At 36.0% G+C, this 61826-nt stretch overlaps 3 protein-coding genes across 3 annotated transcripts; all 3 read right to left on the reverse strand.

Annotated features, from left to right (window-relative positions):
* Window positions 1–33120: 33120 nt before the first annotated feature.
* On the reverse strand, window positions 33121–33774 carry LOC142520746 (uncharacterized protein At4g08330, chloroplastic). Its single transcript, XM_075623853.1, has one exon. It carries the CDS (start codon window positions 33697–33699, stop codon window positions 33319–33321), a length of 381 nt encoding a protein of 126 aa, XP_075479968.1. The 5' UTR covers window positions 33700–33774; the 3' UTR covers window positions 33121–33318.
* Window positions 33775–34074: 300 nt separating this feature from the next.
* On the reverse strand, window positions 34075–37755 carry LOC142520745 (metal transporter Nramp3.1-like). Its single transcript, XM_075623852.1, has 4 exons — window positions 37058–37755; window positions 36088–36224; window positions 35306–35958; window positions 34075–34742 (listed from the first exon to the last, which is right to left on the reverse strand). Exons 1-4 carry the CDS (start codon window positions 37672–37674, stop codon window positions 34518–34520), a joined length of 1632 nt encoding a protein of 543 aa, XP_075479967.1. The 5' UTR covers window positions 37675–37755; the 3' UTR covers window positions 34075–34517.
* Window positions 37756–58965: 21210 nt separating this feature from the next.
* On the reverse strand, window positions 58966–60729 carry LOC142520648 (sterol carrier protein 2). The gene is made up of 4 exons (XM_075623722.1): window positions 60509–60729; window positions 60358–60418; window positions 59314–59416; window positions 58966–59233 (listed from the first exon to the last, which is right to left on the reverse strand). Exons 1-4 carry the CDS (start codon window positions 60635–60637, stop codon window positions 59152–59154), a joined length of 375 nt encoding a protein of 124 aa, XP_075479837.1. The 5' UTR covers window positions 60638–60729; the 3' UTR covers window positions 58966–59151.
* Between the last annotated feature and the right edge of the window lie 1097 nt (window positions 60730–61826).

The following is a 61826-nucleotide window of genomic DNA, read 5'->3' on the forward strand; positions in this document are numbered from 1 at the left end:
TAAATGTCGTAAACAAAAATGAATTTAAATCTGGAAACCAAAATCAAAGTTATAGACAAGATTTTGGTCGAGGACGAAATCGAGGTCGTGGACGTGGACATGGACGTGGAAGTGGTCATGGTCGTGGTCGTGGACGCGGCCGTGGTTTTGAAAATAATCGAGATAGTTACTTCCATAACTCATCTCAAAAGAGTGTCCCAAACCATCCACAGAAAAGACATCATGAAAATATGAGTGTTAATGAGAATCACTCAAAAAGATTTGAAAGTTCTTATTTCAGATGTGGTACTCCAGGACATTGGTCCCGTATTTGTCGAGCCCCTGAGCACCTTTGTAAACTTTATAAAAAATCAATAAAGGGGAAAGAAAAGGAGACCAACTTTACTGAACAGAGTGAACCTTTGAGTGATTCAACTCATTTTGATGCCGGAGATTTTCTGATTGATTTCTCAGACAATGATCAATTTGCTGGTGAAATAAATATGTAAAATATTTTATTTTTCCATGTACCCGTATGATAATGTTTTATCGTGTGCTATATTTTTTACATATATATTGTATTGTATTTTATTTTTATAAATGTATTGTCAGTAATTTTATTTCATTGTATATTTTTTTTAAGTTCAAACATGGAAAATGCTATGAACAAAGCTGAAGTTTGCATACTCGATAGTGGTACAACGCACACTATCCTCCGAGATAAAAGATATTCTTGGAACTAAAAACAACAAAAACAATGGTGAATACAATATCAGGTCCTGTATATTTGACTAAGGATGTAGTAAAGCACAATTTTTGTTACCTAATGGTACAAATTTTTTTATCAATGATGCTTTATATTCACCAGAATCGAAAAGAAATTTGTTGAGTTTTAATGATATATATTCCCATGGGTATGATACTCAAACAATGAATGAAGGGAATGAGAAATATATGTGTCTTATCACATATAAATCAGGAAAGAAATATGTGATTGAAAAACTACCAATGCTCCCTACTGAATTGCATTATACACATATAAGTCCCATTGAATCAAACATGGTAGTTGATAATTCTTCAATATTAACAAATTGGCATGATCGATTGGGACATACTGGTTCAACAATGATGCGAAGAATTATAGAAAATACACATGGTCATCCACTGAAAGACCTGAAGATCTTTCAGAATAATAAGTTTTAATGTAAAGCATGTTCTCTTGGAAAACTTATTATAAGACCATCACCAGCCAAAGTCCAAACTGAATCACCAATGTTTCTTGAACGTATTCAGGGTGATATTTGTGGACCAATTCATCCACCATGTGGACCATTTAGATACTTTATGGTATTGATTGATGCATCTAGCATATGGTCACATGTATGTTTATTGTCAACTCGAAATGTTGCATTTGCAAGATTACTTGCTCAAATAATAAAATTGAGGAATCAATTTCCTGATTATACAATCAAGAAAATTAGAGTTGATAATGCTGGTGAATTTACTTCCCAGACTTTCAATGATTATTGTATGTCTATGGGAATCATTGTTGAGCATCATGTTACTCATGTACATACACAGAATGGATTGGCTGAATCATTGATTAAACGTCTGCAAATGATTGCTAGACCAATGATTATGAAAACAAAGCTCCCTATTTCTATATGGGGACATGCAATTCTACACGCTGCTGCATTAATTCGCATCAGACCAAGTGCATATCATAAATACTCCCCATTGCAGCTTGCATTTGGTAAAGAACCAGACATTTCTCATCTGAGAATTTTTGGATGTATGGTGTATGTGCCTATTGCACCACCACAACGAAAGAAAATGGAACCTCAAAGAAAGATTGGAATTTATATCGGTTATGATAGTACATCAATCATTCGATATCTTGAACCTCAGACAGGTGACGTGTTCACAGCACGTTTTGCTGATTGTCATTTTAATGAGGAAATATTCTCAATGTTAGGTGGAGTTAAGAAATATACCGAAAAGGAAATTACATGGTATGTATCATCATTGTTACATCTGGATCCAAGAACAAAATAATGTGAAAAAGATGTACAACAAATTGTGCACTTGCAAAGAATAGCAAATCAAATACCAGATGCATTTACAGATGCAAAAAGGGTAACTAAAACATATATACATGCTGTAAATGCTCCTGCTCGAATTGAAATTCCGAAGAAACAAATTGAAGATTCTCATGATGTCATTAAACGCCTGAAGCGTGGAAGGCCAGTCGGTTCCAAGGATAAAAATCTTCGAAAAAAAAAATTCATAGAGAAACACGATGATCACAAAATAAAGAATGATGTTCCTGAAGAAACACATGATGATCACAAAATAGAGAATGGTGTTCCTGAAGAAACACATGATGATGAAAATGTTCTGTCAGAACCACAAACTGACGAGAATCATGAAATCTCTATCAATTATATTAATACTGGAAAAATATGGAACCGAAAAGATATAGAAGAAATTGATGATATATTTTCTTATAATGTGGCAATTGACATCATAAATGATAATGAAGATCATGAACCAAAATCTTTTGGTGAATGTAAAAATCGGCAGGATTGGATAAAATGGAAAGATGACATCCAGGTTGAATTAGATTCGCTAAATAAACGTAATGTTTTTGGACCTATAGTCCTTACAGCTGAAGGTGTAAAACCTGTTGGATACAAATGGGTTTTTATTCGAAAGCGAAATGAGAAAAATGAAATTGTAAGATATAAAGCTCGACTTGTTGCACAAGGTTTTTCTCAAAGGCCTGAAATTGATTATGAAGAAACGTATTCTCCCGTGATGGATGCAATTACGTTTCGGTATTTGATTAGCTTGGCGGTATCTGAAAATTTAGAAATGCGTCTTATGGATGTTGTTACAGCTTACTTATATCTTGATAGTAATATATATATGAAAATCCCTGAAGAATTTAAGATGCCTGAAGCACAAAGTTCAAAACCCAGAGAATGTTATTCTGTGAAATTACAAAGATCATTATATGGGTTAGAGCAATCCGGTCGAATGTGGTATAATCGGCTAAGTGATCACTCGATGAAAAAGGGATATGTAAATAATTCAATATGCCCTTGTGTTTTAATTAAGAAAACAACATCCAGATGCGTAATTATTGTTGTATATATTGATGATTTAAACATCATTGGAACGAATAAGGAAATTCAAGAAGTTGTGTCATACTTGAAGGAAGAATTTGAAATGAAGGATCTTGGAAAAACCAAGTATTGTCTGGGTTTACAAATTGAACAAAAAGAATGTGGAATGTTTGTTCACCAGACAAATTATACAGAAAATATCCTTAAACGTTTTAATGTGGATAAATCAAATCCTTTAAGTACTTCAATGGTTGTTAGATCATTAAACATTGAAAAGGATCCATTCCGTCCATGTGAAGATGATGAAGATATTCTTGGTCTAGAAGTACCATATCTAAGTGCTATCGGTGCCCTTATATATCTTACAAATTGTACAAGGCCCGATACATCTTTTGCAGTAAATTTATTGGCAAGATTTAGCACATATCCAACAAAGAGACACTGGAATGGAATTAAACATATATTCCGTTATCTACGAGGAACGACAGACTTGGGACTTTTGTATTCAAAAGATGCTAATCCAAGTATAATTGGTTATGCTGATGCTGGATACTTATCTGATCCACACAAGGCACGTTCTCAAACTGGATATGTATTTACTCGTGGAGGCACTGCAATTTCTTGGCGTTCACAGAAACAAACACTCGTAACAACTTCATCAAATCATGCCGAGATTATTGCACTACATGAAGCAAGCCGTGAATGTGTGTGGTTAAAATCAATGAGCCAACATATCCAAATCTCATGCGGATTTTCATTCGACGAGAAGCCTGTGATACTATATGAAGATAATGCTGCATGTGTAGCTCAAATGAAAGAAGGATACATAAAAAGCGACAGAACTAAACATATTCCTCCTAAGTTCTTCGCATTCACCAAGGAGCTTGAGAAAAATAAATATATTGATGTTCGTCGCATTCAATCAAGTGAAAACTCATCAGATCTCTTCACAAAGGCACTTCCTACGACAATATTCAGAAAACACATATATAATATTGGGATGCGCAATCTACGAAATTTGTGAAGAATTGTTCGTGTCAACATGAGGGGGAGTTTATGTGACTGCACTATTTTTCCCTTACTATGGTTTTTATCCCAATGGATTTTTCCTAGTAAGGTTTTTAACGAAGCAGTATAAAAACACGTAATGAAGACAATCATTATGATCATCATCACAAGGGGGAGTGTTGAAAATTAATATTTAAAACATGTGTGTTGAATAATTGAATGTTGAATATTTGAATGTTGAAAATAAGAGTTGTAAATATTGAAAATTAGTATGTGATGATGTAGGTAATAATGAATTTATTTTTGGATTATTTGTAAAGAAATTCTATAAATAGCCTCACCATTTGTGAAGAAATACACAAGTGAGTAGAGAGAAAAATTTTATAAAGTGTGTAGTTTGGTAAATTTTGAGAGTTTGAGATTTTTACTTTTTACCATAAATTTTTACTTTTTCACAACATTTTTAACTTTTTAATTAATGGGCTTAATCAACACTAGTTTTTTTAATTAATAAATTAGACCCATTAAAATTAATAAAATCATTAGGCTTAAATTAATTAAAAGATTTAAAATATATTTCCAAAAATCCCCTTATAAAATACATAAAATCCCTTGTTCCAACTAATTAATTTAAATTTGACCTTAAAAATGCAATAATTCTTAAAATATTTAAAATAATTATTTTTTAACTAAAATAAAAATTTATCTTTTAAATCTTTAACACTTTAATCGTCTCCAGTTCTCCGTCCCCGGCCAACCACCGATATTCGTCTGAAAATCTTTAAATCATGAAATCAAACAAATTACACAATTAATCATTTAATCACTCAAAATAAATCATTCAAGCATCAACCTTATTTTAAATAATTTAAAAAAATTATTTAATAAAAATATTTTCTCTTATTCAGCCATCGGTCTTCGTTCCTCGATCGCAACTCGAATAACCTTTAAAAATACATTTTAATGCAACCATGTAGAAAATTATATTTTAAACATGTCAATAAGCACAACATAATTAATTAATGCAATTAAAATAATTAATTGAAATACACAAGGAATTTAATAACTTGTATGCATGTGGTTCGCGGGGACTAGGGATGTAATCGAGTCGAGCCGAACTCTTGAATGTTTGAGTTTGGTTCGTTTATAATCGAGTCGAGCTCGAGCTTTATTTAACGAATATATGCATGGCTCACGAGCTTATTCAAGCTTTTATCGAGCCTAAACAAGCTTAATAAATATGAATTATACATTTAAATTTTCATTAAATTAATTAAAAAGTAAATTATATATTTAAAAAAATATATATTATTCTTATTAAAATTTGTAAATTTGTTATAATAAATAAATTTAATAGAGTTTTCTATATATTTCATAAATAATATGCAAAATCAATAAATCAAATATCAAAACTATTATTTTTTATCTAAAAGATTACTCATGAACTTACCAACGAACATGTTCACGAGCTAACGAGCCAAATACTGTAAAGCTTGAGTTTGATTTGTTTATCTTAATGAGCCTCATTAAACGAGCTCAAACGAGCTTTTATCGAATCGAGATTCGAATAGCTCACAAACGGTTTGGTTCGTTTACATCCTTAGCGTGGACCTTTAAATTTTCTGGGCGTTACAATTTGAGTATTAAATATTTCAGATCATACATTAATATATGATTTTTGAGTACATGAACATGCATAAAAAATATTGGTAGTAATGATGTGTCTTTTCTTGGATAAAAATCAGTACAAAATTTTGAAAATATGACACTGATAAATATATGTTTTTTAGTACCCAAACATATTTAACAAATATTGATATTAATGACACGTCTTTATAAAATAAAAGTCAGTACAAAATATTAAAAATATGATGCTTATTTATGATATTTGAGTACTCAAACAAGTGTAACAAATATTATATTAATATAGTTGTTCCAATTTAATATATGATTTTTGAGTACATGAACATGCATAAAAAATATTGGTAGTAATGATGTGTCTTTTCTTGGATAAAAATCAGTACAAAATTTTGAAAATATGACACTGATAAATATATGTTTTTTAGTACCCAAACATATTTAACAAATATTGATATTAATGACACGTCTTTTTAAAATAAAAGTCAGTACAAAATATTAAAAATATGATGCTTATTTATGATATTTGAGTACTCAAACAAGTGTAACAAATATTATATTAATATAGTTGTTCCAATTAATACTCATATTTTATCTTTTGTATCAGATCTAAAACAATTATTTATCAAATATCATGTATCAGTATCCGATTTTCAATGTTATGGGTCGAATTTCATCCGAAAAAATATGTGGGGTTAGAGAGTGAGAATCATTTTTTTGACTGGATCAGATATTGTATGAAAAAATTTGTTTGACAGGGACATAACACAAATACAACTATGTTGTTGAAGATTTAAAAGCAAGTCTCTCTTTAGATAATCTAAGTGTTGTTCAAGCTGAATACTCATGTATTGAGCAATAAAAAGTGCTTAGAAACCACTATGAATTTAGAAGTCAAATGAAATATTGAATCGAGATATATTTTAATCTAATATTCAAATTATTATTAATTAATTTATCATTCATCCTATTTAGTAATCGATAAATAATTTTACTTCGAAACTATATTTGCAGCTCGTCTGGATTATATATCTGAATTTGACAAATATTATGATGACCTCAACATTAAAATGAAGAGAAAAACAAAAATGAATGGGCCGCAGTCTCATTACCAATGTGTATTCTCTCAATTTTAGACTTTTGAGATACGTTAATATTTTTTTCTTTTCTGATTTTTCATGCTTCAAATATGCTCATTGATGATATGAGAGTACGTATAAATACAATCATTTGAGATCTCTAAACACACGCTCTATTAAGATAAAAAAAAAAAAATACACGATTTATAGAAGGATTGAAGTGCTGAGATTAATGTTTCAAACTGGTATGGTTGGAATTTGGAAATTTTTCATAATTAATATTTTAACGTGTTCATATATATTACATTTAGTTGAATGTACAATTCATTATACATTAGAGTGTTTTTCACATCTTGAGATCCGAGCGTACGATACCAAGACAAAGAATGGGAAAATTCCGGAACTTGGCTAAAAAACATATCAGATCATATCATAACATAAACACAAATATAGCATTGAAATCATCTAATTATCCACGTTCAACTGATCAGTTTCTTACATGTCACTCGTCTAAGGAGTGAAGCTAGAACCACAGTTTTATGCCCATTGTGTGAGAGCCAGAACAAAACTTATCAGAGTTTAGGAATTCCTTCCACTTCTAACTCAAATCCTAGCAGTGCTTTTCAAATTTGGGGCATGATGAAATGAACTTAACAAATCGAAACATAACCAGTAGAAGCAAAGGAAATGAAGTATAACAAAACATATAGTGACTCAATCGAATTTTAACACATAGCTATCGAATTAACATGCAACCCTCGATGAACCAATGGTTGCAAATTCGATCAGGATATATAAGAAGAAGGGACCGTACTGTACGTTAATAATAACCGATTAGTTCTACATAGGGAATCATGGGGCGATGCTTTTAGACGCTCTTACCATGATTCGATGGGTTTAATCAGAAAAATGATTTATGACATTCTCGTGATCAAATGTTGATGCATGGAATGGGCAAATTAGGATAAGCCCAAATAAAGAAAAATTTCCTGAATCACAAAGAGTTGTGAACCCACGGTTAGCTGTATCCATGAACCATTGAGGGTTACACAAGCACTGATTTACTTGTTCTCGTTGAGATAATAAATTCAATTAGTTGAATTTATAATAAATAAGTTTGATATGATCAATCGATAAGCTTATAAATAAAGTTTTAAAAGCTTATAGAAATTTTGAGAGCATGACTGCTAAAACAGTCAAAGGGAGTGAGCCTGCCTTATTTAAACATTGATGATCTCGAAATTAAAGTGTGCATCATAATAACGAACAAGTTGAAATTTTCACATCAATGATATTTGATCACCGATCGAGATTATGATGAGATTAATGTAATGAGAGCATGGATCATGGGCTTGTAAGAGTATAAATCTATCATGATAATTTATTAAAGTTCAAATGGGCTTTAATAATTAAATTATATTTTGATTGAGTTAAAATATAGCCTATTTAGTTTTTATAAAATATAGTATTTATTTATATTATATGGAAATATTTGTGATACATTACTTTTTGTAACTTGCACACAATGAAAAATAAATTAATGCATGATATTTTTGAAAAGATATATGTATTAAAAGTCGAGATTGGCTATGATTTGGGCATGTATTTTAGAATCTTTAGTTAACTTAATTAATCAGATTAATTAAGTAAATCATGGATTGAAGAAATAATAACAATTCTTTATTCTTATTGCATAGTATTAATTCGAGACATTCAAGGGATTGCAAGAAAAATTTTAGCTCTCGAAAATCCTTATTCTTTGGTAAGAAAACTTTGACTTATAGTATTGAGTCGATTTCTTCTTCATGTTCCATCTCTACGAAAAATATCTTCTAATTTTTTAGTACAAGTTAGAAAAAGAAAAAGTAATCCGATCGTGGACCTGATTCGAAGATCGAAAAAGGAGGTTCGAAGAAAGTTCGTAGGGATTTACAACAAGAGCTACGTCCGCTAATACTGGAGTAGTTGGAGCCAAATGAATTATTCACTAAGGTATATCTTCTGACATCATATGTATATTTGTTTAATTTAAACCATAAGAGTGTCCAAAAATTTTTTTTAATGTTTCAAAATAAAATTTTTAAATTTCTGCTGCGATTTAGACACGAGAAAAACGAGATCCCAACAGCGGTATCAGAGCCAGGTTCTCTTTTTCGTATAGTTTAAATCATATTGAACAATATTTCTAACCACACAAGAAAATTTTTCAGAAAATTCATGCACATAAAAAATTTATTTTTATCAGAAAAAAATTTCGAATCTGCCCGGAACTGTTCCAAGCAGACCGTGCGCGGCTCTAAAATTCATGCACATAAAAAATTTATTTTTATCAGAAAAAAATTTCGAATCTGCCCGGAACTGTTCCGAGCAGACCGTGCGCGCAGAGCCGCGCTCGGATGCGCACAGCATGCCCGCCAGTGCACGATCTGATCGGACAGCGGGCGGGCAGCGCATGAGGCTGTCCGCGAATGTCTCAGGCACCATGCTAGGTCGTGGTCTAGAATTGTTCGGGCCTAGGGTGCACTTTTCTGATTTTACTTGCATAAAATTGATATTTTGTGAAAATTGTTCAATTTTTTCTTAAAAATCAAATTTTGCTAAGTTTATAATTTTCTTGCAAGGTAAATAATTAGAATATGATTTTAATTATTTATGATAAAAATATGTTTTACAGGAAATCAATTATTATTGAATTAATTGAAAATTAAATAAAGGTGTTTATTTAATTTATTAATTCTTTAATAATTGTGGTAGTTAGTAATAAAATTATTAGATGTATGATTTATTCCGTTGATTAAATTTGTTTAATTAATTGATGTTAATATGTGATATTAAATGCATTAAGGACGATCGAGAGCTTTGACAAATGTGTTAGGTCTATGTTAGGATATTTTACTGTTTTATTCATTTTGTTAATATTTGATATTATTAAAATGGGTATGGTTTATGGCCCCTTCCTACCCCATGAGATGTATCTCTTATGTGTCATGGATATTTGAATGTAATTATTAGAAATAGTGGGTGATCAAGACTGGAAGATGGTGGGCCCGATGCACAAGATGAAGACATGTAAAATATTAGAAGCTTTTGTAATAAGTTGCATTTGGATCCCTACATTCACATAGATTTTGGGTCTGGATCCATGTCTGGCTCACATGGATCTAATAGTGTCGTGATCGATCATCCTTATTTATTGTTGAATGTCATATCATGATATATATGTGTGATATATATAGTAGTATGCATGCATGTATATTATTAAATAATATAGTTGCATGAATCCGGCAAACATACACACATGGCACACAATTTTAAATTAAAATGATGAGATGATTTTAAAATTAAAATCCCTAATATTGAATAAGATTCAAAATTTATATCAAACCGCAAAAGTAAAAATTAAAAGAGTTAAATTTATTTTTGTCTTCCATCAACCATGGTTGCATGTTGAACGCTACTCGCGGACAGTGTCTGGCTCATATTATTGGGGAGGCCTAGACGCAGGAAAGCTGTGACTTCCATCGGTCATATGATGTGAATTGAGGAGAACTCCCATGAATTCGTCTCATATTATTGGGGGAACTAATGGCAACTGTCGACCACAATTCGATATTGATGGGTCGGTTTGACACGTGAAAATAAACGGCGTCATATTATTGGGTCCTCATTAAACGTGAGGCGAAATACGGAGAGGTTGCATAGGGATGCAATTTGATTCTACTGTTTAGAAATTATAATTGGCTGATATTATTCGGGATCATAATTTTCTAATTCGGTTCTACGTGCCCACTAAGGAAATACGATTTTTCTTTTTCATCAGAGGGTGGTAGAAATATCAAAATAGTGGGAGGAAAATTTAAAAAATTATTTTAAAATAATGAGTAACCATTATTCTGTTTCTGTTTTCAGTATATTTACGATGACGACTCGTAAGCTGCTTTCAATCATTCTCGATCAAAACAAGTTGATTGGCCCTGACTATAATGACTGGTTTCAAAATTTAAATATTGTTCTGAATTCGGAAAAGATTGTGTATGTGCTTGATAAGAAGCCATCGAGGAAAGCACCTTCAGATGACAGTGAGACTGAGTTGGCTAAGATTGAGAATTGGTGGGACCATGATCTTCAAGCTAAGAGCTACATGTTGGCTTCTATGTCGAATGAACTTCAAAGGAGGTTCGAGGAGGCGGTGAATGCTGCTGACATTCACCTTCATCTGAAAGAATTGTATGGTTTACATACTCGTTTAGAGATACATGCTACTGTTAAGGAACTCGTGACTACACGTTTGCGAGATAGGACTTCGGTCCATGAGCATGTTGTTAGGATGATTGGACTCATCGAGAAGTTGGTGGGACTTGACGTGGTTATTCCTAGTGATCTCTCGACTAATATTCTCCTGCGGTCACTGCCCCCCTCGTTCGATGGATTTGTGGTTAATTTAATATGAATAAGCTCGAGGCCACCTTTGAAGAGTTGGTCAACATGCTTACTACTTATAAAGCCACAATCAAGAAAGAAAAGCATGTTCTTCAAGTAGGCTCATCGTCCGGTACGAAAAAGGGAGCCCAAAATAAAGGAAAGAAGTGTTTTGCCCCACCAAAGAAGAACAATCCCAACAAGAAGCCATACAAGAAACCTTCTCCGGGACCCTCAAATCCGGACAAGTCAGAACATGTCTGTTTCCACTGCAATAAGCTTAGATGTTGGAGGCGTAACTGCACAGAGTATCTTGCCCAGAAGCATTCTGGCCATATTATGTTCTACATAGAAGTAAATGTCTCAATTAATTCCTCTTCTTGGGTATTGGATATCGGATGTGGTTCTCATATATGCAATGATTTGCAGGTGATGGCAAGAAGTAGGAGACTTAGAGTTGGCGAGACATTTATAAGATTGGGGAATGGAGCAAGGGTTGCTGCAACTGCTATTGGAGACATTACTTTGATTTTGAACAATAATTTTAAGTTACTTTTTGAGACGTTTTATATGTTCTTGAATTGATTAAAAACATTATTTTTATTTCTATGCTTGATAGAGATGATTATTCGTGTGTTTTTGCTAAAGGTGTTTACAATATTTACAAGAATGAATGTTTGATAGGAACCAGCGAATTAATGAACGATCTCTATAACTTAAAATTGAAAATATTCGTTTGAACAATATCCAAGCACAAAAGAAAACAACAACAAAAAAAAGAAAGTTAGATGATCCAAATTCCGCACAAATATGGCACGCTAGACTAGGTCACATTTCCCAAAGTAGGATGCACAAACTATTGGGAGAAGGCATGTTTGAATTGTCAAACATAAATTCTCTATCTACTTGTGAGTCCTGTCTGAAAGGAAAAATGACCAAGACTCACTTTAAGGGAAATGTGGAACGTGCACATGGTCTACCGGATTTGATCCACACATACGTTTGTAGACCGCTAAGTGTTAGTACAAAATATGAGCAAACCTAATTCATTACCTTTACTGATGACTATTCGAGGTATGGGTACATATATTTGATGAGACACAAATCTGAAACTTTTGAAAACTTCAAAGAATTCAGATGAGATGTAGAAAAACAATTAGTAAGAAGTATTAAGACACTTCGATCTGATCAAGGTGGAGAATATTTGATTACTAAATTCTTGGATTATTTAAAAGAGAATGAAATTCTCTCACTGTGGACTCCATCAGTGACACCACAATTGAATGGTGTTTCTGGACGTCGTAATCGAACTTTGATGGACATGGTTCGATCTATGACGGGATTCACTGAATTGCCTACATCGTTTTGGGGCTTTGCGCTTGAAATTACGACAATGTTGTTAAATAATGTCCATACAAAAACAGTGGATAAAACACCATATGATATATAGATACGAAAAACTCCCAAATATCCTTACTTAAAAATATGGGGATGTCCTGCTTACGTAAAGCAAATAGTGGGAGACAAATTGGATAATCGATCCATTTTGTGCTGCTATGTAGGATATCCAAAGAATTCTGTTGGATTTTATTTTTATCATCTCAATGAAGCAAATGTGTTTGTTTCAAGAAATGTCACCTTCCTAGAGAAGAAATTTCTATTAGATAGAAAAGGCTGTATGATAGAACTTGAAGAAATTCAAGATACTCCCTCAACAGTAGAAGTTGAACATGATCCTCAACAGCCAGTAGTTGAAGTACACGCACCTAGAAGGTCTGATAAGATTATTAGACCACCTGCTAGATATATGCTTCTTCATAAACAAGGCCATGCTGAGCCTTATGTTGGATGTAATCCAATGAACTTTAAAGAAGCAATATCTGATACTGATTCATCCAAACAGCTTGAAGCCAAGCAGTATGAGATGCACTCTATGTATTCAAACCAAGTTTGGACATTAGTGGATCCACATGAGGGAATTGTTCCCATGAGATGCAAATGGATCTACAAAAGAAAGCTTGGGGCGGATGGGAAGATGTTGACCTTCAAAGCAAGACTGGTTGGAAAAGGTTATACTCAAAGGCAAGAAAATGATTATGAGGAAACTTTTTCACCAGTAGCTATATTAAAATCCATTAGAATACTACTAGCCATAGCAGCATGATATGACTATGAGATATGACAAATGGATGTAAAGACTGCATTCCTCAATGGAAACATCAAATAAGAAATTTATATGTCTCAACTTGAGGGATACACATCAGTGGGAAATGAGTATAAGGTATGCAAACTTCAGAGATCAATACATGGTCTCAAACAGGCGTCCAGACGTTGGAACCTCGGATTTGACAACACTATCAAGGAATTTGATTTTTCCAAGAATCCTGAGGAACCATGTGTGTACAATAAAGTTAGTGGGAGTACAGTAACATTCATAATACTTTATGACATAGTTTGGTACATGGGATAAGGGAGGGATTGATAAATAATCCTCCTTATTCCATGTTTGGTACCTTTTTAAAAAGCCCATGATAATATCATGTGCCCTTAATAAATACTTTTTTAGAAGGATAAAATGTCTCTTCTATTATGTGTGATAATTTTAATTTTATTAAAAAAAATCACTACAAATGGCTTAATTGCCCTCAATTTATAAATGATTTTTATAAATCTATGCTAGTAGGTAGAAATTAAAATCAAATAAATATTTTTATTTATTTTTTATATTATATAATATGATAATTATATAAATGAATTCGAGATAATTATATAAATAATTTATATAAATATCAATAAAATTATTAGTATCACTCGATTAACCTTAAAAATTGATATTTGACTTGACTCACAAAATTAAGGGCTCAATTATCATATTATATAATATATAAAATTAGGTAAAAATAAATAGATCATGCAAGCACTATCGGCGCATGAACAGATAAAAAATATGAACTCAAGCAACAACTTTGAGATTATAAAATTTATTATGATAATGTTAATTTTTTCATTACAATCTAATATATAAATTTAATCACTATTATTAAAATCATACCAAACATTAAATATAATATCATACATCTTATTTATCCTTAACTTATCATTATATTATATATCACATTTTTATCCTATCATGTATACCAAACAATGTCTATGTTGATGATATCCTACTCATTGAGAATGATGTAGGATTACTGCAATCAACTATGGTTAACAAGTAAATTTTCCATGAAAGACATGGGTGAAACATCCTATGTATTGAGAATACAAATCTATAGAGATATATCAAAGAGGATGCTGGGGCTCTGTAAGGACCGTGTATCGTATTATCGTAAATCCTATGTTGATTATCGATAATTCATGAAATTATCATGTGATTTTGTATATGATGTATATCATGACAATGAAAGTGAGAAAATAGGTTGTGATAATGAAAGATTATATTAGAAATTGATTTGTGTTGGAAACGTGTGCTGAACCGCGACAGAAAAGTGACACATGTTACGGTTTTTAGCATAATTAACTGAGTATTAGTCCAAATGAAGTGAGGCCAATTTCATTGGAAAGGTAATACATTGTATTAAAACTTTAATGTTTTGAGTTTTGTCCAAATCCATTTGGAAATAGGAGAAAAAGCATCTCGAAGTGTATCGTGTGCGTTGCAGTTTCTGCACTGACACATGTTGGGAGAATGAGCATAACTCTCACATCAGATATCCAAATTGAGTGAGGTCGGTAGCAAATAAAAGCTACGACATAGAGCTACAACTTTCATATTGACCACTTTTGCAAATTCGAAGCCTAATATAGAGTTTCGGACAGAAGAAGTCGCACTAGAGCGCAGAAGTTTGCGCGCCCCAGCGCGAGACCAAGCCAAATGGTGTTCTGGCAGTAGTGGGCGCGCGCCGATACTGTTGTTGCACAGTATTTAAGTTGATAAGAATGAGTTTTATACGTTATATTCTTCCCCCTTCCTTGAAGTTTCGAAAGAATAAGTTAGAAATAGATTTCTTTTGCACGAAATCACCTCGAAACGTTGTCCAAACTTGAATCAAATTATATATCCGGAATCCTCGCGTCGAGAGCTTCCTCTTGAGGTTTCTTCTAGTTTCAGCACCTTTAATTATTGAAGTGCTGGAATAGCATGTATTTGAAGTCGAGATTCATATATGTGATAGAATAACCGACAAGAAACTATGTTATGAAGTCGGAATTGAGTTATGTTATAACTTCGATTTGATAAGAATTTTTCAAGTTTCAAAAGATATTTGAAACTTATATTATTGATTTTGAATGATTTTATTTATTGAAATGAATATGTTATTGATGTAGATAAATTATTATACCTATATATTCAAGTTACATCGACTGGAACGAAGAATTGAGGTATGTTGCGACCGGGTAACATACGACTGGTATCTGTATCATATGATATATGTTTGATTGATTTGATTGAGAATATGTGTCTATATGCCTTATGTGATGACTTGATGTGGCATACATGACATTGTGATTGGAATATCGATGTATAAAATAAATATTTTGTTAACACACATCGTTTGATGCATACATCGATACATGACATGCACGTTGAGCTATAATCCTTGGATACCCTGATATTATTTGATTTGATTCTGGGGTTTGTGAACACAATGCTATGTTTGGTATTATATGACCCTTAAGGCATAGTCATTTGTGGCCCCGATGATTGATTGAGATTTGGGATTTGATAGCGCTTTGTCGACGCTATCATACGAGTATCCCTGATTGAGGCCGGTGTGCCAGCTCGAGCATTGATTTGATAGCGATTCGTTTGATTCTGACATGTGCTCAGTGGATGGAAATTTGACCTGATACCTCCACGACATACATGCATTGCATATCATATATCATCGTGTAGATATCTGTTGTATATATGATGGTTGTTCCATACGGAGCTTTGCTCAACCTCAAGGGGGGCTGTTGTTGTCTTTGTGTGTGGACAATCGCAGGTACTCCAGGATATCAGGAGACCGGAGAGGGTGCTTCTAGAGGGAGTCACTGTTGAGTTGAGGTTTTACGCTTTGTTTCCCAGTATATATGTATATGTATCTATAGACCGGGGCATGTCCTGAGGATATGAGTTGTTTGTTTGTAGTTGGTCTTGATTTCGTGTGGGCGTATTTTATTATGTGAGATGAAATACTATTTTTAGTATTCAAATAAGATGTTTTGGGCTCATCGTAAAGAAAATTTAAACTCGTTTTCCGCTGTAATTAATTAACCCTACTCAGATTGTGTTGTAATAACGATTAGGAATTAAGGACCCCACACAGAGTGGTATCAGAGCATAGCTGGGAATGCTCGATTGAGTCTTGTGTACACGTGAATAGGCACAAATGAATTGTACGTTTGTGTTTGATTTATTTGAATTACTTGCTCCTACTTGATTTAGTTTGAGTAAGTTATTGATGAAATTGATTATATGAGATGATGATGATGTGAAATTGATATTGATTTGTGATATTCATTCTCTGATTTGTAGATGGATCCCACAAATGAAACTGCGAGTAGCAGTACTGAGACGATAGTTGGACAATTTGAAGGATTGTCCATGGATTTAGTGATGGCTCGATTCCAGGATTTGAAACCACCGAAGTTCTTTGGCACTGAGAGTGCTGAAAGAGCGGAGGCCTGGTTGAAGGATATTGAGCACTTGTTAAATATTGTTGAATATTCTAAGGCTCGACGAATCAAGCTTGCTTTGTATCAATTGAAATAGCGAGCAAAATCTTGGTGGGAAACCGCTGAGATTGGACTGAAAGAGGCCGGGATTGAAGTCACCCGAGATGTCTTCAAGGCCCAGTTTTTGGAGCAGTATTCCCCTCCTTCTTATTATACTGCTCAAGAGAATGAATTTAATAGTCTGCAGCAGGGAACAATGACTGTTGCAGAATATGCTTCGAAATTTTCTACGTTGTTGAAATATGCACCTCACGTAGCTGCGAATGCAAAAGCGAAATATAACAGGTTTGTGAATGGATTGCATCCTGCTATATATAATTTTGTCATTGCAGGTTTGCCTACGAGCTACGCAGAGGCAGTTGAACGAGCCAAGGCAGCCGAGGAGGTCCTCAGTATACTCCTCCACCTCCAGTGTCAGCTCAGCAGCCTACCTCGCGTCCGAGAGGTAGGAAGTTTAAGAAGACCGGTTCCACTGTTTCTTCATCTTCTTCGAGTTCCAGTGGATCCCAGAGAGGGAGTTCCGTGATTGCTCCTTATTGTAGTTATTGTGGAGGCAAACATACTATCGAGCAGTGTCGAGGTATGTTTGGTACTTGTTATCAGTGTGGGCAGGAAGGCCATTTCTCTCGAGTATGTCCGAACAGGGGTACGACTTCTTCTCAACCCCAGCCAGGATTTAGAGGCGGCCCAGTATGATGAGACCCGCTGTTCCTGTTCCCTCTTTTCAACAGTTGAATGTTCCACGATATCGAGGACCAGGTGGTCAGACTGCTCAAGTCCCTCCTCAAGTTCGAGTGTATGCTATGACCGAGGATCAGGCGAAAGAAGCTCCTGGTGGTGTGATTGCAGGTATTTGCATGCTTTTCGATTATCCTGCACGTGTTTTATTTGATATAGGAGCATCTCACTCATTCATATCTCATGCATTTGTGACATCGCATGATATTATGTGTACCCCATTGTATGATACACTATAGATAGCCACGCCAGCAGGAAAGATTATTTTGTCTGAGCAAGTTGTGCATAATTTTGTATTGATATATGAGGACAATGTGATATTTCTGAATTTGATTGTCCTTCCAATGCACGACTTTGATTGTATTGTTGGCATGGATATCTTGACGACCAATCGAGCTATTGTTGATTGTTTTCATGGAGTGGTTCGATTTCGACCTGTTGATGGACCCAAGTGGAATTTTTATGGCAAGGGTTCCCAAGCCAAAATTCCATTGATATCTTCTTTGGAAATGTCTCGACTTTTGTTTAGCGGGGATGAGGGTTATCTTATCTACGCTATTGATGTCTCTAAGAAGGATCCTTCTTTATCTGAGATTCCTGTTGCGAAAGAATTCCCGGATGTATTTCCCGATGTGATTCCTGATTTTCCTCCTCATCGAGAAGTTGAGTTTAGTATTGATCTTATGCCAGGGATTACACCTATTTCAAAAGCTCCTTATCGCATGGCACCTCTGGAATTGAAAGAATTGAAAGAACAATTACAGGATCTTCTCGATAAGGGATATGTTCGACCGAGTGTATCACCTTGGGGAACTCCAGTTTTATTTGTTCGAAATAAGAATGGTACTATATGAATGTGTATCTACTATAGACAACTGAATCGGGCTACTGTGAAAAACAAGTATCCACTTCCTCGTATTGATGATTTATTTGATCAGCTTCACGGTACTTCTGTTTACTCTAAGATTGATCTTCATTCTGGTTATCATCAAGTACGAGTTCGAGATAAAGATGTGCCTAAAACTGCTTTCCTTACCAGGTATGGCCACTATGAGTTCTTGGTTATGCCTTTCGGTCTCACAAATGCTCCTGCCGTATTTATGGATCTAATGAATCGTGTCTTTCGAGATTTTCTAGAACGATTCGTTATTGTTTTTATTGATGATATTCTTGTATATTCGAAATCGAAAAAGGAGCATGCTGAACATTTGAGACTGGTACTTCAAACTCTTCGTACTAGTCATTGATCTACTAAATTGTCCAAATGTGAATTTTGGATGGACAAAGTGGTATTTTTAGGCGACGTCATTTCGAGACATGGCATATCAGTTGATCCTGCGAATGTTGAAGCTGTATTGAATTGGCCGAGACCTACAAATGTTCCTGAGATCCGTAGCTTCATGGGTTTAGCTGGATATTATCGTCGTTTTATTGAAGGATTTTTGAAATAGCTAAACCTATTACTCAATTGACACAGAAGAATCAGCGATTCATTTGGTCAGATGACTGTGAAGCTAGTTTTCTAGAATTGAAGACGAGATTGACCACAGCACCTGTGCTTACTATTCCCTCAGGTACCGGAGGATTTTTTGTGTGCACAGATGCGTCTGGTAAAGGTTTGGGTTGTGTTCTGATGCAACATGGAAAAGTGGTTGCTTATGCATCTCGTTAATTGAAATCTCATGAAACAGTTATCCTGTTCATGATCTAGAATTGGCCGCCATTGTGTTTGCTTTGAAGATTTAGCGCCATTATTTGTATGGAGAAAAGTTTGTTATCTATTCAGATCATAAGAGTCTGAAATATCTCTTTTATCAATCTGATTTGAATATGAGGCAACGTAGGTAGATGGATCACCTGAAGGATTTTGATTGTCAGATCCAGTATCACCCTGGATCGGTGAATGTTACTGCGGATGCCCTTAGCCGTAAGGTGCATGATTCTGTGTTAGCATCTGTTTGTGTCGCCAAGGTACATGAGGATATATGTACTTCTGGCTGGACTTTTCACTCGAATTGGACTTTTGTCACTGTCTCAGCATTGCAAATTGAGCCGAATTTGATATCAAAAATACGAAAGGCCCAACGAAGCGATGCTCAGATACAAAAGTCGAAAGAACTTGTATCTACAGGACATCAGTCTGGATTTCAGATTTCTGCTGATGGTTCTTTATGACTTAATGGTCGGCTGGTAGTTCCTGATAATTCTGATTTGAAATATGCCCTTCTTCGAGAAGCACATTGTAGTAAATACAGTATTCACCCTGGAGGCCGAAAGATGTATTTGACATTGAGACCTCAATTTTGGTGGAGACGTATGAAGAAGGACATTGCTGAGTTTATTTCGAAATGTCTTGTATGCCAGCAAGTGAAAGCCGAGAGAATGAAACCTAGAGGATTACTCCATAGTCTTGAAATCCCGAAATGGAATTGGGAACATCTTGCTATGGATTTTGTGACTCATTTACCTCGTTCGCCCAATGGCTGCGATGCTATTTGGGTTATTATTGATCGGCTTTCGAAATCTGCACATTTTATTCCGTATGAGCGGACTTATCCTTATAAGAGAATGGCCTGTTTATACATCGAGAATATTGTGAGACTGCACGGTGTGCCAATCTCAATTGTATCTGATCGTGATCCCAGATTTGCTTCTAAATTCTGGTGTAGTTTTCAAGAAGCTATGGGTACGCGTTTGGCTATGAGTACTGCTTATCATCCTCAAATTGATGGCCAGACTGAGCGTACAATTAAAACTCTAGAAGATATGTTACGTGCTATTGTGATGGATTTTAAAATTGGATGGCAAGATGCCTTACCATTGATAGAATTCTCTTATAATAATAGCTTCCAAACGAGTATTGGTATGGCACCATTTTAAGCTTTATATGGGAAACGATGTAGATCACCGTTATTATGGGATGAAATTGGTGAAAGACAATTGACTGGACCTGAAATGATACAGGAAATGAATGATAGGGTTCAGTTGATTCGACAGCGGATGAAAGCTGCTCAGGATCGTCAAACGAGTTATGCGAATAAACGAAGACGACCCTTAGAATTCCAGAAAGGTGATAAAGTGTTTTTGAAAATATCTCCCTTTAGAGGCACTGTTCGATTTGGCATGCGAGGGAAGTTATCACCTCGATATGTTTGTCCATACGAGATCTTTGATTGAGTTGGGGATCTTGCTTATCGATTGGCATTACCACCATCTTTATCTGCCATTCACGATGTATTTCATGTTTCTATGTTGAGAAAGTATGAACCAGATCCATCACATGTGATTCAACCTGATGAGGTTGAACTCGATCCATCTCTTTCTTATGTTGAGCAACCTATTTGTATTATAGATCGAAAAGAGAAGATATTACGTAAAAAATCGATTCCTTTAGTTCGAGTACAATGGACACGACATGGTGTTGAAGAATAAAAGTGGGAATTGGAGAGCAAGATGCGAGAATCATATCCACACTTGTTTGATTCTCTTCCATCTGTTCCATTGTATTCAATGTATAATGATCCATTTACTGATTTCAGTTTTGATATGTACTATAACTGGTGACGTACTATATGTTTGCCAATGTTATGTATATATGGACACATGAGATTTCGAGGACGAAATCTTTTAAGTGGGAGAGAAATGTAAGGACCGTGTATCGTATTATCGTAAATCCTATGTTGATTATCGATAATTCATGAAATTGTCATGTGATTTTGTATATGATGTATATCATGACAATGAAAATGAGAAAATAGGTTGTGATAATGAAAGATTATATTAGAAATTGATTTGTGTTGGAAACGTGTGCTGAACCGCGACAGAAAAGTGACACATGTTACGGTTTTTAGCATAATTAACTGAGTATTAGTCCAAATGAAGTGAGGCCAATTTCATTGGAAAGGTAATACATTGTATTAAAACTTTAATGTTTTGAGTTTTGTCCAAATCCATTTGGAAATAGGAGAAAAAGCATCTCGAAGTGTATCGTGTGCGTTGCAGTTTCTGCACTGACACATGTTGGGAGAATGAGCATAACTCTCACATCAGATATCCAAATTGAGTGAGGTCGGTAGCAAATAAAAGCTACGACATAGAGCTACAACTTTCATGTTGACCATTGTGCAAATTCGAAGCCTAATATAGCGTTTCGGACAGAAGAAGTCGCACTAGGGCGCAGAAGTTTGCGCGCCCCTGCGCGAGACCAAGCCAAATGGTGTTCTGGCAGTAGTGGGCGCGCGCCGATAGTGCTGTTGCACAGTATTTAAGTTGATAAGAATGAGTTTTATACGTTATATTCTTCCCCCTTCCTTGAAGTTTCGAAAGAATAAGTTAGAAATAGATTTCTTTTGCACGAAATCACCTCGAAACGTTGTCCAAACTTGAAACAAATTATATATCCGGAATCCTCGCGTCGAGAGCTTCCTCTTGAGGTTTCTTCTAGTTTCAGCACCTTTAATTATTGAAGTGCTGGAATAGCATGTATTTGAAGTCGAGATTCATATATGTGATAGAATAACCGACAAGAAACTATGTTATGAAGTCGGAATTGAGTTATGTTATGACTTCGATTTGATAAGAATTTTTCAAGTTTCAAAAGATATTTGAAACTTATATTATTTATTTTGAATGATGTTATTGATTGAAATAAATATGTTATTGATGTAGATAAATTATTATACCGATATCTTCAAGTTACATCGACTGGAACGAAGAATTGAGGTATGTTGCGACCGGATAACATACGACTGGTATCTGTATCATATGATATATGTTTGATTGATTTGATTGAGAATATGTGTCTATATGCCTTATGTGATGACTTGATGTGGCATACATGACATTGTGATTGGAATATCGATGTATAAAATAAATATTTTGTTAACACACATCGTTTGATGCATACATCGATACATGACATGCACGTTGAGCTATAATCCTTGGATACCCTGATATTATTTGATTTGATTCTGGGGTTTGTGAACACAATGCTATGTTTGGTATTATATGACCCTTAAGGCATAGTCATTTGTGGCCCCGATGATTGATTGAGATTTGGGATTTGATAGCGCTTTGTCGACGCTATCATACGAGTATCCTTGATTGAGGCCGGTGTGCCAGCTCGAGCATTGATTTGATAGCGATTCGTTTGATTCTGACATGTGCTCAGTGGATGGGAATTTGACCTGATACCTCCACGACATACATGCATTGCATATCATATATCATCGTGTAGATATCTGTTGTATATATGATGGTTGTTCCATACGGAGCTTTGCTCAACCTCAAGGGGGGCTGTTGTTGTCTTTGTGTGTGGACAATCGCAGGTACTCCAGGATATCAGGAGACCGGAGAGGGTGCTTCTGGAGGGAGTCACTGTTGAGTTGAGGTTTTACGCTTTGTTTCCCAGTATATATGTATATGTATCTATATACCGGGGCATGTCCTGAGGATATGAGTTGTTTGTTTGTAGTTGGTCTTGATTTCGTGTGGGCGTGTTTTATGATGTGAGATGAAATACTATTTTTAGTATTCAAATAAGATGTTTTGGGCTCATCGTAAAGAAAATTTAAACTCGTTTTCCGCTGTAATTAATTAACCTTAATTAGATTGTGTTGTAATAACGATTAGGAGTTAAGGGCCCCACAGGCTCATCCAAGCGACTTATATTGATATCATTCTGAAAAGATTCTCTATGGAAGAGTCCAAGAGAGGATACTTACCAATGGGTCACGGTGTTACTCTATCTAAAGCAATGTGCCTCTCGGCGACAGCTACAACTGGACGTAAGTTTTATTACGTTTTGAGATGACTTGAAAATATGATGTTAATGGAATTGAAGATGATTCATATATGTTGTTCTCGAGACAGTGGACATAGTATAATCGAAACCGAATCGAGAAAATGATAGCATATGACATTGTTATGAATTTCAGAGTTGATTTAGTTGAGATTCTATATCAGAGTTGTGTTATTATTCAGATTATGAGTTGTACTAAATTCTGGTATTATATCTGTGATATTGAGATAGACGGGGTTATCGTGACTGTATTGTTATGCCGTTGAAACATCAGTAGATTGATATTGATCGTATTCAGTGATGATTTCGATTGTATCATGATATCATTTATATGAATTAGATTGTACCTTATTCAGATATGGATCAGATTATATACCGATTTGAGTATTGATCAGAACAGGTCTTGAATTGAGTTATATACTGATATGGTATTTATATGATTGTCATTATCAGATTTGGATATGGACACATTGGAATACAAAACTTCGTCTTCATCAGACCGAGAAGAGAAAGGTATAAATGGATGTCAATTGGGAGATCGACTTGAGTTAGATTTAACTCGAGTTTCCCTTAACCACATACTTGTATGGTATTGTTTTTATACCTTTGTGTTTTAATGAGTATGTTTATTCTATTGAATTAAAAGTAGAAAGCAGAGAACTATTAAGTAAGAGTCACTGACAGAGGGGTTAGATTTTGACAGACTTGTCACTGACCCATTGTACATTGTCAGAATAGGCTTAGTCTTGGTAGATATGCCAAGGCACTGGACGTTTGGTGTATCGATGTGCTTAAGATACAGATATTGTTCTTATTGTAGATTATTCGATACAGCTAGACCAAAGTCCAGAAATAAGAACGTACCGCCACTGCGACTGGTGGTAGTAGGTGGGAGATTTGTTACGTTCTTATTCACCGGGATCCCTAGACTAGATTAGAATGAGAGATGAGTCGAGTCTTAGATATTGAGACTAGAATTTGATTTACAGATCCGTATTGATTTATGTTTCGTAGATTACGATTCATGTTTTATTTACAGACTGGTATTGATACATGTTGTTTGATTATGCTACATGTGATAAGATATAATTCATGATTTTATGTTAATTCAGTTAACTGCATGTATACATTATTTATACTGGGATTTATTCTCACCGGAGTATCCGGCTGTTGTCTTGTTTTGTATGTGTGCATGACAACAGGTGGGACAAGATCGGGGTCAAGAAGATGATGAGAAATCGAGATTAGAGTGGTGATTCCGGACTTGGATGTAGACTTGGTTTAATACTTGAAATTTAGTAGTTAAACCTTATATTAGTTTGAACTAGAAGCATGCTGTACAAGATTTGTATTATTATACTGGTTTGTATAATAGATTGATTCCATTACCTTCCGCATTTTAAAGAAAAAATTTTTAGACCCTGTTTATCTTAATTGATAATTAAATCCCAAAGATGATTAAGATGATGATTAGCGTCCGGGTCCCCACAACAGGTGGTATCAGAGCGATAGATCCTTTAGACTGAGATAGAAGAGAATGAGCGGGGTAGATTGAGTTTTCTTTCCTTGCATGTGTGTGCTAGCATGACATTATGCTTTACTGCTTTAAAATACATGTTATCTAATTATCTGATTTGAATTGGTAATATGTATTATTGAGTATGAATCAGATTTGATTCATGATCAGCAGTAAGATGATCAGAGAAAGATTGGAACAGATTTGTAGTATTTGAGTACTAATGTTTTGATAAGCAGATATACCTCCACGGAGAATTCCAGAAAGGGGTAGTACTTCGACTGAACAGATAGATGTATCAGAAACTCAGATGGAAATACAGTTGGAAGAATTTCAGTTATTTCAGCCGCCGATTCTGAGTGGTGTCGAGACGTCTGAAGATTGTGAGAACTGGTTTGATGACATAGAAATACTGTTTGATTTACTTGATTATTCAGATGAGCAGAGAATTAAACTGATATTCCACCAGTTACGAGAGACTGCCAGAAGTTGGTGGATTACAAGTAAAAGAATGCTAGAACAGAGAGGTACAGTGATTTCGTGGGAAATATTTAGAACTGAATTTTATCGAAGATTTTTCTCAGTTTCGTACCGGGAGGACAAGAAAGCAGAGTTTGAGAATTTGAGACAAGGTCAACTAAATATTGAAGGATATGTTGCTAAATTCTCTACTCTACTGCGTTTTGCTCCTCAAGTAGCTGGGAATGATGAAGCTGTAGCTGAGCAGTTCATCAGAGGATTGAACTCGGAGATAGTTGCATTGATAAATATGCAGCGACCTTACCATTTTGCTGATGCCTTGAGTAGAGCGAAGAGAGCGGAGGCGAGTCTGATTAGACAACTAAAAAGGGTGTGTGCGATGCAACCCCAGACACAGCAATCTCCTCTCCGATTTGATCGCGGCAGCACGAGTGGAAAGCAAGATTTGCTGAAAGCTCGAAAGAAACCATTCAAGAATTTAGGGAGCAGACTGAGCGGTTCATCTAGCTCCAGTGGTTCCAGCCCAAGTTATACTGGAGTGTATTGCAGAATTTGCTGAGGGAGACATTCCACAGAGCAATGCCAGGGAGTGACTGGTAGTTGCCATATTTGTAGACAGCCGGGACACTTTGCTAGAGTTTGTCTTCAGAGAAATTCCCGAAGATTTTAGGGAGCAGAAGACCGAGGAATAGACACCGGACACATCTGATGATAGAGTGGCAGGTACTGTTCTCTTATGATTATATTGCATAGGTATTGATATATACTAATGCATTCCCTACGATTATCTTTGACTGAGTTGCATTGAGATATGCTGTATCTGTTGAGTCTGATTGTACTGTAGTATTGATTCCCCTACTTGTTGGGAAAGAAAGATTGATATCAGAGATTTCTGTGAAATATTGTATACTACAGTAAGATGAGAATGAGGTCGAGTTAGATTATGATGTACTTGTATTTCTGATTTGACTGCATTATTGATTATTGATATTAATATGCTGAACAAGTACAGAATTATGATAGATTCCTTTCAGGAGAGTATAAGATTCAGACCAGATAGGGTTGATGAGCAGAAATTCCACGGTAAGGATTCTAGATCTAGAATTCCTTTGATATCTGTATTATTTATGACTCGATTATTGATACAGAAAGGAACAGATGGTATCCTTATGTATTCAGTAGACATACTGAAATCGAGCCTAGAATTGGCAGATTTGCCAATAATGTATGAGTTGCTGATATTTTCCAGATGAGATTTCGGATTTGCTTCTGATTGAAAGATAGACTTTAGAATTGAAATGAGATCAGGTACTGTTTGTTTTATTAGAATTCAGTACATAATGATATTGAATGTACAGAATGACACAGAGTAAGTTCAAAGAATTGAAAGATCAGTTGAAGAGTACCGACCAGGAGTTACATCTGATTTAGTGTTTCTCTCTGGCATGTTTCAGTATGTTCAGAGATATTCTGATGATTTCATGCTTGTTGTATCTATGATAGCTTGATATACTTACAGCATCTGATTGACTGAATCGAATATCTGAAGATTGTATTGAATACTCTGAGAACTGTGAATATTGTATACAGATATTATTCAGATATGAATCCTGCTTGAAACAGATTGTATGCAGAATGTGCGATATCTGAAGTTAGTATACCGATTGATTTTGACACAGTTGAGATCATGATCAGTAGATAAGAATAATACCGATATCAGAAAGAGCAGAAATGTCAGAAATGTCAGAAATTTATGTTTGGTCTGAATTGACAGATTTTCGTATACGATTGTTGTTTTGTGTCTGCCTGAGTATTGTTATATTTCTACAGCCGTATTTGATACAGATCAATGTGAACCGTTGAGATTATATACAGTTCAATCCGAATCAGAGTTGAATTCGAGAATTTCAGTAGATCAGAAATATAATCAGAATGTTCAAAGCTTAATTTCAATAATCAGAACAGAGCATCAATCAGAGTGACAGATATGTGATTGTACGGTATGAGAATGATTATCTTGTGATGTCAAATATTTCAGAATTATACAACAGAATTTGATATCGACAATCAGAACCGAATACCAGGTAGGTATTTTTCTTTAATTTATATTATTAACTGATTGTTTATACCAAATAGTTCGAATTGAAAATGACAGATAGGGTCAGAAGCGCACAGAAATGGATTCAGTAGTCGTTCAGGTAACAGAAAGTATATGATAATTCGAACAGATAGTTTTGATATAGACAGATTAAATCAGTTATGGCAGAATTTATGCTGAAATGTTGGCAGAATTGTACTGAAATGTCTGAACCGCCAATAAATGAAGATAGAAAGATAGATATCAGAAGATTTATTACAGAATTTGTATATTCTTGACTAGACATGGGGAGTATATTTCGATGAATTTCGTAATGAGATCACTATAATACCTTCCAGATTGTGATATGATATGATTGTGATTGACAGATTGTTCAATCTATATTTATTAGTTTGTACAAGATGACGTACAAACATGACCAGATGACAAAGATCGATGTCAAAGAAATGGTCAGATTGATCAGAATGTGGGAGTAGATTATATCAGATTGTGATTTTGATTGAGGTTGTAATTGTGGCAGAACGTACCATGAACTCATTCATGTATTACCCACCGACTGACAGATAGCCAGAGTGTACTATCCGGATATTGAGAGATATCCAGGGAGTGGCAGTGCTGGATGCTAGCACCAGTTGATATGACATATTGTCGCTGTGTGAATTATTGTACGATCATAGTTATCATATAACCAGATGGATAATGAAATAGTTACAGACGATATATTGTACAGTGAGTACTGCAGATTTCTTTGATATAAGAATAATATCTCGGAGATACCTGAGATAAGATTTGATACGGTCAGAGCTATGACAAAGAAAATGTAGCTAATTCAGAAGAGAATGAAGATAGCTCAGACCAGACAGACTTAATATGCCAACGTCGGATGATGACGATTGGTATTTGGGGCCGAAGATTTAATATATCCTTGAATGAGATAAACAGATCTGATATCAGCTGATGATATTGATTTGGTATGAGCTGTTGATTGGTATATACGGGTGTTGTATAGCCAGTATTTTGCGATTCATTCGATTAAAATGATTTCGAGTGATATTATGATTTTATGCTTCATGAATGACTACTCCGGTCTGGAATCAAAGATCCGTGAAAGGAAAAAAATTTAGAACGAAGAATATTCATTGAAAGACAGAACTTGTCATGAGATTAAGATTTCAGAATGGATTCATTGAGATGAGTTTCTGATTTAAACTCTGTATACATTCCTTCTGATATGTCTGAATTGATTACTTGCGAGTTCGAGGACGAACTCAAATCTAAGAGGGGGAGAAATGTAAGGCTTGAGATTTATTAGTCTTCATTGATGTGATATTCGGAAGATATGAGTATGCATGACATGTAATGAGAGGCACTAAATGAAAAGATGAAGTGTTGCTTGAAGAAAGAGACCGCACCCGCGCCCCTTTTGATACCGCACCCGCGGTGAATGGACAGAAAGTTGGCCAATTTTACAGTAGGGTCACCGCACCCGCGGTCTAGAAGGAGTGCACCCGCGGTTAATGTCCAGTAGGGTATGAAAGTTGCTAATGGAGATTGAGCGCACCTGCGGTGCTAGAGAGACCGCACCCACGGTTCTACTACAGTAGAGGCAGCGCACCCGCGGTGCAAGACAGAGCGCACCTGCGGTCGCTGTTTCTGAAATTTTGGATGATGATCAGTACGCCTAGCGCACCCGCGGTGTGAGAAATACCGCACCCGCGGTGAAACGTGCAGTAAGCACATTCAGCCATGTGCCTTACATGCAATGTGATCTATATATATATATATATATATATATATATATATATATATATATATATATATATATATATACCAAATCCTCATTCTTCCTTAAGCAAGAAACGAGAATTCCCTTAGAAATCTTCCAAGTTTGATGTGGTGCTAGATTTGAGATTTTATATCAACCAGTTATTAGAATTTAAATCCGAGCACAGTTCTACGATCCTCTCGGCGACAGCTACAACTGGACATAAGTTTTATTACGTTTTGAGATGACTTGAAAATATGATGTTAATGGAATTGAAGATGATTCATATATGTTGTTCTCGAGACAGTGGACATAGTATAATCGAAACCGAATCGAGAAAATGATAGCATATGACATTGTTATGAATTTCAGAGTTGATTTAGTTGAGATTCTATATCAGAGTTGTGTTATTATTCAAATTATGAGTTGTACTGAATTCTGGTATTATATCTGTGATGTTGAGATAGACGGGGTTATCGTGACTGTATTGCTATGCCGTCGAAACATCAGTAGATTGATATTGATCAGATTCAGTGATGATTTCGATTGTATCGTGATATCATTTATATGAATTAGATTGTACCTTATTCAGATATGGATCAGATTATATACCGATTTGAGTATTGATCAGAACAGGTCTTGAATTGAGTTATATACTGATATGATATTTATATGATTGTCATTATCAGATTTGGATATGGACAGATTAGAATACAAGACTTCGTCTTCATCAGACCGAGAAGAGAAATGTATAAATGGATGTCAATTGGGATATCGACTTGAGTTAGATTTAACTCGAGTTTCCCTAAACCACATACTTGTATGGTATTGTTTTTATACCTTTGTGTTTTAATGAGTATGTTTATTCTATTGAATTAGAAGTAGAAAGCAGAGAACTATTAAATAAGAGTCACTGACAGAGGGGTTAGATTTTGACAGACTTGTCACTAACCCATTGCACATTGTCAGAATAGGCTTAGTCTTGGTAGATACGCCAAGGCACTGGACGTTTGGTGTATCGATGTGCTTAAGATACAGATATTGTTCTTATTGTAGATTATTCGATACAGCTAGACCAAAGTCCAGAAATAAGAACGTACTGCCACTGCGACTGGTGGTAGTAGGTGGGAGATTTGTTACGTTCTTATTCACCGGGATCCCTAGACTAGATTAGAATGAGAGATGAGTCGAGTCTTAGATATTGAGACTAGAATTTGATTTACAGATCCGTATTGATTTATGTTTCGTAGATTACGATTCATGTTTTATTTACAGACTGGTATTGATACATGTTGTTTGATTATGTTACATGTGATAAGATATAATTCATGCTTTTATGTTAATTCAGTTAACTGCATGTATACATTATTTATACTGGGATTTATTCTTACCGGAGTATCCGGCTGTTGTCTTGTTTTGTATGTGTGCATGACAACAGGTGGGACAAGATCGGGGTCAAGAAGATGATGAGAGATCGAGATTAGAGTGATGATTTCGGACTTGGATGTAGACTTGGTTTAATAATTGAAATTTAGTAGTTAAACCTTAGATTAGTTTGAACTAGAAGCATGTTGTACAAGATTTGTATTATTATACTGGTTTGTATAATAGATTGATTCCATTACCTTCCGCATTTTAAAGAAAAAATTTTTAGACCCTATTTATCTTAATTGATAATTAAATCCCAAAGATGATTAAGATGATGATTAGCGTCCTGGTCCCCACATAATCATTGATTATACTTTAATATAAATGAATCGTAATTCGATCTTGAAACTCATTTGTAAACACTATATATTCTAAACTCGTTCCTAGTCGATTCAGCCGCCTAAAATAAGGATAAAGGTCGTTTGAGCTTGAGACTAGCATATGTGATGTTGTGTACCGTGTTTCATGGTAAGGGCATATAGATATCCAATCATGCAGATGGGTACTCATACGATTATTGTACCAAACAACCCTCCCTCGAACTTTCCAAGTGGTTATCATTCATCGAGAGAAAAAATATGTGGTTGTGATTGTACATGATTAGTCCTTACGACCCGAGACAACACTGAGGCTCTACATACTAAGATTGTACTTTGACTCGTTTACCGACTCCGCGAGGGTCACCAAGTTGCGAGGTTGGATGAAATTGCGACATGTGTAGGAGCCAGTGCATTATAGTCGGGAATTCATCACTCACCTATGGGTGTGGATATCCTATGTGATCTAAAGAAATAATAGAGTATGATATGTACATTAGAGAAAGAGTTCTCTAGTTGTACATGCGATATCACTATTAATGTTTCATGATTGTATCACATAGCTATCGAATTAATATGCAACCATCGATGAACCAATGGTTGCAGATTTGATCGGGATATATGAGATGAAGGAACCGTATTGTACTTTAATCATAACCGATTGGTTCTTACAGGCACTATCAGTGAGGGAATCATGGGGCGATGCCACTAGACGTTCTTACCATGATTCGATGGGTTTAATCAGAAAAATGATTTCTGACATTCTCGTGATCAAATATTGATGCATGGAATAGGGAAAATTAGGGTAAGCCCAAATAAAAGAAAATTTCCTGAATCACAAAGAGTTGTGAACCAACGGCTAGCTATATCCATGAACCATTGAGGGTTACACAAGCACTGATTTACTTGTTCTCGCTGAGATAATAAATTCAATGAGTTGAATTTATAAGAAATAATTTTGATATGATCAATCGATAAGCTTATAAATAAAGTTTTAAAAACTTATAAAAATTTTGAGAGCATGACTGCTAAAACAGTCAAAGAGAGTGCACCTGCCTTATTTAGTCATTGGTGATCTCGAAATTAAAGTGTGCATCATAATAACGAACAAGTTGAAATTGTAACATCGATGATATTTGATCACCGATCGAGATTAATGTAATGTGAGCATGAACCATGGGCTTGTAAGAGTAGAAACCTATCATGCTAATTTATTAAAGTTCAAACGAGCTTTAATAATTAAATACATTTTAATTGAGTTAAAATATAGCCCATTAGGTTTTTATAAAATATAGTATTGATTTATTTAATATAGAAATATTAATAATACCATAATTTTAGTAATTTACACACAAAGCAAAATAAATTAATGCATGATATTCTTGAAAAGATATATATACTAAAAGTCGACTATGATTTGGGTATGTATTTTAGAATCTTTCGTTAACTTAATTAATTAGATTAATTTAATTAATTAGATTAATTAATTAAATTATGGATGGAAGAAATAATAAGAATTTTTTATTCTTATTGCATAGCATTAATTCGAGACATTCGAGGAATTGCAAGAAAAATTTTAGCTCTCGAAAATCCTTATTCTTTTGTAAGAAAAATTTGGCTTATATTATTGAGTCGATTTCTTCTTCATGTTCCATCTCTACGAAAAAAATCTTCTAATTTTTAGTGCAAGTTAAAAAAAGAACAAGTAATCCGATCGTGGACCTGATTCGAAGATCGAAAAAGGAGGTTCATAAAAATTTCGTAGGGATTTACAACAAGAGCTACGTTCGTTAATACCGTATCTTCGAACATATTATGTATGTTTATTTAATTTAAATAATACGAATATCCAAAAAAAAAAATTGAATATCAAAATAAAAACTTCAAACTTCATTTGAACACGAAAAAAACGAGATTTAATATCAACGACATGGAGAACCATGATTTCGCTCGTTCAATCGACCACAAGCTGAACCACTATGAAATTATTGGAAAGAAATCTGAAATGAATCAACCAACAGCAGCAATGAAAATATCTGATGTTGTAATGTATACAAACTCTTATTCATCGATCAAACATATGTTCAGACACACAGTAATGGTACAAAATTTAAGCAACACCTCAATTCCCACAAAATCAGTCCAAGAAAAAGACCCAACACATACACCAAGCAAAACCCACCATCCCCAGATTCCATCCCCCATCAGGTTTGAGAATGAATCGCCAAAGCCTTGTTCTTGAATCTGTACCTAGGGTTTCTCGGAATAACCTGACTAGGGCCCATACCGAACTGCCCTATTCCATCGGTTAACGGCGGCCCATCATCGTAGATGTATCCCACCAGCTTCCCGCAGCTGTTGCACAGAATCTTGGTGCGTTTCCTCTGTATGCCCCAGTAATTTAAGGTTTCGAAGAAGGGGCGAATTTTGTCTTCCTTCTCGAACCTGAACTTGTGGGAGTCGACACTGGAGAAGGAGATGGAGTTCTTGTTGCCGGCTTCGAAGTAGAAATCGGGTGGGTAAAGGTTGGCGGAGTGGAGGCTGAGATTCGTCCCGCACTCTCTGCAGCAGTAGACGGACGCCATTGATGGTTGTCCAAAGGATCTCGCACAAGATTTATTGAATGTTCCCAAAAGCGTGTCTGCGTTGGAATGGACTTTCAAGCCTCTCAACTTTGAAAAGTTCAACATATTTTCGACATTTCAATTTCTTAAAGAAAAAGAAATGAAAAAAAAATGTCAAGATAAGAATCTTCTCGTGTTATATGTCACAATCTCATCGAAGTTTTTGTGATTAAATAAATATATTTAAAAATTTTCAAATTTTTTCAAACGAACATATCATAACACTTGACTCGATCTCAAATGATTGCAATTGAATTCGAGCAAAAAAACGTCCGTCTACCCAAGAAAAATATAATCAAAAGAAAACTAAAACTTAAAATCAAGAATCCAAATAAATAATCAAAAGAAAACTAAAATTTAAAATCAAGAATCCAAATCGAAAATCTTGGTTTCACACATTCGATCCGATAACCAGATCAAAATTTACCTTAAATACAAATCTAGTATCTGCACAAGATTAGTACCTAGATGAAGCATGTCTCACCAATAGTGTACATCAATAGTTACATTGTTTCCCTATAGTCATCATGTGTTCGTATTCGACGTAACTATCGTGCTCGTGGTTAGTCGTAACACCTAAAAAAGTAGAGTTCAATGAAATCTTGAACGGTTATGTACTAAGAGAGAACCTTGATCCCGTAGAGGTATACGACGTGCTTTCTTTCAGCTATAGAGATCTCAAAATCTCATGAATGGCCAAGGGTCTTAATGGCAAAAGTATTCTTCAGTTGATAAGGCATCATCCGGAATTTCTCAACCAGAAAATGAAAATCTTCGGTTTAATTTTCAGTACAAGAATAACCATTGGAGAGTAACTGGTTTAGCCGATTGGGAAGTTCGCCGCCTCTATGCGATATAAGATATAATATAAAGACAACATACGCTACCGTTCCAGCACAAACGAAAAAGCCGACCAGCAGTCCATCAACTTCCGAGAGAAAAAAGTTGAGCAAAAGATACCCGTTAATGAAAATCACTAGGGCAGCCACCGTCCATGCAATCCTCTGCAGTGAAACAAGTCAAAGAACAATTAATCAAATACCCCATCTCTTCCTCACAAGAGAGGAAAACATATAACAAACTTGGGTTTCACGACATTTATGAACTACAAAAAATACCCGATGCACACTTCTGTTTTTACTATGTTATTGCAAAGGAGCAAACATGAATATGAACATAAAATACACGCGAGTGCATAAAACAAATATTAACCAGGCTGCAGTAAAACTTGCTTGGTGGAGATCTCACTCCCACTATCAGATAGATGGAGGATTCGTATTGGTTGTAACAATTTTACTGGACATTATGTTGGTCAAGATATTGCTTCAGACTCGACTGGTTTAACAATTTTTTCTGCATACATCTAGCAGCACGATACTAACCCACTGGCCACTACTTGCAAATTCTAGATCTCTTTGAACTCAGAATGTAACACTTCAGGTGCATGAAATGACAGACATGCAAATCAATAAAAAAACACTGCCCCCGCATTGTCACAAATGCAATCTCTAATACCACCGGAGATTAGGTCTGGAAATAGAAAGAAGGAGATGCATGGTAGATTTACCTCGAGGGTTAGCCCAATTTTGAAAACTCCCATCACCTGCTCCTTCGACACCAAAGTGAGAAGCGGTATAAGCGCAAAAGGAATCTGTATCGATTGTAACACATTCAGCCATTCATTCAGTACATCTAAAGATGATTCTGATTTGTTGAAAACCAGGGCTACAATTATAGTTGGTACAATTGCACAACTCCGAGTAATCAACGCCCTCAACGATTTCTTCAACCTAAGGTTAAGAAAACCTCCCATTATAAACTGTCCAGCATACGTACCAGTTATTGTGCTGCTCTGTCCAGCAGCCAATAACCCAATACCCCATATATACAGAATCGGAAATAGGCCTCCGCCGTACTTTTCCTCAAGATACTGTCCGGCATTAACTAGGCCAATACTATCTGCTTGTTTACTTCCATAGAACCCTTTGGCAAAGACAGTAGTAACAAATAAATTGATCATGAAGGAGACGAGAAGAGCAGCTGTTGACTCGATGGTGTAGTAGTTTATCGCCTCTTGGACCTGACCCTTCTTGTTATGGTCAATCTCCCTCGACTGCACCAGAGCAGAGTGCAAAAAGACATTGTGAGGCATTATCACACAGCCCACAACTCCCACAGCTTGCCGGACTGTTCTCGAACTCAGTTTTGGGATCAAAAGACCTGATAAATACATGAGCATTCAGTTTCACATTAAGGTCTGTTCCATATTAACACTTCATTTTTTTTCATTTTAATTGTTTGATTTCCCCTTTCCATTGTCAAGTTCATTAAAACAAATATGAATCTAACCAATTATTAGCTCTTTTGTGCTTGGCTTAGCATCAGCAAACATCCACGCAAATGATAGGGCCATAGTTGAAATAAGAACACCGAACACAGCTTCCAATTTCCTCACCCCATAGTTTTCAAGAAGTAAAAATAAAAAGCTGCACAATTTAAAAAAAAAAAAACATCTCAGCAACCAAATGAAGTCTCATCACATAAAAAGTCAAAGAGAAGTACATTCTTAGATCCAACCCAATTAATACCACCGAACAATTTAAAATACCAAAGCTACTTGATCAAATCGTACACACGATCACTAACGTTCGTAAAGCCTAAAGTACTTCCAAGTGTAATCTGAGAAAGAACGCACCCGGGCGTGTCCCGTTACTTAAAAGCTAAAAGCTAAAAGATAAAGTGGGCTTCCACAAATAGTTACTTTCTCCACCAAAAAAATGTTGGCTCCACAAAGATGTCATGATCAACTAATAAGGCAAAAAGGTAGATGCAGCAAACCATTGTCACCAGGAAATATTTAATATCCTCCAGCAATAATCAGGAAACTCCAAACAAATTAATGCAATCAACAGACATAATTTTAAGCTCCCAGATTGGGATAATGAAGGGAAAATTTGCAAAATAACCTCGATCAACTATTTATTTAAGAAAATGACCTCATCGTGTGTATTTGAAATACACATGCGGAGGTCATTTTCTTAATTAAATAATTGACCGAGGTTAAAAAACAAAATACCCCGATAATGAATGCTCAATTAATACCATACCTCAAAAACAGTACACCATTCATTCATCCATATTCACAACCTCTAACCACTAAGGGAGAAAATAAGCAAAAAGATAGTGACCTACAAAGGGAACTAATTTCTTGATTTTGAACAGTATCCCTTCAAGAATACAGCTTTGTTCATACTAAGAATCAATTTATCACAATTTAAAATACAATTAAAAAACTTGGAAAATGGGAAAAGAAGATTACCTATCTGAAGCAGTAATCAAGACACCAGCCCAAAGGGGTAGAACCCCACGACTAAGTATCTGAATCGCAATCGCACTTCCGATCACCTCCTGAATATCTGCCCCAATCAACGCTATTTCCGCCATGAACCACAACAAAACCACCGCCCAATACGGATACTCCTCGCGGCAAAGCTCGGCCAAATGTCGGCCGGTGGCCACGCCTATTCTGGCAGACAACAGCTGGATCAGCAGACCCATCGCAGTAGCCCACATCAAGAGCCACAGCAGAGAGTATCCTGCAATCGCCCCAGCTTGCAAATCCCCCTCCAAATTCCCGGGATCTAAAAAGGCTATACTCATCAAGAATCCGGGCCCCGTGAACAGCCATAGTTTCTTGAACGAAAATGGCGGGACGCTGGTGGAATCCGAAGATTCCAATTCAAAATCGACAATCAGGATCTTCTCGCTCGGTTCAAACGCGGCATCATCATCTCCGGCTTTGGTTTCTTGGGTTCTTCTGGTGGGGGATGGCGGAGAGGATAGGAGAAGGCGCGACTCTTCTTGGCTGGACGATGATTCTGGGAGGTGGAGGGGATGATTCGAGGGTGCATGGTCGTGTGGCGGAGGTGAACTCATGGGATAATCGGGATTTCAGGAGTTATGGAAGCGGAGATTTTTGAGGTGGCGGCGAGAATTCACGGAGGTGGTCGCATGACGGTGGATGCGGCTGTTTACGAATATATAGAGTATTTAAAGGAAAAGTTCCATTTTTGGTATCTCCAATAATGTATTGACATGTGGCATTTCTTTGTCAAAATATATTTGATGTATCAGATATTTGTACTTTGGGATGACTAAGATATCATGTGACACGTTTCCTTTCGTTTATTCGATCTCATTATTATAAAAATAATTTTTTTATATAATTTAGATAAATTAAATATCTTTTAAAAAATTATCAATAAAATAGTTTTACAAAAAATTTAATATTTTTGACACAAATGTTATATTTTTTTCACAATTTATATCGAATTGGATATTCGTTTTAAAATTTTACCAATGAAATAGTCTCAGAAAATTTCTATGTTTGTGATGAATGTGACATATGATCATATATGAAATTTGCAAGTGTCAGTTTAACATTTTAAAAGTAGTTGATCGTGACACAGATGATGAGTCTGTTTCATAAATAATGAAGTAATTTTTTTTATTTTTAAAATTAAAATTATAAATTTTTTAGATTGAAATAGTAGAAGATAAAATAAAATATATAGTAAAAGATAATCTATATGGTTAGTTCGATAAAATTAAGGATGTTTTAGACAAATCCAAAATTTTATTGGAAAAAACTTGTGTGAGACGGTCTCACGGGTCGTATTTTGTGAGACGAGTCTCTTATTTGGGTCATCTATGAAAAAATATTATTTTTTATGCGAAAATTATAACTTTTTATTGTGAATATTGGTAGGGTTGATCCGTCTCACAGATAAAAATTTGTGAGACCGTCTCACAAGAAACCTACTCAAATTTCATTATCACCTCATATAGTTAGTAATCAATGTTCTTATATCATTTGAAATAAGACACTAAACTCCATTTTTTTTTTATTCAATGGTTGGATTGATGTTTAATAAATAATCATTCCATAAATTTATAACCAAATATTTGATGGGATTCCAATTCATCATGCAAAACCAATAGTAACCTAAAAGTAACATTCAATTTTGTCATATGAACAAAAATTCGGTTAAACCTTAATAACCAAGCGAATCGAATTCAGAAATTTGGTTTAGTTAATTTCTAAATTCGGATGTAATTTTTCAAAAAGCCTGTTAAATTGGTTCAGTCTCAATTTTTTATTTGAAAATTTGAGACATCTGTTCGACCAATTAAAAAATTATTGATTGTTTCTATAAGCCTTGTAAATATTGATATAATTGGCTAGTGATCCACGGGTCATGGGCTTAAACGTTATTTTTAAATGATGATGAAATTTGGATTATGATGATAACAAAATTTTATATTGGGTTTAGTCTGGAGAGTGGGTTTTCAAATTTTCGCAGCTGAGTGGATTCTGTCGGAGCTCGGAGTTTTGCACTGACTGAAATAGGGTTAGGGGGCGTCGTAGAGCTTTCCGGCGTGACCGTTCCGATGCTTAAGTTAGCTCGGAGAACAAACTTAAGAGAGATATTTATAGTAATGCTAAGTGAGTAAGAGAAAGTGTGTGTTAAAATCATGACTAATATTTAGTATTTACAGAAGGATGAGATATTATTTACCTTGTTGGATTAGGGTTTTTTTTTGGGTAGAATCCTACTTGAGATAGAAAACATTAGACAATATGACTCCTTTATCCTACTTTTTAGGCTCATACTATTGAGATCGGACGTCTGTGCTCCTGACCCATAATGAGGCTTAGGCCTTATGTGGGGCCCTTAGCTCCTAATCGTTATTACAATGCACTTTGATTAGGGTTAACTAATTACAGCGGAAAACGAGTTTAAAATTTCTTTACAATGAGCCCAAAAATATCTCTTTTATAATTTGAATACTGAAAATAGTATTTAATCTCAAATCATAAAACACGCCCACACGTAATCAAAGCCAATCACATACAAACAACTCATATCCTCGGGACATGCCCCGGTATATAGATACATATACATATATACTGGGAACAAGACATAAACATAAAACCTCAGCCCAAGCTGTGGCTCCCTCCAGAAGTACCCTCTCCGGTCTCCTGATATCCTGGAGTACCTGCCATTGTCCACACACAAAGACAATAACAGCCCCCCTTGGGGGTGAGCAAAGCTCTGTATGGAACAACCAATTATATATATCACAGATATCTAAACAATGATATATGGTATGCAATGCATGTATGTCGTGGAGGTATCAGGTAATATGCCCATCCACTGAGCACATGTCAGAACCAATCGAATCGCTATCAAATTAATGCTCGAGCTGGCACATCGGCCGATATGGGATACTCATATGATAGCGTCGGCAAAGCGTCATCAAATCCCAAATCTCATATCCAATCATATGGGGCCAAAATTGTCTATGCTTTACGGGTCATATAATACCGGCATAGCGATTGTGTTCACAAACCCCGGAATCCAATCCAATCATATCAAGGTATCCAAGGATCATAGCTCAACGTGCGTGTCATGTATCGATGTATGCATAAAATGATGTGTGTTAACAAAACATTTATTTTATACATCGATATCTCAATCTCAATGTCATGTATGCCACATCAATCGACAAATAAGGCATATAGACACATAATCTCGTTCCAATCAATCAAATCAATCCGACATATATCATATAATACAGATACCTGTCGTATGTTACCCGGTCGCAACATACCTCAATTCTTCGTTTCCAGTTGATGTAGCCTGAAGATATTGATGTAACACTTTATCTACATCAATACATATTCATTCCAATCAATAACATAATCCAAAATCATTAATATGAGTTTCAAATATCATTTGAAACTTCAAAAATTCATATCAAATTAAAATCAGATCATAATTCAATTCCGACTTCGAATATAAGTTTCTTGTCGGTTATTCTACTACATATCAGAAATTCAACTTCAAATACATGCTATTCCAGCACTTTTATATTTAGAGCTGCTGGAACTAGAAGAAAATTATCTCAGTCAGAAGCCCTCGACGGGAAGATCACAATTATATAATTTGTTTCGCGTTTAGACAGCGTTTCGAAGTCGATTCGGACGGAAGAAATCGAATTCCCTCGTATTCTCTCGAAACTCTTGAAATGAAAATGAAGAAGAAACAAACAAAAATCTGATTCTTATCTCCACCGCTCTCGCGCTCGGGCGGTAGAATTCTCGCGCCCGAGCGCGAGACATTCTGCCCCCGACTAACAATTGCACCGCGCTCGGGCGGTCACAAATTACCGCTCGGGCGCGGCATGTTCTGCCTGAACACACATTTCATATATCCTGGCGCTCGGGCGGTCATTTTCTACCGCCCGGGCGCCACATGTTCTGTACAAATATGACTTTTGTACTATATTGGCGTCCGGCTTCTCCACTCGAGCTCTTACAACGTCAACTCATATTCAATATTCATTTTCTCAATTTCATTGTCATAATATACATCAAATACATAATCACATATCAAATTCATGAATTATCGATAATTACACAGGATTTACGATAATACGATACACGGTCCTTACATTTCTCCCCCTCTTAAAAGATTTCGTCCTCGAAATCTCAAACATCTCTATATATATAACATTGGCAAACATACATATGTCACCAGTTATAGTACATATCAAAACTAAAATCAGTAAAAGGATCAGAATACATCGAATACAATGGAACAGATGGACTAGCATCAAATAAATGCGGATACGAATCTCGCATCTTGCTCTCCAATTCCCACGTTGATTCTTCAACACCATGTCGTGTCCATTGCACTCGTACTAAAGGAATCGATTTATTTCTCAATATCTTTTCCTTTCGATCCATAATTTGAACAGGTTGTTCGACATAGGAAAGAGAAGGATCAAGTTCCACCTCATCAGGTGCAAGCACATGTGATGGATCTGGTTCATATTTCCTCAGCATAGAAACATGAAACACATCATGAATGGCAGATAGAGCTGGTGGCAATGCCAATCGATACGCAAGATCACCAACTCGATCCAGAATCTCGTATGGACCAACATAACGAGGAGATAATTTTCCTTGCATGCCAAATCGAACAGTGCCTCTAAAGGGAGATATTTTCAGAAACACTCTGTCACCTTTCTGGAATTCCAAGGGTCGCCTTCGTTTGTTCGCATAACTCGTTTGACGATCCTGAGCAGCTTTCATCCGCTGCCGAATCAACTGAACCTTATCATTCATTTCCTGTATCATTTCAGGTCCAGTCAATTGTCTCTCACCAATCTCATCCCAGAATAACGGTGATCTACATCGTCTCCCATATAGAGCTTCAAACGGTGCCATACCGATACTCGTCTGAAAGCTATTATTATAAGAAAATTCGACCAATGGTAAGACATCTTGCCATCCCATTCTGAAGTCCATCACAATCGCACGCAACATATCCTCTAGAGTCTGGATCGTACGCTCAGTTTGGCCATCAGTTTGAGGATGATAAGCAGTACTCATAGCCAAATGCGTACCCATCGCCTCCTGAAAACTACCCCAGAATTTAAAAGCAAATCTGGGATCACGATCATATACAATCGAGACTGGCACACCATGCAGTCTCACAACATTCTCAATGTATAAACGGGCCATTCTCTTTTAAGGATAAGTCCGTTCATACGGAATAAAATGCGCAGATTTGGAAAGCCGATCAATAATCACCCAAATAGCATCACAGCCTTTGGGCGAGCGAGGTAAATGAGTCTCAAAATCCATAGCGATATGTTCCCAATTCCATTTCGAGATTTCAAGACTATGGAGCAATCTTCCCGGTTTCATTCTCTCGGCTTTTACTTGTTGGCAGACAAGACATTTAGAAATAAACTCAGCAATGTCCTTCTTCATATGTTTCCACCAGAATTGAGGTCTCAATGTCAAATAGATCTTTCGACCTCCCGGGTGAATACTGTATTTGCTACAATGTGCTTCTCGAAGAAGGGCAGATTTCAAATCAGAATCATCAGGAACTACCAGCCGACCATTAAGTCGTAAAGAACCATCAGAAGAAATTTGAAATCCAGACTGATGTCCGGCAGATACAAGTTCTTTCGACTTTTGGATCCGAGCATCGCTTCGTTGGGCCTTTCTTATTTTCGATATCAAGTTCGGCTCAATTTGCAATGCTGAGACAGTGACAGAATTCCGATTCGAGTGAAAAGTCCAACCAGAAGTACAAATATCCTCGTGTACTTTGGTGACATTGACAGAAGCTAACACAGAATCATGAACTTTACGGCTCAGGGCATCCGCAGTAACATTCACCGATCCAGGGTGATATTGAATCTCACAATCAAAATCCTTCAGGAGATCCATCCACCTGCGTTGCCTCATATTCAAATCAGATTGAGAAAAGAGATATTTCAGACTCTTATGGTCCGAATAGATAACAAACTTTTCTCCGTACAAGTAATGGCGCCAAATCTTCAAAGAAAACACAATGGCAGCCAATTCGAGATCATGAACAGGATAACGGGTTTCATGAGATTTTAATTGACGAGACGCATAAGCAACCACTTTGCCATGTTGCATCAGAACACAGCCCAAACCTTTACCAGACGCATCTGTACTCACCACAAATCCTCCGGTACCTGAGGGAATAGTAAGCACAGGTGCTGTGGTCAATCTCGTCTTCAATTCAAGAAAACTAGCTTCACATTCATCTGACCAAATGAATCGCTGATTCTTCTGTGTCAGTTGAGTAATAGGTTTAGCTATTTTCGAAAATCCTTCAATAAAACGACGATAATATCCAGCTAAACCCATGAAGCTACGGATCTCAGGAACATTCGTAGGTCTTGGCCAATTCAATACAGCTTCGACCTTCGCAGGATCAATAGATATGCCATGTCTCGAAATGACGTGGCCCAAAAATATCACTTTGTCCATCTAGAATTCACATTTGGACAATTTAACATATAAATGGTTATTGCGAAGAGTTTGAAGTACCAGTCTCATATGTTCAGTATGCTCCTTTTTCGATTTCGAATATACAAGAATATCATCAATAAATACAATAACGAATCGGTCAAGATAATCTCGAAAGATGCGATTCATTAGATCCATAAAGACATCAGGAGCATTCGTGAGACCAAAAGGCATAACCAAGAATTCATAGTGGCCATACCTCGTACGAAAAGCAGTTTTGTGCACATCTTCGTCTCGAACTCGTACTTGATGATACCCAGAACGAAGATCAATCTTTGAGTATATAGAAGTACCCTGAAGCTGATCAAATAAATCATCAATACGAGGAAGTGGGTACTTGTTTTTCACAGTAGCCCGATTCAGTTGCCTATAATCAATACACATTCGCATAGTACCATCTTTCTTTCAAACAAATAAAACTGGAGCTCCCCAAGGTGATACACTCGGTTGAATATACCCCTTATCGAGAAGATCCTGTAATTGTTCTTTCAATTCTTTCAGTTCCAATGGTGCCATGCGATAGGGAGCTTTCGAAATAGGCGCAGTCCCCGGCACAAGATCAATACTAAACTCAACTTCTCGATGAGGAGGAAAATCAGGAATCTCATCGGGAAATACATCCGGGAATTCTTTCGCAACTGGAATCTCAGATAAAGAAGACTTCTTCTTCGAAATATCAATAGCGTAGATAAGATAACCCTCATCTCCACTAGTCAACAATCGGGACATTTCCAAGGAAGATACCAATGGAATTTTGGCTTGGGAACCCTTGCCATAAAAATTCCACTTGGGTCCATCAATCGGTCGAAATCGAACCACCCCATGACAACAATCAACAGTAGCTCGATTTGTCGTCAAGATATCCATGCCAACAATACTATCAAAGTCGTGCATTGGGAGGACAATCAAATTCAGAAATACCACATTATCCTCATATATCAATACACAATTATGCACAACTCTTTCAGACAAAATAATCTTCCCTGCTGGCGTGGCTATCGACAAAGTATCATACAACGGGGTACACTCAATATCGTGAGATGCAACAAATGCATGAGATATGAATGAATGAGATGCTCCTGTATCAAATAAAACACGTGCAGGATAATCGCAAAGCGTGCTAATACCTGCAATCACACCTCTTGGAGCTTCTCTCACCTGATCCTCAATCATGGCGTACACTCTCACTTGAGGAGGAACTTGGGCACTATGACCACCCGGTCCTCGATATCGTGGGACACTCGACTGCTGAAAAGATGGAACAGGAACAGCAGGTCTCATCATACTGGGGCCACCTCTAAATCCTGGCTGGGGTTGAGCAGAAGTCGTACCCCTGTTCGGACATACTCGAGAGAAATGGCCTTCCTGCCCACATTGATAACAAGTACCAAACATACATCGACACTGCTCGATAGTATGTTTGCCTCCACAATGGCTACAATAGGGAGCAATCACAGGACTCCCTCGCTGTGATCCACTAGAGCTCGAAGAAGACAAAGAAGCAGAGCCAGCCTTCTTGAACTTCTTACCCCTCGGTCGCAAAGTAGGCTGCTGAGCTGACACCGGAGGTGGAGGAGTATACTGTGGACCTCCTCTCTTAAGTCCAGCCTCGGCTGCCTTGGCTCGTTCCACTGCCTCTGCGTAGCTGGTAGGCAATCCAGAAACAACATAAGTATATATAGCAGGATGCAATCCATTCACAAACCTGTTATATTTTGCCCTCGCATTCCCAGCTACGTGAGGTGCATACTTCAACAGAGTAGAAAATTTCGAAGCATATTCTGCAACAGTCATCGTTCCCTGCTGCAGATTATTGAATTCATTCTCCTGAGCACTATAATAGGATGGAGGGGAATACTGCTCCAAAAACTGGGCCTTGAAGACATCCCAAGTGACTTCAATCCCGGCCTCTTTCAATCCAATCTTAGCGGCTTTCCACCAAGATTTAGCTCGGTCTTTCAGCTGATACAAAGCAAGTTTCATTCTCCGAGCTTTGGAATACTCAACAATATTAAACAAGTGCTCGATATCCTTCAGCCAGGCCTCAGCTCTTTCAGCACTCTCAGTGCCAAAGAACCTCGGTGGTTTCTGATCCTGGAATCGAGCCATCACAACATCCATGGACAATCCTTCAAATTGTCCAACAATCCTCTCAGTACTGCTACTCGCAGTTTCATTTGTAGGATCCATCTACAAATCAAATGATGAATATCACAAATCAATATCAATTTCATAATCTCATCATCTCATATTATCAATCTCATCAGATACTTACTCGAATCAAATCAAGTAGGAGCAAGTAATACAAATAGATCAAACACAAGCGCACAACTCATTTGTGCCTATTCAAGTGTACACAAAACTCAATCGAGCATTCCCAGCTATGCTCTGATGCCATATAGTGTGGGGCCCTTAGCTCCTAATCATTATTACAATGCACTTTGATTAGGGTTAACTAATTACAGCGGAAAACAAGTTTAAAATTTCTTTACAATGAGCCCAAAAATATCTCTTTTATAATTTGAATACTGAAAATAGTATTTAATCTCAAATCATAAAACACGCCCACACGTAATCAAAGTCAATCACATACAAACAACTCATATCCTCGGGACATGCCCCGGTATATAGATACATATACATATATACTGGGAACAAGACATAAACATAAAACCTCAGCCCAAGCTGTGGCTCCCTCTAGAAGTACCCTCTCCGGTCTCCTGATATCCTGGAGTACATGCCATTGTCCACACACAAAGACAACAACAGCCCCCCTTGGGGGTGAGCAAAGCTTTTTATGGAACAACCAATCATATATACCACAGATATCTAAACAATAATATATGGTATGCAATGCATGTATGTCGTGGAGGTATCAGGTAATATGCCCATCCACTGAGCACATGTCAGAACCAATCGAATCGCTATCAAATCAATGCTCGAGCTGGCACACCGGCCGATATCGGATACTCATATGATAGCGTCGGCAAAGCGCCATCAAATCCCAAATCTCATATCCAATCATATGGGGCCACAATTGTCTATGCTTTACGGGTCATATAATACCGGCATAGGGATTGTGTTCACAAACCCCGGAATCCAATCCAATCATATCAAGGTATCCAAGGATCATAGCTCAACGTGCATGTCATGTATCGATGTATGCATAAAATGATGTGTGTTAACAAAACATTTATTTTATACATCGATATCTCAATCTCAATGTCATGTATGCCACATCAATCGACAAATAAGGCATATAGACACATAATCTCATTCCAATCAATCAAATCAATCCGACATATATCATAAATACAGATACCTGTCGTATGTTACCCGGTCTCAACATACCTCAATTCTTCGTTTCCAGTTGATGTAGCCTGAAGATATTGATATAACACTTTATCTACATCAATACATATTCATTCCAATCAATAACATAATCCAAAATCATTAATATGAGTTTCAAATATCATTTGAAACTTCAAAAATTCATATCAAATTAAAATCAGATCATAATTCAATTCCGACTTCGAATATAAGTTTCTTGTCGGTTATTCTACTACATATCAGAAATTCAACTTCAAATACATGTTATTCCAACACTTTGATATTTAGAGCTGCTGGAACTAGAAGAAAATTACCTCAGTCAGAATCCCTCGACGCGAAGATCACAATTATATAACTTGTTTCGCGTTTAGACAGCGTTTCGAAGTCGATTCGGACGGAAGAAATCGAATTCCCTCGTATTCTCTCGAAACTCTTGAAATGAAAATGAAGAAGAAACAAACAAAAATTTGATTCTTATCTCTACCGCTCTCGCGCTCGGGCGGTAGAATTCTCGCGCTCGAGCGCGAGACATTCTGCCCCCGACTAACAATTGCACCACGCTCGGGCGGTCACAAATTACCGCTCGGGCGCGGCATGTTCTGCCCGAACAAACATTTCATATATCCTGGCGCTCGGGTGGTCATTTTCTACCGCCCGAGCGCCACATGTTCTGTACAAATATGACTTTTGTACTATATTGGCGTCCGGCTTCTCTACTCGAGCTCTTACAACGTCAACTCATATTCAATATTCATTTCCTCAATTTCATTGTCATAATATACATCAAATACATAATCACATATCAAATTCATGAATTATAGATAATCACACAGGATTTACGATAATACGATACACGGTCCTTACACCTTAAAAGGCTATGGCCAATTTTGAGATGGGTTTGGGTCAGTCCAGATGTGTAAATTTTAGGGCATCAATAGTACACATCCTCTCTTTTAGTTTAAAAAAAATATGAAGTTTAGACCACAAAAACTGGTTGGATCCCGAGCCCTATGTAACTGACCCTTTGTGTCTATTTAGTTCAGTCCTACATGGCATCCTGAACGGTACATATCTTGATCCGAGTGAAAATAAATGGACGGCGTAGATCTTCTGACAACTCGGCTCCCGAGGCAATCGTACGTCTGTCCAAGAAAATTCGAACCCTTGATTTGATGTTGATCGGACGGCTTTCATGAACCTCACCGAAATATAAATATAAGAACATCTTCATCTCATTTCACGTTTATTCTATTCGAGTCGTTACTTTGTCGAAATTTCGAGAGCGTTCCCGACCAACATGACTCACTCCCGATCGCTTAACCTCCGACCCCCACAGTAAGTTCATTCACTTTTATTAGGTTTAATTTTAGGATATCTTCTCTTGACGAGTCTGATGTGCAAGAAATACTGGATTACTTAGAGGAGACCCTGACTCAAGCAGACGTGCCCAGACCCTCTAGAACTGAGCAGGGCTCCTCCGAGCCCTTAGAAGCCCATAGAGAGAAGAGTGGGGATGAGAGTGCCGAACCTTGTTCTTTTGAGACCCGGGCTGAGAATTCAAAAAGACTGAGGCAATTAAAAGCCGATGAATTTCGATTGAGAGAAGAAGGCCTACCATGTTATGAGGTCCTAGCTTCCCACTTTGATCCCGACTTAGGGCCCTCTATTAGAGAGGGGTCGGGCATGTCTCGTAGATAAAAAATATACATCCGTAGTCGGACAAACAGATAGATACCATATCTTTTATGTTAATCAGATAGATCTGAGCCTTAGGTTTTCCCTGCCCAAACTCATCTAAACAACATGTAACTATTTCCAAATATATTATAGCCAGCTAAGCCCTAACTCCATTAGCTCACTCCGGGCCTTAGGTGTTTTATTTAAATTCTTCCAGGTTCCCATTGGGATCGGAAACCTATTAAGGTATATTTTTAATAAAGCAAATTTCTCTAGATCGTTTCTATTTTTCCATCCACCCCGAGCAAAAATAATTTAGACGGAAGCCGGACTTCCATAAGGGGTGGCATAATATATACTTCTTCGTTAAGTCCCCTAAGCCATGACATTGTAGCATGGTCTGGGTCATGAACTTCACCCTCCCCGAACAATTAGCCGAGCCAACCCACGACTTCACTAAATTTTTAGCGACCATGAGTGTTAAGTGTTTTAACATTAAGAGTACGTGAAAGATGACATGCTTTGTAAATACAAGTTTTGAAGGAAAAAAATGTGGCTAAAGGGGGACATAGGTAGGGTCCTCCACCCCAGTATTTTTATTATTTTTTCTTGTTTTTCCAAACACTTACTCTTATTTGTTATGTATGTAGATGACCGCCTAATGTAGGACGAGATGAAATCCAAAAACGGCCAAGTTAAAGAGGAAGAAATATGAGCCCTATTCTAGGGATGCTACAACCGAGCCCACCCTCCCCAACCTTCCGAGAAAAAGTCCTCCAGGAAGAAGAAGGGATCAGGTTCGGGCCCCCATCTCATGAGTCAAACATGCCTCGGGCTGTCTACCCCTTCCAAGGACAAGAGAAAAATGGGTTAGACTTTTTCTCCGCCCGAGCTAGTGATACTAGAAGGGTCCGGGTGCCCTAGCAGTTCGGACGTATCCTTTATGGCCAAACTCGATGGGTCTGGGGCTCTGGGTCTTGTCCAGAATTTAGTCTCCTCCGTGGACTTGAGGATCCTTCACTCAGCATCGGACTCCCTGATTGAAGAGTCAATGGCCCTCGAACTTATGCATGTAGCCTATTTTTAATTACTATTCATGTTCTTTGCCTTCGTGGTCTTCTGATACTAACTTGTCTCTCTTTGGGTCAGACCATTGCTTGTGCGGTGGAGTATACACTCCGAGCCCAAAAGGCTCAAACCACTGCCTAGGCCAACGCCAGGAGCATGGATGATATCTTGGCCATGCACAGAGAGTTGACCCAGTGGATGTGGGACCTCGAGTCTGAACATGATGACGAGCTTCATACCATGTGGTATGAGCTAGAGAGTTCTCGGAAAAGCCTCGCGATGACCAAGCAGCGGATTCAACATCTGGTGGATGAGGCCCGGAAAAATGAGGAAGAGGCCAAGGCTACATGGGCTTGGAAGCAAGAAGAATTCATCCACTCCTAGAACTTTGAAATATTTTGTGCCAGGAGGACAGTGGTCTATTTTGAGAAGGGGTTCAAGGGTTGTTTAGTACGGGCTAATAGCTATTCTGAGGCCGAGCACCTGGCCTTATTTATGGACTTGGAGAAGGCTCTGGATGATATGCCCGAGGAGGGGGAGGTATCTGAACCAGCAGAGCATGCCAAAGGTGGAGATGCGGCTGACCCTCAGTCTCCCTTAATTTAATTTTTCTTTTTCTTGTATGCCATGCTTGACACTTTTTGAATTTGTAATGACTGGTTCAGATTTATGACCGTTTTTGTGCCGTAATTTATATTTGTAGCTCGTCAGTAAATTCGTAATACCCGAGTACGATAGCCATTAGAGCCTGCATACCTTGAAATCAGAAATCAGATTAGATCGGGCAGGATTGACACCTGGGCCCATATAACTTGAAACCTTATTTGACCAAGTAATGAAATAAGAACTCAACTAGATGGTTATCCGAGTCCTTTTGATTTGAAACCAAATTTTGGCCAAGTAATAAACATTAAACTCGGACAAGATGGATGTCCGAGCCTTTTTAACTTGAAAGCGAAGTTTGGCCAAGTAATAAACTCGAACATGATGGCTGTCTGAGCCCTTTTAACTTGAAACTGAAATTTGGATGTAATAAACATAAAACCTGAACATAATGGTTGTCCGAACCTTTTTAACTTGAAACCAAAATTTGGCTAAGTAATGTACATAAAACCTGAAAAAAGTGGCTGTCCGTGCTGTTCGAACGTTATACTTAAATAAATTATGTAGACGGACATGGCAAAACTCAAATTTGATTAAAGAAGTTGATGTCCCCTAAAATTGACATATTCGGACGAACCCAAGCCCATCTCAAAATTGGCTCTAGCCTTTTGAGGCCCAACATCATGGGTCAAGAGCCAGACGTCTGAGCTCAATAGTCCGAGCTAAAAGTCCAAGCCCTTGATTTTTAGTCGGGCCGATCTCCTCAGCATTCTTCCCCAGAAGCCCAAGCCCGTCAGTGTGGTCAGAAAGTACGAGCTCTAACACAGTTAGGGAATAGAAGAAGCTCCGATAAATACGTGATTCGATCAAACGTCATCAAGATAAGGCAAGAGTCATACCCCTCTTCAAGAGTCCTAATCGCCATGGTTAAGGAGTCATGTTGTTTGATGTTTCATATCTCAATAGGATTCTAACCCCAACAAGAATCTTACTCCAACAAGGTAACTAGTATCTTCAGCTTCTATAAATACCAGGCACTGGCCACGATTTTAATATAGACATTATCTTGCTCACTTAACATTGCTATATATCTCTCTCTGAAGTTTGCTTTCCAGACTGACTTAAGCATCGAAGGGGTCATGCCGGAATACTCTCAGACGCCCTCTAACTCTATTTTTGTCTATGCAGAACTCCGAGCCCCGACCCGATCTACTCAGCTGTGAAGATTTGAAGACCAGCTCTCCAGACCGAACCCAAAGTAAAATTTTGGTATCATCAGATTTGCTATTTTTCGATGCGCACTAGGTAAATCTTCGGGGATAATATTATAGCCTGCAAACCACGCTAGTAAGATAAATCGCAAAGAAAAAACTTGTGTGACAGGCTCGCAGAAAAAAATGTTGGTACGAAAAATCAAACTATTTAGCATTAATCAAACACCCACTTACTCCACCAACACATAAATCTCATCAGCTTAATTTGTTCTCTTACATGGTATTTGTATACTGAAAAATGAACAAAGGTCATATATAAATTGGTATTTGTTGTGAAAAAGTAAAAATTTATGGTAAAAAGTAAAAATCTCAAACTCTCAAAATTTACCAAACTACACACTTTATAATATTTTTCTCTCTACTCAATTGTATCAAATCTTTACAAATGGAGACCTATTTATAGGATTTCTTTGGAAAACAATCCAAAAACAATTTCATCATTACATACATCATCACACACTAATTTTCAATATTCAACACCTAGTTTTACCTAATTTTCAACATTCAACAGTATAATTTTCAACACAAATATTTTTCATATTTTCAACACTCCCCCTTGTGATGATGATCATGATACAATGATATCTTCATTACGTGATTTTGTACTGCCTCGTTAAAAACCTTACTAGGAAAAACCAATTGGGATAAAAACCATAGTAAGAAAAAAAGAGTGCAGTCACGTAAACTCCCCCTCATGTTGACATGAACAATTCTTCACAAATTTCGTAGATTGCGCATCTCAATATTATATATGTGCTTTCTGAATATTGTCGTAGGAAGTGCCTTTTTGAAGAGATCTGATGAGTTTTCACTTGATTGAATGTGACGAACATCAATACATTTATTCTTCTCAAGCTCCTTGGTGAATGCGAAGAACTTAGGAGGAATATGTTTAGTTCTATCGCTTTTTATGTATCCTTCTTTCATTTGAGCTACACATGCAGCATTATCTGCATATAGTATCACAGGCTTCTCGTCGAATGACAATCCACATGAGATTTGGATATGTTGGCTCATTGATTTTAACCACACACATTCACGGCTTGCTTCATGTAGTGCAATAATCTCGGCATGATTTGATGAAGTTGTTACAAGCGTTTGTTTCTGTGAACGCCAAAAAATTGCAGTGCCTCCACGAGTAAATACATATCCAGTTTGGGAACGTGCCTTGTGTGGATCAGATAAGTATCCAGCATCGGCATAACCAATTATACTTGGATTAGCATCTTTTGAATACAAAAGTCCCAAGTCTGTCGTTCCTCGTAGATAACGGAATATATGTTTAATTCCGTTCCAGTGTCTCTTTGTTGGATATGTGCTAAATCTTGCCAACAAATTTACGGCAAAAGATATATCAGGTCTTGTAAAATTTGTAAGATACATAAGGGCACCGATAGCACTTAGATATGGTACTTATGGACCAAGAATATCTTCATCATCTTCACATGGACGGAATGGATCCTTTTCTATGTTTGATGATCTAACAACCATTGGAGTACTTAAAGGATTTGATTTATCCATATTAAAACGTTTAAGGATCTTTTCTGTATAATTTGTCTGGTGAACAAATATTCCACATTCTTTTTGTTTAATTTGTAAACCCAGACAATACTTGATATTTCCAAGATCCTTCATTTCAAATTCTTCCTTCAAGTATGACACAACTTCTTGAATTTCCTTATTCGTTCCAATGATGTTTAAATCATCAACATATACAACAATAATTACGCATCCGTATGTTGTTTTCTTAATGAAAACACAAGGGCATATTGAATTATTTACATATCCCTTTTTCATCAAGTGATCACTTAGTCGATTATATCACATTCGACCGGATTGCTCTAACCCATATAATGATCTTTGTAATTTCACAGAATAACATTCTCTGGGTTTTGAACTTTGTGCTTCAGGCATCTTAAATCCTTCAGGGATTTTCATGTATATATTACTATCAAGTGATCCATATAAGTAAGCTGTAACAACATCCATAAGACGCATTTCAAAATTTTCAGATACCACCAAGCTAATCAAATACCGAAACGTAATTGCATCCATCACGGGAGAATACGTTTCTTCATAATCAATTCCAGGCCTTTGAGAAAAACCTTGCGCAACAAGTCGTGCTTTATATCTTACTATTTCATTTTTCTCATTTCGCTTTCGAATAAAAACCCATTTGTATCCAACAGGTTTTACACCTTCAGGTGTAAGGACTATAGGTCCAAAAACATTACGTTTATTTAGCGAATCCAATTCAACCTGGATGGCTTCTTTCCATTTTATCCAATCCTGCCGATTTTTACATTCACCAAAAGATTTTGGTTCATGATCTTCATTATTATTTATGATGTCGATTGCCACATTATAAGAAAATATATCATCAATTTCTTATATATCTTTTCGGTTCCATATTTTTCCAGTATTAATATAATTGATAGAGATTTCATGATTCTCGTCAGTTTGTGGTTCTGACAGAACATTTTCATCATCATGTGTTTCTTCAGGAACACCATTCTCTATTTTGTGATCATCATGTGTTTCTTCAGGAACATCATTCTTTATTTTGTGATCATCGTGTTTCTCTATGAATTTTCTTTTTCGAAGATTTTTATCCTTGAAACCGACTGGCCTTCCACGCTTCAGGCGTTTAATGACATCATGAGTATCTTCAATTTGTTTCTTCGGAATTTCAATTCGAGCAAGGTCATTTTCAGCATGTATATATGATTTAGTTACCCCTTTTGTGTCTGCAAATGCATCTGGTATTTGATTTGCTATTCTTTGCAAGTGCACAATTTGCTGTATGTCTTTTTCACATTGTTTTGTTCTTGGATCCAGATGTAACAATGATGATACATATCATGTAATTTCTTTTTCGGTATGTTTCTGTTCTCCCCCTAACATTGGGAAGATTTTCTCATTAAAATGACAATCAGCAAAACGTGTTGTGAACACGTCGCCTGTCTGAGGTTCAAGATATCTAATGATTGATGGACTATCATAACCGATATAAATTCCAACCTTTCTTTGAGGTCCCATTTTCTTTCGTTGCGGTGGTGCAATAGGCACATACACCATACATCCAAAAATTCTCAGATGAGAAATGTCTGGTTCTTTACCAAATGCAAGCTGCAATGGGGAGTATTTATGATATGCACTTGGTCTGATGCGAATTAATGAAGCAGCATGTAAAATTGCATGTCCCCATATAGAAATAGGGAGTTTTGTTTTCATAATAATTGATCTAGCAATCATTTGCAGACGTTTAATCAATGATTCAGCCAATCCATTCTGTGTATGTACATGATCAACAGGATGCTCAACAATGATTCCCATAGACATACAATAATCATTGAAAGTTTGTGAAGTAAATTCACCAGCATTATCAAGTCTAATTTTCTTGATTGTATAATCGGGAAATTGATTCCTCAATTTTATTATTTGAGCAAGTAATCTTGCAAATGCAACATTTCGAGTTGACAATAAACATACATGTGACCATCTGCTGGAGGCATCAATCAATACCATAAAGTATCTGAATGGTCCACATGGTGGATGGATTGGTCCACAAATATCACCCTGAATACGTTCAAGAAACATTGGTGATTCAGTTTGGATTTTGGCTGGTGATGGTCTTATAATAAGTGTTCCAAGAGAACATGCTTTACATTGAAACTTATTATTCTGAAAGATCTTCTGGTCTTTCAGCGGATGACCATGTGTATTTTCTATAATTCTTCGCATCATTGTTGAACCAGGATGTCCTAATCGATCATGCCAATTGGTTAATATTGAAGAATTATCAACTACCATGTTTGATTCAATGGGACTTATATGTGTATAATGCAATCCAGTAGGGAGCATTGGTAGTTTTTCAATCACATATTTCTTTCCTGATTTATATGTGATAAGACACATATACTTCTCATTCCCTTCATTCATTGTTTGAGTATCATAACCATGAGAATATATATCATTAAAACTCAACAAATTTCTTTTCGATTGTGGTGAATATAAAGCATCATTGATCAAAAATTTTGTACCATTAGGTAACAAAAATTGTGCTTTACCACATCCTTTAATCAAGTCTACAGGACCTGATATTGTATTCACCGTTGTTTTTGTTGGTTTTAGTTCCAAGAAATATCTTTTATCTCGGAGGATAGTGTGCGTTGTACCACTATCGGGTATGCAAACTTCAGCTTTGCTCATAGCATTTTCCATATTTGAACTTCAAAAAAAATATGCAATGAAATAAAACTACTGACAATACATATGTAAATATAATACATATCATAATTGTACAATAAAACATTATTATATGAATACATGAAAAATAAATTATTGTACATTTATATTCTACCATTATATTGTTCATTTTCAGAGAAATCATTGAGAAAATCTGTAGCATCAATATTGTTCATTTCTATCCCACCAACATATTGATCATTTCCAGAGAAATCATTCATAAAATCAGCAGCATCAAAATGAGTTGAATCACTCAAACGGTCACTTCGTTCAGTGAAGTTGGTCTCTTTTTCTTTCCCCTTTATTGATTCTTTATAGAGCTTGCAAAGGTGCTCGGGGGCTCGACAAATACGAGACCAATGTCCTGGAGTGCCGCATCTGAAACAAGAACTTTCAAATCTTTTCGAGTGATTTTCATTAACACTCATGTTCTCATGATGCCTTTTCTGTGGATGGTTCGTGACGCCCTTTTGAGATGAGTTATAAAAATAACTATCTCTATTGTTTTCAAAACCACGGCCTCGACCACGACCACGACCAATTCCACGTCCACGTCCACGACCACGACCTCGACCTCGACCAAAAACTTGTCTCTGGATTTGATTTTGGTTTCCAGGTTTAAATTCATTTTTACTCACAGCATTTACTTCTGGAAATGATGTTGATCCAGTGGGTCGGGACTGATGATTTCTCATTAATAGTTCATTGTTCTTTTCCGCCACAAGAAGACAGGCGATGAGCTCAGAATATCTCGCAAATCCACGCACTCTATATTGTTGTTGTAAAGTTATATTTGATGCGTGAAACGTGGAAAATGTTTTTTCAAGCATTTCCGATTCTGTAACCTCATGTCCACAAAATTTTAGTTGCGAGATTATTCGATACATCGCTGAATTATAATCACTGACTTTCTTAAAATCTTGGAATCTTAACATATTCCATTCATCACGGGCGGTCGGAAGTATAACTTCCCTTATATGTTCAAATCTTTCTTTCAATCCTTTCCACAAAGCCATGGGATCTTTTTCGATGAGATATTCACATTTTAAACCTTCATCGAGATGTCGACGCAAAAATATTATAGCTTTTGCTTTTTCTTGTGATGAAGATATACATTTTCTTTAATGGTCTCGCTTAGACCCAATGACTCAAGATGCATTTCTATATCGAGAGTCCATGGCATATAATTTTTTCTCGTGATGTCGAGCGCAACAAATTCGAGCTTTTTCAAATTTGACATTGTGGTACTAAAAAATTATGATGCATTTTATTAGTTAATGAATATTGCAATACAAAGTAATGGATAAACAACAAGTACAAGCATTTATAAAAATAAAGAAAACACACGAGGAGGATATTCTCCGATAAATAAAAGACTCGTGAGTATGATAACCAAAATAATTAAAAATAACCTTGAGAAAGCCATCTTCTTTTTTCTTCGAAAATTTGATGAAGAATAATTTTTAGAGAATAGGAGAAAGTTGGAGTGATTGAAAGAGTTAGTGAGATCATATTTATAGGGCAAAAACTAGCCGTTTTGTTACCGTTTATGACCGTTGGTGTACAAAAAAATAAATGTATGTATTTGTATAATTTTATGGTAATAATATGGTGTATATAATATTAGTGATGTTTAAATAATTATGTATATCATATCACATTATTATAATGAAGTGTCGTAAGTTATTTTGTTTAAAAACCTTATAGGCTTTTATACTTGTCGTATCCCTTACCGGAAGTGTGGGATGTCGTCTTAACATCCTCCCAGGATTTATAACAAGTTTTTGAAAAATTTATTTTTATTATTTCTAATAATAACATTATATTATATATTAAATATATACACAATAAATAAATAACAGTAAAATAAATATTATTACTTTTGTTACCTTTTTCTTCTGTTTGGAGCTTGGAAAAGTGTGTAGGACTTTTAGAACTTCGTGCTGATAACGTGTTGTGAAAAAGTAAAAATTTATGGTAAAAAGTAAAAATCTCAAACTCTCAAAATTTACCAAACTACACACTTTATAATATTTTTCTCTCTACTCAATTGTATCAAATCTTTACAAATTGAGACCTATTTATAGGATTTCTTTGGAAAACAATCTAAAAACAATTTCATCATTACATACATTATCACACACTAATTTTCAATATTCAACACCTAATTTTACCTAATTTTCAACATTCAACATTATAATTTTCAACAAAAATATTTTTCATATTTTCAACAGTATTGTCATTTCTCTCTTACTTTTAAGTTTTTTAAAAAAATCGGTTAATTAACCGATTTTTATTATGTTCGTTTTATTTGAATTTAGTTTGATAAAATGAGTTTCAATTTTTTGGTTTGAGAAAATTTGTTTCCGACGATAACCGAACCAACTAAATATTCACCCCTAGGTTTATAGTCTTTTTTTATTACGTTGAATCAAATGTGAACTTGATCACATTTAAGCACAGTTTAAAGCTAAAGATAAAATAATAATATATAGATTATTAATCTAATATTATAAAAATAAAAAAATATAATTAATATAACATTTGATTTAATTGATAAATTACCATTTTGTTTTTATAATAATTAATAAAATACTAACAATATTATTTATTAATACTAATATTGTAATTTGAATTCAATAATTTGATTGATATCAAATAAATAATTAATGGTTTGATAATATAATAAAATAAACATGAGATACGAAAAAAAATTATTATGGAATTATTTATGGAAACTTGAAACATTGTCTAATCGTACTATAATTAATCTAGTGGTTATCAATCTATTTGGAATTAATTAAGAGTAGGTCTCTTGTGAGACGGTCTCACGAATCTTTCCGATATTCACAATAAAAAGTAATACTCTTAGCATAAAAAATAATATTTTTTCATGGATGACCCAAATAAGAAATCTATCTCACAAAATACGACCCGTGAGACCGTCTCACACAAGTTTTTGACATTAATTAATTAATTGAAAATTTAAATGGACTAAAACATTACATTGTGTTGTCTGTAGAAACAAAGATAAATATAAATCAAATAAAAAATTAGGTAATAAAAAATTAAATAATTTAAATGTTCTATTGAATCTATATATCAAATAGAATAATTTTTTGCTTATTATATAAATTAATTGTTGGTATTTAAATGAGCAAATATTCATAGAGCTCCCATTACACCCCTTCAAGACAACACATTTGACCAACAATATAATTTCTAAATAACATTATACAGAAATAAGATCCCTAGGTTTGCCTTGTTTACTTGGTAACCTTATTGTGCTCACATCTTTGAAGGCTTGGGGAAGATATCTGGGGTAAATTTCTGCGCCGCGCTGATACTACCCTTTATCTTCATTGCACCCCTACATTTGGTTTCGCAATATTCGAATTCATTTATATGTATAAACAAAATCGATTTACACATTAGGTTCAAACAGATCACCTCATGAAAGCAATCTGTGGGTTCATCTTCCCAGTCGCAATCTTGACGAAATCGTCATCTTTAAAGGAGAATGTTGCGTCTGGCTTCCCATCCTCGTATGGCCCTGTAGAGTTAAAGATTTGAAATCACAAAGATTATACTGACGACCTGTTTCAATTAAAGTTCTTGAAAATATCTCTAGTCAAAATTCATGTGACATGAACAACATGAGCACATCAGTCTAGTTAGCAATGTGGACTCAACTCTCTGCTGAGTAAAAGGGACTTATTCTCATGCTCCCTGAAACTCAAATTTTTGTGCATCGTATTTTGATGGCAAGGTCGAAAAGATGTATCATGATATATTTGAAAAATATTCAAATTAGCTGCAGTTATGCTCTGCAGAAAGAAAGACATGGGAAATCTAAGGAAGACTCGAGAATTTTGATTCCGTTGGTTCTCATCTCTTCGCAAAGGCGGCTAAAAAATTCTAATATGGTGGCTCAAGACTTCTGATGGATAACTACTTAGATCTATGGTAAAGTTGCCAAATTCTAATATGGAGGCTCAAACTTCTGATGGATAACTAATTAGTGTCTATGGAAAAGTTACCAAATTAGATAGAGAAATGTCCACAAATTATTGATTCAATGCCTATCTTTTCTTCAGTTCTAATAAAAATCTAGGTATTCAATTATTTGTAGCTACCTTTTATGGTTATGTTGTCTAGATTATAAAATTTCCCAGATATTTCGAATATAGCTAAAACTCAAAACATTGTTGAGCTACTCAAGTAAAAAAACAAAGAAAAGCCGCCATCATTCAAGGATGCAGCCATAAAACCGGAACAAAGGGAACCATGGCGAACCATGCTTCTGTTCAAGATCAACTTATGAATTCTCCTAGATCTCATCAAAACAATTAAATCAATCCAATGGCCCCCATTGGATTCGGCAGCCAACCATCACCCATTGGAATCATGATAAACAGGGAATCGGAATTTGTTTTTAAGTCAACAGAAGTATCATGATAAACAGGGAATCGAGCAGAGCACAAGAACCCTAACCATCTTTAACCTCCCCTTTCTTCAAATCGACCACAAACGACTTCTCATTGAATCCAATTTTCTGCCAATTCAAAAATCAAAATCAACAAAATTAAATAAATCGATTCAACAACAGACCCAAACAGAAATTTGAAAAAACAAAATGATCAACCTTGGGAGCTATATTGATCTGATAAACGAGTCCAATCTTCTCCTTGAGTTGTTTCCCGGCATCGGTGGACATGTGGAGCTTCATCTGCTCCATAATAGCGTCGGATTTGAGATTCGTTGAGTCCGCCATCGCAGAATTCTCGGTGGTGTGTCTGCCGCTCTCGAATTGGAGTCATGTTGGTGGGCATTAAATAGAGATGGGTGGGACGGGTAATCTACAGTGTCCGTCCTAGACTAGTCATATATATTATTATTATTATTATTTATTTTACTTTTAATATACAATAAATCTACTCTTTCCGGAGTCAAAAAATTTACCGACAATGAATTTCTCACGTAGTTTGAAGTTGGTGATTGTTGTGCGTTTTCCGCTCGCAAGCGCACGGTTGTCAATTTTTAATATATATAAGTAAAGTATCGTTCCCACGAGGAGTATGTATTTAAAAATAAATCAGTGCTTTTGATTAAAATAGTCACGACTTTATTTAGAAAAATCAATAGAGGTTTGGTTTGTTTAAAAACAACAAAGTTGCAAATAAATAATTAATCTAATAACTAAATGGAGAAATATCAACGAGAGAAAATATGTAGATGAATTATTTCACTAAGTTTACACGATAATTATTCCCCATTGAGTTTATATTCATTAATTTCAATTATTTAATGGCCAAGAACACTTAATCATTTTATTCCCTATTTTTCAAGTGACGAATAAATTGTATCAATTAAACTTCGATTCAAACATTCCTAATAAAAATCTAGGGTTCACTGATAAATGCAAACGATGTTCTCATTAAGCCTCGCTAAAGTTATACGCCTTCCGAACGATATAAACATTCACCGATGTGTCTCTAATGATCTATAACCCTAATTGTTAGAGTAGATGTCCGACAAGCCAACTTGTGGCTCGTGCTTTATTGACTCTAATGTAAAACAATCTTTATTTTAATAATATTTTACGATTTTATTCGATTATGACATTATACTTTATCTGTATACCCATGCAAGCTGCTTAGATAAAGTCTTTGAATATACAATAGATATCATGAGGTCTGCGTCACAACATAAGATCATGAAACTCATTAGGAAGTGTACCGTATATTCTAAACAACTTTCTAGTCGAATCAGCCGCCTAAAACAAGGATAAAGATCGCTCGAGCTTGAGACTAGCATCTATGGTGTAAACGTATGTTTCATTGGTAAGGACATGGAGATGTCCATTCGCACAGATGGGTGATCATAAAATGATGCACTGAACAACCCTCCCTCGGACTATCCAAGTGGTTCCCACTTATCGAGTGGAATAGTCCGCAGTTATA

Source organism: Primulina tabacum, chromosome 12, assembly GCF_025594145.1.
Source record: "Primulina tabacum isolate GXHZ01 chromosome 12, ASM2559414v2, whole genome shotgun sequence".
Taxonomy (NCBI): domain Eukaryota; kingdom Viridiplantae; phylum Streptophyta; class Magnoliopsida; order Lamiales; family Gesneriaceae; genus Primulina; species Primulina tabacum.

Coding starts and splice junctions, on each gene's coding strand:
- LOC142520746 (XM_075623853.1), bottom strand. CDS start 33,699: ATGGCGTCCGTCTACTGCTGCAGAGAGTGCGGGACGAATCTCAGCCTC.
- LOC142520745 (XM_075623852.1), bottom strand. CDS start 37,674: ATGAGTTCACCTCCGCCACACGACCATGCACCCTCGAATCATCCCCTC. Junction 36,225..37,057: donor TTGATTACTGCTTCAGATAG/GTAATCTTCTTT, acceptor TAAATTGTGCAG/CTTTTTATTTTTACTTCTTG. Junction 34,743..35,305: donor AAATTGGGCTAACCCTCGAG/GTAAATCTACCA, acceptor GTTTCACTGCAG/AGGATTGCATGGACGGTGGC.
- LOC142520648 (XM_075623722.1), bottom strand. CDS start 60,637: ATGGCGGACTCAACGAATCTCAAATCCGACGCTATTATGGAGCAGATG. Junction 60,419..60,508: donor AGATCAATATAGCTCCCAAG/GTTGATCATTTT, acceptor TTGAATTGGCAG/AAAATTGGATTCAATGAGAA. Junction 59,417..60,357: donor GAAAGGGGAGGTTAAAGATG/GTTAGGGTTCTT, acceptor TTAACTCTACAG/GGCCATACGAGGATGGGAAG.